Here is a 72,089-nt window from a genome sequence, read left to right on the forward strand (position 1 = left end):
TTTGTGGCCTTTATCCTGCCACTCAAGCAATTTTTTTGTGGCAGTGCTTAAAAGGATCAGCTACACACAGAGAGCCAAACACTCTTGAATGGGCTCTTCATGGGAGCTAGAGGGTGGTTAAAACTGATGGGCTAAGAATTCCCATTCAATTAGCTCCATAGCTACAAGCTTGAGGTGGCATGGATTGGCTTATAGGAAGGAAGTTATAGTAATAATAATAATAATCCCTTATATTTGCCTAAAGCTTACAGTTTACTAAACTTTCTCACAGCATTATTATATAACACCTTGGGAAGCATATAACATAGTACACTGTGGGTTTGAAATTAGAAGCTATGAGTTCAAATAATTAGCTTTTCCACTTACTTCCTGTATGATCTTGGACTGATTCCTTTAGCCTCTTTGGACTTTTTTAGTCATGATGCCATTGTCATAATACTTAATAGACTACTGTATAGTGTAAACATTTTTATATGCACTTGAAAACCAAAATATTCATGTGACTTGATTTATTTTGAAATTCACTTTATTACAGAGTTCTGAAACTGAACTTGCAAATATTGACAAGGTATGTCTGTATTTCAGTATATGAAAATAGTACTGTGGTCTTGAGGACTGGCTGCCTCTTGTTTAAAGATTAAGTGAAATGACAATAAAATTACAAATTTAGATCTAGAAGAGACTTTAGAAACCATTTAGTTTTGCCCTTTTATTTTATACATGAGGAAATTAAGGTCCAAAGAAGCTAAAGGAATCAGTCCAAGATCATACAGGAAGTAAGTGGAAAAGCCAATTATTTGAACCCAATATTCATATCACAATTTACTCAGCCATTGTCCAACTGATGGGTATCCACTCAATTTCCAGTTACTTGCCACCACAAAAAGGGTTGCTTCAAAAATTTTTGCACATGTGAGTCTTTTTCCCTTTTTTATGATGTCTTTGGGATATGCATAGTTTGATAGCACTTTGGGCACAGTTCCATATTGCTTTCCAGAAGGGTTGGATCAGTTTACAACTCCACCAACAATGTTTTAATGTCCCAGTTTTCCCACATTCCCTTCAACATTTATAATTATCTTTTCCTGTCACCTTAGCCAATCTGAGAGGCGTGTAGTAGTATCTCAGAGTTGGATTTCTCTAATGAAGTGATTTAGAACCTTTTTTTTCATATGACTAGAAATGATTTTCTTTGTCCAAAAATTATCTGTTCATATCTTTTCACCACTTATCAATTGGAGAATGGCTAGTATTCTTATAAATTTGAGTCAATTCTCTATAATTTTAGAAATAAGGCCTTTATCAGAACCTTTGGATGAAAAAAATTCCCCCATTCATGAAGTTCCATATTTCCACATTTCTCATGCTGTACAAGAAAAATCAGATCAAAAAAGAGAAAAATGAAAAAGAAAACAAAAAGCAAACAACAACAAAAAAGGTGAAAAATACTATGTTGTGATTCACATTCAGTACCCACAGTCCTTTCTGGGTACAAATAGCTCTCTCCATCACAAGTCTACTGGATCTGACCTGAATCACCTCATTGTTGAAAAGAACCAAGTCCATCAGAATTAATTGTCATATAATTTTGTTGTTACTGGGCACAATGTTCTCTTGATTCTACTCACTTCACTTAGCATCAGTTCATACAAGTCTCTCCAGGCTTTTCTGAAATCATGCTGCTGATCGTTTCTTACATAACAATAATCTTCCATAACATTCATACTTCCCCCAGTTTTCTGCTTCCCCTAACTAACCTGCATTAGTTTTGTTTGTACAAAAACTTTTTAACTTCATATAATCAAAATTATCCATTTTGCATTTCATACTGTACTGCAGTTCTTCTTTGGCCACAAATTCCTTCCTTCTCCACAGATCTCAGAGAGATCTCTGTTCTTTTGCTTTTTGTTCTTCTAATTTGCTTATAGTATCATTTTTATGTCTAACTCATGAACCCATTTTGACCTTATCTTGGTATAAGGTGTTAGGTGTTAGTCGATGCCTAGTTTTTGCCATACTATTTTACAATTTTTCCAGAAATTTTTGTCAAATAGTGAGTTCTTATCCCAGAAGCTGTGATCTTTGGGTTTGTCAAACACTAGATAACTATAGTCACTGACTATTGCTTCTTGTGGATCTAACCTATTCCACTGATCAACTACTCTATTTTTTATGGTTTTGATGTCTGATGCTTTTTAATATAGTTTAGGTTTATAACAGGAAGACCATCTTCATTTGCATTTTTACATTAATTCTCTGAAAATTCTTGGCCTTTTATTCTTCCAGATGAACTTTTTTATTATTTTTTCTAACTCCAGTAATTTCTTGGCAGTTTGATTGGCATGGCACAGAATAAATAGATTTATTTAAGTACAATTGTTATTTTTATTATATTAGCTTGGTCTACCCATGAACACTTGTTATTCTTCCAGTTGTTTAAATCTGACTTTCTTTGTGTGGAAAGTATTGTGTGGAATGGAGAGATAAAGTGAAGACCTTACAGGAATGTTTAAATTCTTTTTCTGTATTTTTTGTTATTTCTATGTCTCTGTGACCTGCATAAGTATAATGTGTACAAGCCAATATTTTCTTAAAACTTTAGATATATTTACTTAATCAGAAATGATGATATTTATCCTTGCTCAATGTTATCAATATTTAGATTATTAAATGCCATCAGCTCAGTAATCTGAAGTTTGAAGGTCTGACTGATGATTCCTCTCAGAATCAGGGAAACAAAGCATTCTGTTCTAATCTGCCTTTGGCATCAATGTTTAACATTCAATTAGGGGAGAGGACACCTATTTCTCAAAGCTCCCCAACTTATGAACAGAAACTTTCCATTCCAATCTCTCCGAATAGCCAATTAGATGCCTTCTCCTCCCCTTCTCAATGCTCTCTTACTTGTGATGTAATCTCTTGTATAAAGCTATGCAACTTCTTTAGCCCTCCTACCACAAGTTTTCTCTTTCTTATCTCATGATGGGACGGCTCTTCCTCCGGAGGTTTTCAATAAACAACTTTTCTGCCTTCTACTGAGTGATCTTTGAGTAGTCATTTTGGGTAAGGGTCTTCTACATCCCTCACAATATCTTGTAATTGTGTTCATAGTGTTCCTAACTTTGTCTTCATCGGTAGACTCCAAGATATTTTATATTATCTATAGTTATTTTAAATGGAATTTCTTTTTGTATCTCTTGCTGCTAGATTTTGTTGGTAACATATAGAAATGCTGATGAATTATTTTGTATCCTGCAACTTTGCAAAAGTTGCAAATTTTTACTTGATTCTCTAAGATTCCCTAAATATACCATCATATCAACCATCTGCAAAGAATAATTTTGTTTCCTCATTACTTACTTTAATTGTTTTAATTTCTTTTTCTTTTCTTATTGCTAAAACTAACATTTCTAATACAATATTGAAAGGCAATGCTTATAGTGGGGAACCTTGTTTCATCCCTGATTTTACTGGGGATGCTTCTAGTTTCTCACCATTACATACAATGCTTGTTGATGATTTTAAATTATGCTACTAATCATTATAAGGAAAACACCATTTATTCCTATGCTCTCCAATACTTTTAATAGGAATGGGTATTAGATTTTATCAAATGCCTTTTCTGCATCTATTGAGATAATCATATGATTTCTGGTAGTTTGGTTTTTGATATAATCAATTATGCTAATAGTTTTCCTAATATTGAACCCAGACCTGCATTCCTGGTATAAATCCTACTTTGTCATGATATATTTTCCTGGAGTTAATTTGCTGTAATCTCTTTGCTAATATTTTATTTAAGATTTTTGAATGAATATTCATTAGGGAAATAGTTCTATAATTTTCTTTCACTGTTTTAATCCTACCTGGTTTAGAAATCATAAAAGGAATTTGGTGGGACTCCTTTCCCTATTTTTCCAAATAATTTGCATATTATGGAATTAATTGTCATTTAAATCTTTGGTAGAATTCACATGTGAATCTATCTGGCCTGGAAATTTTTTCTTACAGAGTTGATTAATAGCTTATTCAATTTCTTTTTCTAAAATGGGACTATTTAAGTATTTTTTTTCCTCTGTTAATCTAGACAATCTATATTTTTGTAAGTGTTCATTCATATCACTTAGATTATCAGATTTATTGGCATACAATTTTGGCAAAATAGCTCCTAATTATTGTTCTAATTTCCTCTTTGCTAGTGGCAAGTTCACTCTTCATTGTTGATACTAGAAATTTTATTTTCTTCTCTTTTTCTAATAAAATTAACTAAAGGCTTATCTATTTTGTTGGTTTTTTAAAAAATAAAATCAACTTTAATTTTTGTTTATTAGTTCAATAGTTTTCTTACTTTCAATTTTATTAACCTCTCCTTTATTGTTTTTAGAATTTAAATTTTGGGATTTAATTAAGGGTTTTTAATTTGTTCTTTTTCTAGCTTTTTATAGTTGCATACCCAATTCATCTATCTTTTCTTTCTCTATTTTCTGCAAGTAAGCAGCTAGAAATATACAATTTCCCTTAAGAACTACTTTGGCTGCATCCCATAAATTTTTGTTTGTTTTTTCATTATTGTCATTCTCTAATCTCGAAATTATTGATTGTGTCTATGATTTGTTATAACACCCACTCATCCTTTAGGATTACAATATTTAGTTTCCAATTAACTTTTGGTTTAGTTTCCCTGACCCTTTATTACATGTAAATTTTATTACATCATTATCTGAAAAAGATGCATTTACTATTTCTGTATTTGATTTTGAGATTTTTATGCCATAATACATGATAAATTTTTGCATAGATTCCATGTACTACTGAGAAAAAAGTATATTCTGTTCTATTCCCATTCAATTTTCTCTATCACAATAACTTTTCTAGAATTCTATTTACCTCCTTAACTTCTTTTTTATTTATTTTGTGCTTCAATTTATCTAGTTCTTATAGAGCAAAATTGAGATCCCTCACTAGTATAGTTCAACTATCTATTTCTTTTTGCAGCTCTCTTAACTTCTCTAGAAATTTGGATGCTTTATCACATAGTACATATATGTTTAGTATTGATATTACTTCATCATCTATGGTACCCCTTATCAAAATGTAGTTTCATTCTTTATTTGTTTTAATTAGATTTTTCTTTTTTTGCTTGTTTGATCTGAGAGAAAATCATTATAGCTACTTTTTTTTTTTTACTTCAGTTGAAGCATAATAAATTCTACACCAGGCTTTTACTCTGTATGTAACATTTTGTTTTAAATGTGTTTCTTGTAAACAAAATATTGTAGGATTCTGGCTTTTAATCTAGTCTGCTATCTACTTCCGTTTTATGGAAGAGTTCATTTCATTCACATTCACAGTTAAAATGACTAACTCTGTATTTCCTACCATCTTATTTTCCAAAATTATATTTTCTCTTTTCTTCCCACTTTAAGAAGACAAGCTTCTCTATAAAACTAAATATTTCTGATATTCTCTCTTTGAACCAAATACAATAAGATTAAGCAGCACACAATGCCTATTCCCCTCCCTTCTTTCTCACAATTGTAGTAATTCTTTTTTTTTCTTCTTCATGTGATGCAATTTATCCCATTTTGCCTCTCCTTTTCTTCCAGTAAATCTCTTTGCCACCCCTAGTTTCTTTTTTATATCACCACAATAAAGTCAAATTATACCTATATCCTCTAAGTATACCACTAACAAAGATACAGTTCTCAAGAGTTAAACCTGTAATCTTTCCATATAGGGATGTAAACATTTTAAGTTTAAAAAAATAGTTTTTTTCTTCCCTTTTTACCTTTTAATGCTTCTCTTGCATTTTGTATTTGAAGATCAAATTTTCTGTTCAGCTCTGGTCTTTTCATAAAAAATAAATGAAAACTCCTATTTCACTGAATGTCCATCTTTTCCTCTGAAAGATAATACTTAATTTTGCTGAATATTTGATTCTTGACTGCTGTTTAAGCTCCTTTGCCCTATGGAACGTTGTATTCCAGGTTCTTCAGTCCTTTAAAGTGGAAGGTTCTAGGTGCTGGGTATTCCTGATTGTGGTTCCTCAATAATTTGTTTCTTTCTGGATGTTTGCAGTATTTTCTCTTTAATCTGATAATTCAGAAATTTAGGTACTATATGCCTTGGAGTTTCTTTTGGGAGGTGATCAGTGGATTCTTTCAATGGGTATTTTAGCCTTTATTTCTAGGACATCAGAGAAGTTTTCCTTGATTTCTTGAAAGATATTGTGGAGCTCTTTTTTTTTTTTTTCATCATGGTTTTCGAGGTAGTCCAATCATTCTTAAATTGGTCTCTCCGGAATTTATTTTCGAGGTCAGTTGTTTTTCCAATGAGGTATTTTACATTTTCTTCTTTTTTTTTTCTTTTTCTTTTTTGGTTTTGTTTGACTGATTCTTGATGTCTCATTGAGTCATTTACTTCATTTGTTCAATTCTAAATTTTAGTAAATTTTCTTCACTTAGCTTTTTTATCCCCTTTTTAATTTGACCAATTGACCAATTGAACTTTTAAATAAGTTATTTTGTTCATTGAATTTTTTTCCCCATTTTACCAATTCTATTTTTAGGAGTTGTTTTCTGTTTCCATTTCATCAATTTTGTTTTTCAAGGAGTTGTTTTCTTTTTCCATTTTGCTAAATTTATTTTTTAAGGATCCATTTTCTTCAGACATTTCTGTTTCCTTTTCCAAAGCTTTTATTTCCTTTCCCTATTTTTCTTCTTTGTCTCTTTTAAGATCCTTTTTGAATTCTTCCAAGTAAGCATTTTTCAGTTGGAGAGCAACTCATATCACCCTTTGAGGCTTCATATGGAGATGTTTTGCCTTTAATGACCTCAGGTTTGGATTCTGTTCTCTGTCTCTAATAGCTCTCTGGATAAAGCTCTTTTTTGCTTTTTTGCTAATTTTTAAAGATTGAAGTTTGCTCTTAGGGTAAAAGGCAGATTTTCCCAAGCTTTCTCTAGAGGCCACAGTAACTGCATGCTGTTCTGGAGCCAGTGCTAGCAGCTTCCTTCTCATGCTGGGTGGGTGGGGGCAAATCCTGCCTGCTATGCTGGTGTTCAGGGACTCTCTATTTACTTTCTGTAGTTATGTAGGAGGTCTAATAGCTAGTCTGCTGATTTATTGAATTCTGAACCACAACAGAGTAGCTAACACTCCTGTATTTTGGTTAAGTGCCTCCCAGTAGCTTCCCTAGTACATGAAGGATCCTCCTCTCTGGGTAGCTCTGCACTGAGGCACCTCCTCCTCTGTCTGATTGAGACAGATTTTTCCTGAAATTCTTCCAAAATATATTTTGCTGGAAATTTGTTACACTCCAAATATTTGTGGATTCTGCCACTTCAAAACCTATTTAGAGGCTTGATTTGGTTTTGAATCTGAGGAAAACCAGAAAGAGCTCAGACAAAAACCTGTCTACTCTCTGCCATCCTGCCTCTGACCCCCTCCCCCCAAGTTTTGATTTCTTCTTCTGGAAATTGCCTTTTTATATCCTTTGGCCATTATCAATTGGGAAATGACTTGTACTCATAAATTTGATTCAGTTTTGTATATATTTGAGAAATGGGGCCTTCATCAGAAAAACTGGCTATACAAACATTTCACCCTTTTAATCTTGGCTGCATTAGTTTTGTTTGCAAAACTTTATTCATGTAATCAAAATCATCTGTTTTATATACTGTGATACTTTATTTCTTATTTAGTCATAAATCTTTTTCTTATCTATAGATCTCAGAGGTAAGTTATTTTAGGCTTCCCAAATTTGTTTATGGTGTCACCTTCGAAATAATGCTTGCTCAGTTTTGAATAGCTACTACTTATCATTAAAAAGAAAGCTCCATTTTTTTCTTATGACAAAAAGCATAGTATTTTTTTTAAAGTGTTGTATTTTATCAAAACATTTTTCTGTATCTATTGAGATAACCATATGATTTCTGTTTGTTTTGTTATTTATATGGTCAATTACATTTATAATGATTCTAATATTGAATCAGACCTGCATTCCAGGTACAAATCCTACCTGGTATTAGGATATGATCTTTGTGATTTATTTCTGTAATATTATTGCTAGTATTATATTTAAAATTTTTGTATCAATATATTGATTAGTTTTTATTTTTCCTGATTTAGTTTTATCACCATATTTGTGTTATAAAAATAATTTGATAAAAAGCCTTTTTTGCCTGTTTTTTTTTCATATAACTTATAAACATTTAGAATTAATTGTTCTTTAAATGTTGGTAAGAATTCACTTGTGAATCCATCTGTCCTGGTGATTATTTATCTATTTATTGGGAGAAGTTCTTTCATGTCTTGTTCAATTTATTTTTTTTAATAGAACTATTTAAGTATTTTATTCCTGGTCTGTTAATCTGGGAAGTTTGTATTTTTAAAAATATTCATTCATTTCATTCAGATTGTCAATTTTACTGAAATATAATTGCATTATGTAGCTCCTCTATTTTATTGTTGTAAGCATTTAGAGATTTTAAAAATTCCTAAATATTGTTTTGATTGTTTCTCATAAATTTTGATAAATTATTTCAGTGCTATCATTGTTTTTAACAAAATTATTGATGGTTTCTATCATTTGTTTTTTATCCTCTCACTTAAAGATTAGATTAGTCTCCAATTAGTTTTTAGTCTGTTTTTTTGAATCTTTATTAAATGTAATTTTATTGCAATATCTTCTGAAAAGTATGCATTTAATATTTCTGCTTTGTTGAATTTATTTGTGAGATCTTTTATGCCTTAATACATGGTCAATTTTTGTGTAGGTTCCATGTACCAATGAGAAAAAAAGTTATATTTATTTCTATTACTTTTCAGTTATCTCCAGAAATTTATCATATATACTTTTTAAAAATCCTATTCATCTTTGAATTTTTTTCTTCTTTATTTTATGGTTAGATTTATTTATTTCTGAGAGAGAAAAGTTGAGGTCTCCCCCATTATAGTTTTATTGTCTATTTCTCATTTAACTTTTCCTTTAAGAATGTGGATGCTACACTATTAGGTCTCTCTCCTTCTGCCTCCCTCCTTCCTTCCTATCCTTCCTCTCTCCCCTCCCTTTCCTCTCTTTCCCTCTCTCCATCCCTCCCTTTCTCTCCCCTCCCTCTTTCCTTGCCTTTCCGTCCTCTCTCTCTCTCTCTCTCTCTCTCTCTCTCTGTCTCTTTCTTTTATATTTAGTGATGACATTACTTTATTTTCTATGATACCTTTTAGCAAAATGTAGTTTCTCTGCTTATCTCTTTTAATTATATCTATTTTTTCTCAATTGCTTTGTCTGAGATCATGATTGCTACACCTGCTTTTTGAAAAATTTCAGTGAAATTATAATAGATTCTGCTCCAGTCCATTACATTTCCTTTTCCATGTCTGTCTCTCTGCCTCAAGCGTGATTCTTACAAACAACATATTGTAGAATTCTTGTTTTTAATCCTTTCATCTGCTTCTATTTTTATGTATGAATCCATCACATTTGCATTTACAGTTATGGGTACTAACTGTATTTCACTTCATTTCTGTTCCCCACCCCATTTATCCTTATCTTTCTTTCACCATTCATCCTGTCCCTTCTCAAAAGTTTTTGTTTTTTTTCTATTGCTTCCTCCCATCTAGTCATTCATCTGTTCCCCTCCCTCCCTTCTCCTAACCACCTATCTCCTATTTCTTTGTAGAGTAAGATTGATTTCTATACCCAACTGAGAAAATGTGTTTTTCTTTCTTGATCTAATTCTGATGAGAGTAAGGTTCAAGCATTGTTCTGCACCTTCTCATCTTCCTCTCCAATGTAAGCTTTTTGATACCTCTTATGTAAAACAATGTCCCCCATTCTATTCCCCATTCTATTACTCCCTTCCCCCTTCTCAGCATTCCTCTTTTTCATCCTTTAATTTTATTTTTTATATCACCTCGCACCTCATACTATGAATTCTATTTATGTATGCTCCTTCTACTTGTCCTAATAATAATAAGGTTCTGAGGAATTAGAAGTATTATCTTCCCATGTTAGGAATTAGATAATTTAATCATTTCAAGTCCCTTAGAATTTTTCTTTCCAGTTTACCTTTTTATGCTTCTCTTGAATTTTGTATTTGAAAATCAAATTACCAACTTAGCTCTCATCTTTTCATCAGGAATTTTTGAATATCTCAATTTTTTCCTCTCAAGGATTATACTAACTTTTGCAGGCTATCTAAATTTTAGTTGTAATCCTGGCTCCGTTGCCCTCTGGAATATCATATTCCAAGCCCTCTAATCTTTAAATGTAGAAGGTGCTAAATCTTGTATGATCTTGACTGTGACTTCATGACAGTTGAATTTTTGTTCATTTCTCCAGCCTGATTCATGACTTTTAAAGTTGATTTCCGCTCCTGGGACTGGGGGTGGGGGATTGTCCCAGATTCAGATTTTTCATATTGATATTTTCAGAGTTTAGAGAGGAGGCAGGGTCTGTAAAATTTCGATTCTTCCAAGATAATATAATATAAGGAGGTCCATGATTACTGTTCTCCTGACCAATACTCTGGTCTGCAAATAACCACAAGCACTCTTTTCCCCCCTGGAACTATAACCAGGGACACTGTTCCCCTGCAGCTACACACACTAATGTGCTAGTACTCTTCTCAAACTGGGTCTGGGACTGGGAAATAGCAGTGCAACAGAGTCCTGCTTCCAGTTAATGTTCTACTGTGATTTCCTCCTGACCACTTGATCCTTATCCTTTTTAGGCTGAAAATTCTGGAAGTTGTTACTGCCAACTCAGCCACACCAAGGATTGTTGCTGTTTTGCCAGGAGGGCCTGCTCTAGTATAGCCTGTTCTGGGCTACCTCCACTTTCACTCTAGTAAGACATACTTTTTCTTTTGACCTTTTAAATAATTTTATTATGTCCTTTTATCATGCTTTATCATGTTGATTCTGCCGCTCCAGCATTTATTTTGAGTAACATTTGGAGGGCAAATTAGGAGAGCTCAAGTGAATCCCTGCCTTTACTTTACTATCTATGGCTCATATGTGACAATTTCAAATAAGACAACAATGGAGTTTGATTCATTGATTGACTTTTTCTTTCATGAAAGATTTATCTGTAACATGCAATTGCTGTTTGATAGAATTTTACTGACAGCAGAATTTCTTTCAAATTTGGAGTCAATCTTCTCATGTCCTTCCACTGCTTTATCAACAAAGCTTATGTGATATTCTTCAATAGCATTGTGTCTCTGGGAATAGGAAGGCCTGAGGAGAGGGGAGAGATGGAGGAATGACCAGTCAGTGGAACAGTCAGAACATACATACCTATCTTATTTGGATTTGGTTAGTGTTATCTCAAAATGCTTACAATAGTAATATCAAAGATCACTGATTACAGATCAACATAATGACTATAAAAATAATGAAAAAGCTTGAAATATTGCAAGTTGACAAAATGATCCTATTTTGGGACAAGAATGAATCTCATTGTCCCAGGTCCTTAATAGAATGCAAACTAAGCTCCATCACTATTTTCTGCTCTTTGGGAGTTACTCCTCAAATTAATTTCACCCCTTGAAATGGGACACTTTGCCTTATGGGCAAAATAATGTAGGTTAACTGCTATATATTTGCCCAATCTGTTTTCTGTTTCCATAGAAACCTAGCCAGCAGTTCATGTGAGTACTTTTACCTGTCAATGCCAGGTGTGGGAGAAGTTTAAAATTCCATTATGGAATCTCCTGTAAATTTTCTCCCTAGGATCTAGAACTCCCACTGCAGGATAAAGGATGAATATTGCTAAAAACAGCCTTAAGAATTTTAGGGAGCCCAATGAAACTTCTTGATTCACAAGAATTAGAAGCTTCATTTAACAAATAGCATCAGACTTCAGGCATTCTAATATTAAAAAGATGTCTCCTTGAATAGGAAGGCAAGAGACCAGATCCCATCCTAGCTCAGCCTGACCTGTGCTTTTGCCCAGCTCCTGTGATTGCTAACATTAGTCATGCTGCATCTTCATGCAAAATCATCCTTTTAGAGAAGAGATTGTGGGGGTGAGAATGTTTTCTTTTGCCTTTCTTATATGACAAAGAGGAGAAAAATAAACACCAAAAGAAGATATATTTCAAAAGTGAAACAAATCAGTAATTTCAGGAATTCGGAGTTTTATATCTTGTTCTCATGAAAAAGTAGAGGCAAAATCCCACCAGATTTGTGGAGAGCTATCTGCATCCAGAAAGAAGACTTTGGGGACTGAATGTGGATCACAACAAAGTACTTTCACAGTTTTTGTTGTTTTGTGCTTGCTTTTTGTTATCTCTCTCATTTCTTTCTCCTTTTTTATTTGATTTTTCTTGTGTGGCATGATAAATGTGAATATATATATATATATATATATATATATATATATATATATATATAAAAGAATTGTAGATATTTAATATATGTAGGATTATTTGCTGTCTGTGGGGAGGAAGAGAGAAAAATTTGGAACACAATTTTGTAGGGGTGAATGTTGAAAACTATTTTTGCATATATTTTGAAAATAAAAAGCTTTTTTTTTTTTAAGTAGAGGCAGTATGTGCTTTAGTCCTATTACAGAAATAGTCTTTTAGTGTTTTAAGTGACCCAGAGCTTATCTGTATTTATTTTCTAGAACACTAAACTTGAAATCAGGAAAATCTGGATGTGCATGGTGGGTAAAATACTTAACCTCTGCCATGCTTAGTTTCCTTATTTGTAAAATGGAAGACATTTTATTATTAACACATTATTATATTAAAAACATTAATATAATAGCCCCTACATGACAGGCTTGTTTTGAGGATCAGATGAGATAATGAACGTAAGGACTTTTTAGTATATACAAGGAATACTTCAGTAATTGGAAGGGTCCATGACTTTTCTGGCAAGGGAATTCCCTTTCTCAATAAGACCATTCCTGACTATGTTCCTTCACATCTGTGCCCTTACCACACTTGCTGCCTATATCTGTTTTGTGGTTGTTTGAGTGCTGTTTATATCTTAACTCTCTATTGTTGTTATGGGTATATTTGTGAAAGAGAGTCCTCTTGGTGCAGTGGATGGAGCACCAGGTCTGGAGCCAGGACACCTGAGTAAAAATCCCGTCTCAGACACTTACTGGCTATATGATCCTGGACAAATCACTTAACCCTGTTTACTGTTTCCTCATCAATAAGATGAGCTGGAGAAAGAAATGGCAAGCCATTCTAGTATCTTAAGCCAAGAAACTCTCCAATGGGGTCATATAGGCCTAAAATGACTGGATAACAACAAATATTTGGTAGAGTACAAGGGGATGTGGACCTAGAGAGAACCATCAGCTTGAAGTGACTATCATCTGGGAAATACTTTGGGAGGTGGGTTATGACCCCTGGAGTTTCACATAAAAATATATTTGTTTTACATGAGTTTATCATTGGCCAATGTGCATGTTTAATGCATAGAAGTGAAGTTTGTGTAAACAATGTGATTCTGTGGGAGCTAAAAGGGCTAAACTACCGATGAAATGCTACTCCTACCCAGATCACCTACTCAGCTATTTTTGCAGCTTTTGCTGACTAGCAACTTAAATATTCTGCTGTGCTTCTCAAATCTGAAAACTGCTTGAATTTCACTAGTTAGAGATTTCTTTTGCATTAAGAGACAAAAGAGGTAAGGTGGGGAGAGGGTGAGATGGTGAAGAATTCATTTTATTTTAATGTAGATTATTTCTCTTAGCTTGTTGACATATACCCAATGAGTGAAAGGCTTTCTTTTTGTTTCTGTTTTCTTATGGGTGGAGGGCAAAGGAAGAGCAATAACTACTGGTCATCTTATGACAAAAAAGTCATTTAATGTTTTGAAACCTTAGTTTCTTCCCCTTTTAAAGCAGATAATATTTGTACCTAATAACAGAATTATTATTAGGAAAATCCTTTATAACATATATTTAATTATATATATATATATATATATATATATATATATATATATATATATATATGTTATATAAGTATGAGATATGATTATTTTGGAGCCTAAGGCATTTCAGGTGAGGGCAGATCTTTGTCAGGCATTTCAATGGACTCTGAGGTTCATGAAGGCCCAAGTCACCAGAAATCCCACACTGGAAGTATTTGGACACTGGGATCCTGGGAAACATAAGAAAGAAGAGCGACATCAAGCATATACTCCACCTCAATCTCAGTGACCATGTACAGCAACTCTTCAATGCTTTTCAGGTACCTCTTTTCACCTTCTCTCCCTCATATCCCTTTCTCAATGACTACAATTTCCCTAGCCTTTAGAGAAGCCTGTGGGAGAGAGGGTTAAGCCAGGAACTGGGCGAGGGGGATTCTTTGTAGGAATTGTGGTAGGCATCTAAGGTTTGCACATGGGAATGATGAGTTACACAGATCATAGCATGACATTTTATGACAAACATGGTCACCATAAAGCTTAAGGAAATTGTTTTGCCATGGATAAGGAACTGCCTTACAGCCTGACAAGAATGTAGACAAAGAAGAGTTTGTCGGATGGAAAAGGACAAAGCAGTGGGGTTCCTCCAGGATTAGCGCTGGGACCTGCCTTATTTAACATCTTTATAAATGATCTGGAGGAGGAGTGCAGAGTGAAACCTCCAGGTTTGCAGATGACACTAAACTATTTTGGGTAAAGCGAAGCTAATCTGAGGAGGCCAAACTATAGGCACATCTTAGGAGACTGTGAGTGGGTGGGGAAGCAGTCGCTGAGGGTTAGTGGAAGCATGAGCAAAGGATCTCGTTTAGGAAAAAATCATCCAAATTATTCTCAGAGAATGGTTTGTGCCTAAGGTTTGGCTCAGGAAATTCTTGGGAGAGAGAGAGCACAGTGACCATATGGAATATAGTGCCATCTTCTCATCTAGGAACCTTTTCACTTAATCTGTATTGGTCTTCCCTCCTCATACCCCATCTTCTAGTTCATATCCTCCTCCTGGAGCTTCTCCTGTTCTGTAGGATTTTTATCACTGTCCCAGTGTTTGAAAGAAGCCATCCCCAAACCCAGACAATTGCAATGAGTCTTCCTCTTTGGGTAACCCTTTGGTCAGTGGGTTCCACAGAATCTTTATCTGATATCCAGTCATATGGAGTCTGAAGTCTCCTAGTCCTTCCTCCCAACTCCTGCTCCTCAATGGGCATTAATGGTTCTTATCACCTCCCATCTTTCCTTCTGAATCAATACTTCTCTTTTCTTAACTATTTTTTAATAAATAAAAAATAATTTGAAGTTTTTTTTTCTATTTTTAAAAAAGAAATAGGGCAGTGGAGAGAGTAAGCCATCATGGATGACCTTTAAAGGGACAGAGGCCTTGTCCTAAATGGTTTTCTAAAATTCTTTTATGAAGAGTATTACAGTAGTCTCCCAACTTGTTTGCCTGGTTTTGAAAATGAAATAATACTTTTAAAGCATTTTGTAAACCTAAAATGCTATATAAACATTAATTATTACTATTATTATTATACAGACTACCCCCATTCCTAGAATGCCTTTCCTCTTTATGCTTTTCCTAGTTCTTTTCTCCTCTTAAGGTTCAAATCAAGTGTTATCTCCTCCAGAAAGTCCTTCTGAATCATCCCATGTTATAAGGACTCTCTGGTTTCCACAAATTACTTTCATCTATGTTGCATTTACTTATTTGTATGCATGTTATTTTCCCAGAAGGGAATGTAAACTCTCTGAAGGCAGGGACCATTTTAATTTTGTCTTGGTTATCTCTGGAAGGTAACATAATGCTTGACACATAATAAGAGTTTAATAAATGTTAATTGGATTGAATCTCAGGTCAATCCACCACTGTCACTTCAGGGAAAGAGGCAATTAGTTCCCATAGCAGGGAAGAAGCAGAGCTCAGTCTTTGACTAGTCTAATATTTGTTTAGTTGTTTTCAGTTGTGTCCAACTTGGCCCTTTTTGGGGATTTCTTGACAAAGGATACTGGAATGGGTTGCCATTTTCTTCTTCAGGTCATTTTACAATTGAGTGTTTGAGGGTTCATATCCTCTCATAATGGTAGTGTTGATTTGAGTTTTATTCTAGCGGGTAAAGATTGAAAGGAAGGGAAGGGGAGAATTGTGGAGTTGGTAACATGATACAAAGATATCCCAAAAATGGCAGGAAGCTTGGTAGGTTTAGATTGGGCTAATTATAGGGACTTCTCACCAATATGGTGTAAGCATTACTCCAGGACAGGGATTGGAGAGATGGAGGATAGGCAAGGAAGCATGACATGAAAATAGATGGAAACACTATTTATTATATTTTAAGAAATAGTCCAATTATTCCTATACCTAACTTTTTTTAAATCATAAAGTATTGGATTTAATCAATATCTTTTTTTAGGTTTTGAATACTCTTTAAGTATTTCTATTTTCAATTTTTATATTATCTATTGATATAATCATGTGATTCTTATTGTTTTTGTTGTTAATTTGGTATATTATGTTTTATAGTTTTCCTAATATTGAACCAATCCTTCATTTTTGGTACACATTTACAATAGTGATAGTGTACAATCATTTTAATGTGATGCTTTAATATGATAGATTCTCTTTGATAGCATTTTACTTAATATTTTCCACCACTATTCTAAGACATTGTAATCTATGTTTTTTTTTCTATTTTGTCTCTTTCTGGTTTACGTATTGAGGTTAACTTTGATTCATCTACGCAATTTGATAGGATATTTTCTTTCCCTATTTTTACAATGAATTGCAATTAAATGTCTTTTGAAAATTTGATAGAATTCAGATAGTTAGTTAACAAGCATTTATTATTATTATCCACTGTTTCAGCACTATGTTAAGTGCTGAGGATACATAGTAAGGAAAAAATAAACAAACAAATAAAAACAACCAGTTTCTGCTTTCAAAGAGCATGGGATGCAAATGGAATATAAACATGCATACAAATGGGATATATTCAGGGTAATTTGGAGATATTGTCAGAAGGAAGACACTATGATTAAGCAATCCTGGGACGGGATTCTTGTTAAAGGTAAGACAAGCTTGACTTGAACCAAGTCAAGACCGCAAAGAGGCAGAACTGAAAGGGCTGGGAAGGAGACCAGTGAATGAAACTGCTTGAATTTGAGAGATGGAATGTTGTTATCAAAGAAGAGTAAGGAAATCAGTATCCCTGGATGGGAGAACACATACATGGGAGGCAGAGGGTGTAAAGTGTTAGAAGACTGGAAAGGTAGGAAGGGGAGCAGATTGTGAAAGGCAAGAAAAGTAAAAGAGATATTTTATATTTAATCTTTGAGGCAATAGGGACACATTAGAACTAATTGAATAGGGGTAGGGAGAGGAGTATGATAATCTCAGATTTGTACTTTAAGGAATCAAGTTGACAACTAAATAGTGGATGGATGGATTGGATTGTGGCAAGACTTGAGGCAAGGAGATCAATCATAAAACTATTTTAAAAACTCTAGGCTTGAGTTGATTGCTGCACCAACGTGGTGGCAATATCAGAGAAAAGAAGAGGACATAATTGCGAGGCGTTACCAAGGTAGAAATGACAAGATTTAGCTATTTATTGGTTCTGGAGGATGAGATTGAGTGTGAATGATAACATAGTGGTTCTAGAGCTTGGGTGACTTGGAGGATAGTACTACCCTTAAAGGTAATAGAGAAGTTAGGAAGAGAGGAGGGATTTAAGGGAAAGAAAAGTTTGTTGAGTTTAAAATGTTTCTTAAGAGATGATAGTTGAATCCATGTGAGCTGATGAGATTACCAAGTAAAATTGTTTAGAGGAATTAGAGGGCTTGGAAAGTCTTGGAGGATACTCACTGTTAATAATACAATTTAGTTAAAGATCCAGCAAAGGAGATTGAGAAGGAGCAGGGAGTGAATACATGTGTGAAAATCTTACCAGGGCTGGAAAAAAGTGGCCAGGGAAATTATTTTATCAAGGAGGGGTGTTTTCTAGGTTAAGGCAAAACAACTGCTGTGGGGATTAAGTGACCAGAGAGTGCCTGGAATTATCAGAGAGGACAGGAAGCACCCCATGACTACTGTAAAACAGGTACCTTTGAAATCTATATGGTCCTATCTTTCTCAACCTTAGGAGTATCATTTATTCTTCTTAAATTGGGGTTATTTAAATTACCAATACTTGTATGTTTAATCTGGTTATTTTCCATTTTTGCAAATATACCTCCATTTCATATAAATTATCAGCTTGACACAACATGACTAATATGGAAATTTGTTTTACATGAATATATCTATGTAACCTATGTCAAATTATTTTAGGGAGAAGGAAGTAAGAGAGGGAGAGATGAAGAAAGAAATATTTGGAACTTAAAAATTTTTTAAATGAATTTAAAATTGTCATTACAGTAATTGGAAAAATATTACTTAAAACAATAAATAATAATTTGCATACAATTGAGCAAGATAGCTTTAATACTTTTTTCTATTAATTTTTTGCTGTCTGATTTAAAATTTTGGGTATTAGTGATTTGGTTTTCCTCTTTCTGCTCTATAAAATCAAATTAGCAAATAGTTTATCCATCTCATTAGTTTTTACAAATATACTTCCTACTCTTATTTATCAATTAGATGTATTTTTTGTCTTCAAATTTGTTTTGTGTATGCTTCTGATTATTAAAATTTTTATTTTTGTTTATTTTTTAAAATTGTTTTCTCTTTTTAATTACATGCTCAATTCATTTGTTCCTTCCTTTATTCCTTCTTTTCTCCCTTACCTCTTTCTCTTCCTCCATTTCCTTCTCTTTCTCTTCTTGTTCTTGTTCTTCTTTTGTCCATGAGTTCTTTTGTGAATAAAAGTATTATTTTTCTTCTATTTTTTAAATCTTTTTACTTTCTTTAGATATTATTGTCTCATGGAGTCATCAAGTTAGGTTTGTTTCATTTTGTTTTTTAGTGAATTCACTATTTGCCTAAGATTTCCCACCTTCTGTTCTAAACTATTTCCCTTTCATTTTTCCTCCAGAATTTTAATTTCATTAATAAGTTCATTTTTAACTTGTTGCTTCAATTTTTTCTGCATATTCTTATAGTACTTGTGACCAAGTCATTTTTGGGGGGAATAATGTTTCATATGTAATTACTATAGAGGTACTTTTCTTTTCTGGGTTTACTTCCTAGGATTTTTAATCTATTATGTTTTTTCATAACTTCAGAGGTTTCTTCTGTTTATTCCTATTTTCATCTTCAGTTACTGGACTAGGATTTTGGCCTCATGTCAGTTCCTGACAATATTCTTGAATGGATTGTCTTCTGTGTTCTTTGTAATCTGGATACCTGCTGCTGTTGACTTGGATGGTGTGTTTGGAAGTAGGCCCCAACCCTTAGCTCCATCCCTGGCTTCTGTGCCATTGTGTTGGTGGTCCACTCTAGGTTCTGGCTTCAGTGGATTGTGTTTCCTTCCCTTTTCATGATCCCCCATTTGGCAGTTGGTTCTGTGCTCTGCTGTGATATTTAGAGAGTTCAGTGAGACTTTGAATAGCACACTGACTTCAGGCCTCCTGCATTGTATTTTTTTCATCCCCATGGAGATGTCCAAGGACTGAGTTGGCTCTGACTCCTGCACTGATTTCTGGTGCTCAAAGGGATGCACAGCTAGGCTCTATCTTCCTGCACAATGATCTATGCAGGCTGATGCTGTCTCTTGCTTCTGCGCTGTAAACCAAAGTCAGTTGCTGTAACCTCCATAGTTTGTACCTCATTACATTCAGAGTCATATCTAGCAGCTTCATTTGGCTTCCTAGTGTGGCTCTTCTCCATTCCTCCCCTGGCTTCTAGTCTGTTTTTCAGAGTTTGGGTTGGCTTTCCTAATTGCTCTGCTCTCCACAATTCCATAGGCTTTTAACCTATTTATCTGACTGTTCTGGTTCAGCTCTTTTATCTGCCATCTTTAACTACTAGCCATATTTTTGTGCTGTTTTGGACTAGACACGAGAACTTATTTCTGTTTTTCTTAGTCATTGATATTTCTTCTGAAGTTTATATGAGAGAACTAGGGTCTTCCATGACCTTTCATATTGCCAGCTTACCTGTATTTAATGAATGGATTTTTCCTTGAGTAAATGAAGATTGAAATTATTTTGAAAAGAATATTAATTACCTTGACAGAGACTACCCAGGACATAAAGACACATTAAGATGAAAGGTGTTTTGTGTTTTATAGCAGCAAAAGAAAGTATTAATGTGATCGTGTATTATGTTCCAAGGTCATTGTAGCTTCATTAAAAATAAGTCACATTGTACCTTTGGATTTTCTGAGAAATATTTTGAAGAAAGATTAGATAATAATTGGAAAACTATCTTACTTTTGAAATGTGGGGGCAGGATAGGAGATAATTTTAACAGATTAAACTGAGGACCCAGACTATATCTTATTGATCTTTGCAGTTTTGCCACTATCTACCATTCTGTCCTGCATGCAGTAGGTAATTAATAAATGCTTATTTATTAAGACTTAATTATTGGTAAAAATTGCTAATTATTGGTTTTTAAAGTCCATATTCTTTTTCTCATTTTGTTCATTTTGTTTCAAGTTTCAAAGGAAACATTGGGAAATGGGTGGAAATTTGAAGGCACTAACAGGAAAGAAATAGCAGGGCTTCTGGGTGACAGTGAGTGGAGCACAGGATTTAGAATTAGAAAGGCCTGATTCTAAGTCTTGCCTCAACCACTTAACTAACTGTGTGATTCTGGGGAAAAATTTAATCTGACTTCTATTCTTCATCTGGAAAATGGGGAGAATAGTGACACCTTTCTCACAGGGTTGGTGTGAGGGTCAAACTAATCAACATATATGAAATGCTTTATGAACTTTAATAAATGCTAGTTATCATTATTATAGAAACCTGGATGTTGAAAATTATACATGGAACTAGAGCATTATGAATAGTTTTATAAAAATTGTTCTGTTTGTTTCTTACAACAACTTAGTGTGACCCCTAGGGAAAAGATGAAATTTATATTTCACATTTAAGAAGACTGAACCTCACTGAACTGAACTGACTTGCCCAGGATGAAGTGGACAATAAGTGACTGACGCAGATCCTCAGACTCTGAGCCCAATGAGCTGAAACTCCATTGAAGAGACAGGATTGTATTTGAAAACTTTAGGAATGAGTCAGAAAAACTGAAAATAAAAACTTAGAACCAAGATGCTGAAAGGAGATTATTTTTGGTTTTGAAAAGCCTGATGAATGGGAAGGAAAAGAATAGAAAAAAGTATTTTACCAAAACAAAATCTGCTTGCTGCAGGGCTTCTCTTCAAAAGAAAGAGACAATAAAACTCAAAGTCTAGTTCATTTTTTTTTTAAATAATAAACTGGATGAAACAAACCAAAAGATCTGATCTTTGTCAACTTGTTCTCAGCTCCCATTAGCATAATAGAACAATGTGATATAGTGAGAAGAGCAATGAATTTGGAAGCATATGGCCTGAGTTTGAATTCTCATTGAGTTACTAGTGGGGTGACTTTGGACAAATTACATTATTTCTTTGGGCCTCAGTTTCCTTTTCTGTAAAACAAAGAAGCCAGAACTAGAGGTTCTCTAGGACTTTTCTAGGGAAATACTTGTTTTGTTCCATAAATTAAAAATAAAATAAAGAAAAATATCCCAATTTTCTGATATATTAATCATTTCTAATTTTAAAATATGTATGTTTGCTGAAATTTAGACAATTATAAATTATAAATATAATTGTAAAGACATACAACTTTCAAAACCTTAAGAACTCTTATTAGTGTAATGACCAACTATGCAATGACCAATGATATCAGAGAACCGATGATAAAGCATTTTACCTATTTTCTGAGAGAGAGGTGATAGACTTAGGGTGCAGAATAAGATGCATACTTTTGTACATGGCCAACATGGGAGTTTGTTTAGCCTGCGTATGCATTTGATTACAAGAAATTTTGTTGTTTTTTTTTAGGTAAAAAATTTCCATTATTTGAAAAAATATTAAAAATAAATGTTTATTAGATTGAATTAGGGCAGCCCTACAGGGCTATAAATGGTATTCTTTTCATTTATTTGTATTTAACATTTGTCTGAACCTATAAGTTAAGGTCAGGGAAGTGGCTCTGCTTTGTTCCCTCAGTTCAAACATATTTTTCTTTTGATGCTCTTAAGAATTTAGGATACTCAATAGAAAACTCTACATTCCCTCCAACCCATGAGAGTCACCCAGAAACATCTTTTCAGAGTGAATAAATGTGTGTTGGTAGAAAGAGCACTGAATTTGGAAAAAGTGAAACTGGGTTCAAATCCTGGCTCTGCTATTTATTGTGCAATCTTGGGCAAGTCATCAGTCCTCTCTGGGACCCACTTTCCCTAGTTTCCAAATAAGGAGACTGAACTAATTGTCTAATAATCCACAAGCCTTTATCACACATTCTTGTAACCAAATGCATACTTGCAAAACAAGTTCCCATGTTGGCCATGTGCAAAAGTATGTGTTTTATTCTGCATCCCAAGTCTATCACCTCACTGTCAGGAGATAAGTAAAATTCTCTATCATTGGTTCTTTGGAATCATTGGTCATTGTGGCATTTCTGTGTATCATCTCTGTTGTCACAAAGATAGACAAGAGCAGAAAAAGCGATTCTTGCCCTCACGGTGCTTGCCAGATCTAAATCCCATAATTCTGCTTATAAGTTGAGGTTGTCACTGTTCTTCCAGTCACCTCAGGTTCAGAACTTCTGTGTTATCTTGATGGTTCTTTCTCCTTAATTCTCTACGTTCAATTTGTTGCCAAGACTCTTTGGACTGACCTTCATAACACCCGTGCCCTCTGCCCAAAATTCTTAAGTGGCTCCCAATTACATTTGGGATATATTTCAAATTCTTCAACCTGGGATTTGGCCCTTTCACAGTCTTTTCAGATATTTTTTTCCCATTCCTTTCCATATACATTTCACATTATTTATTAAGTCAATAATTATTTTTTTAAAAGCATCACATTAACTATGTGCCAGGCTTCATGTTAACAGTTGGAGATACAAAAAAAGACAGACAAAAAAACAAAACCAAAAATGCAAAAACAGTCCCTGTCCTCAAGAAGCTTACATTTTAATAGGAGAGACAACATAAAAACAAAAATCGCATATATATATATATATATATATATATATATATATATATATATATATATATATATATATATATATATATATATACATATATATACATACACACACACACACACACACACACACACACACACACATATATATATATATACATAAAAGTCTTTTTTACAAACTTAATGTTCTAATCCTATTGACCTACTGGTTGATCTGGAGAGGATATGACTTATACTTGTTACTAAATATGTGCTTTTTGGAGATTAAAATGGTATCTGATCAATCTCATTTCTCATAAAACATTTGTGGTTGATGCTAAGTTTTCACTTTTTTTGTGTCCTCTTGTTTGTGGTGTGAAGGTGTGGGATACCTTTGGGAACCACCCAGAAGATTCTGACCTTTTCTAGGGCAGATTTACCCTCTAGTTCATTGTTAGAGAATTTCTCTGAGGCCACTATAAGCCATTCATATGTTTAGTAATTACACTTCTAAGTATGAATTTGAGGCCTTTTAAATTTCCTTCATCAGACTACAAGTCAAACTTAGAGATCCCTAGGATTACAGAAAGATCTTTCAAAAGATTTGGGTTCAAATTCTGGAGAAGCAGCTTTATACTCTTGGGCAAACCCCCCAGTTTTTGTCTTCAGGTGAAAATATTCCTGGTTATATGTCTAAACATATTGAGAAAAAATTAAAGCATTACTATATTTACAAAAGTATTTTCCTTTCAGATCACTTCTACTTCAAGTGCTCACAATTTTGTCTATATAGATATATAGGTACAGAGATATAAATGTATATACACATGAAATACATACACATATACATGCGCACACATCTTAGCTCTTAGTTTTTCAGTTTGAACATATTGGTTTCAGCAATTTTTTATATTGTTTGTGAATTTTTGTTTAAAAGTAATTTACTATAAGTGGGCTGCTAAATTTTCCTTTAAAATTCAGATGTTTATTATCTACAGTTTTTAGATTGATTTGATTAGATTTGTTATATTCATAAAAGGAGATAAGTTTAGCCTGGTATAAAGAGGGGGGAGGAAGAAGTATAGTTACCTTTTTCCCTTCCTTCCCTCCCTTCCTTTCTAGCCCTTCCATTCCTTACCTACAAAGAGAGGGAGATGGATATAATTCTTCAAATTCATGGTGTTTGAGGAAACTGGAAAGATAAGGAAACACCAAAACACATGATGTACATTTTAAATTCTTCCCTTCTGGGTAATTGTGCGTGTGTTGTAAACATCACATCAGATGCTATGAAATGGAAAGAATTTTCAAGACAATTAACCATGGTCCATTTCCTTATGTTGCCTTTGCTGAGGATATTGCTCACATTGGAAACATTTTTTAAAGAGCTTTTTCTCATTCTATGATGTTCTCGCCTAAGAAAACATCTGTTTTCTTAGTTTTCTCTTCTCTAGGCTTCCTTCAACTTTGTTTCAGTTGAGTTGATTTATAGACAGATCCTTGACCAGGCACCCTGATAAAATATTTTTGAGTGTCTGCCATTGTATTGTCAGGTATGGTGCTAAGGTATCATATAGCAGTGATGTCAATCTCAAATATAAATTTTTGTTGTCATTCAATCATTTTTCAGACTCATCCAACTCCTCATGACCTTACCTCAATTTTTTCATAGGAAAGATAATTTAGGGATTTGTCACTTCCTTCTCTTTCAGGGTGGAGCTGAAGCAAACAGGGTTAAGTGACTTGCTCAGGGTAACATAGCCCGGATTTGAACTCAGGAAGATGAGTCTTCTTGACTTTAAGCCTGGCACTCTATCCACTGTATCACCTAGAAATAGAGGCCATTGATCTGTATATAATGATCCCTGAAGGCTGCATCTTAACATTTTTAAATGTGATATTGACTACCAATCAAACTCCCAAGAAACTGTTTTACTGATCTAGAAAAAATAACAACAAAATTCATCTGGAAGAACAAAAAAGTCAAGAATTTCAAGGTAATGAAAAGAAAAGCAAATGAAGGTGACCTAGATGTACCAGATCGAAAACTACATTATAAAGCAGTGGTCATCAAAACCATTTGGTACTGGACAAGAAACTGACTAGTTGATCAGTTGAATGGATTAGGTTAACAAGACAAAATAGTCAATGACTATAGTAATCTCATGTTTGACAAATATAAAGATCCCAGCTTTTGGGATAAAAAATTTACTATTTGACAAAAACTGCTGGGAAAATTGTAAACTAATATGGCAGAAACTAGACATTGACTCATACCTAATATCATATACCAAGATAAGATTGAAATGGGTTCATGATCTAGACATAAAGAATGATATTATAAACAAATTAGAAGAACGCAGGATAGTTTACCTCTCAGATCTATGGAGGAGGAAGGACTCTGTGACCAACAAAGAACTAGAGATCATTACTGATCACAAAATAGATAATTTTAATTATATTAAGTTAAAAAGGTTTTGTAAAAAAAAAAAAAAACTAATGCAGACAAAACTAGAAGGGAAGCAGTAAACTGCAAAAACACTTTTACATTCGAAGGCCTCATTTCTAAATTAAATAAAGGATTCAAATTTATAAGAATTCAAGTCAGTCTCCAATTGATAAATGGTCAAAGGATATGAACAGACAATTTTCAGATGATGAAACTGAAACTATTTACACTCATATGAAAGAGTGTTCCAAATCACTACTGATCAGAGAAATACAAATTAAGACAACTCTGAGATACCACTACACACCTGTCAGATTGGCTAAGATGACAGGAACAAATAATGATGAATGTTGGAGGGGATGTGGGAAAACTGGGACACTGATACATTGTTGGTGGAATTATGAACAGATCCAGCCATTCTGGAGAGCAATTTGAAACTATGCTCAAAAAATTATCAAATTGTGTATACTCTTTGACCCAGCAGTGCTACTACTGGGCTTATATCCCAAAGAAATACTAAAGAGGGGAAAGGGACCTGTATGTGCCAAAATGTTTGTGGCAGCCCTTTTTGTAGTGATCAGAAACTGGAAAATGAATGGATGCCCATCAATTGGAGAATGGTGAATAAATTGTGGTATATGAAGGTTATGGAATATTATTGTTCTGTAAGAAATGACCAACAGGAGGAATACAGAGAGGCTTGGAGAGACTTACATCAACTGATGCTGAGTGAAATGAGCAGAACCAGGAGATCATTATATAATTCAATAACAATACTATATGATGATCAATTCTGGTGGACATGGCTCTCTTCAACAATGAGATGATTCAACCAGTTCCAATTGTTCAGTGATGAAGAAAGCCATCTACACCCAGAGAGAGACTGTGGGAAATGAGTGTAGACCACAAAATAGCATTCTCACTCTTTCTGTTGTTTGCTTGCATCTTGTTTTCTTTCCCAGTTTTTTTCTTCATTCTTGATCCGATTTTTCTTCTGCAGCAAAAAATAACTGTATATATATATATATATATATATATATATATATATACATACATACATACATATGTTGGATTTAATATATATTTTAACACATTTAACATGTATTGGACTACCTACCATCTGGGGGGGGTGAGGGGAAGGAGAGGATAATTTGGAACAGAAGGTCTTGCAAGAGTCAGTATTGAAAAATTACCCATTCATATGTTTTGTAAATAAAAAGCTTTAATAAAATTTAAAAAGTAGGAAATTAATCTTTTAAAAATGTGATATTTTTAGTTTTTTATTGTATTTATTTTTGTTAAAAATTTCCCTATTACATTTTAATCTCATTCTGACCATACTTGGGGAGGAAATTCCCTGCCTTATGTTGTCCCTGATTGTATTTCTAACATTTCTATTGTAAGGCATGAGGGGGTCTGTGTGTGTATTATGGGTATGTGGAGGTAAACCAAAGGCCTCACCAAAAAAGAAGAATATTAGTCAATTCATGATCCAGAGCTCTGTTTGTAGGTTATTGTGAAGTATAATCCTTTCTTGGATTAAATGAGATCCAAACTGTGTTTTAATAACAGGTTTATTAATGTAAGCCATTGAATGAATCAGAATTGATTTAAAAATGTTTTTTTAAAAAAAGCAGGTACCTGGACTTGAAGCAAAGAGCACTGAGGAATGATCTGAGTATAGGAAAAGGGAAAGGAGGCTGTATTGAGAAGGTCTCCTTAGAAGGGTTTATTGAAGAACACTTCTAGTTCTAGATTTCTCTACATGATTTGACAATATTTCCTTTTTCCTTCAATTTCTGTTATTGGCCAGGACTAAGTACTTGTATTGAGGACCTGAGTCGGATTGATTGCCTATAAATGAGAGGACCTGGAATCTAAGGACTCCCTTCCCCAAAGATGTGACTTATAGATTTTACCAGACTGCCAAAGTTGTCCATGACACATAAAAAAGGTCTTAACTTTGAACGACTATTATAGGACAAATAGTATAAGGCTTTTTGGAGCAAAAAAGATATTTTGGTCCAAGATCAATTCTTGATTGTCATTTGGCCCTCCCTAATTTGACTCTCCCACTGGATTTTTGTATACAAACACACACATATGTATGTATATATAAATATGTATGTATGTATGTATACACATGCCCACAAATATTTAGATCTTTCACAATCAGCTGGACTCCTTTCCTCTTATCCACCTTTTGAAATCCTCCAGTGACTTCCAAACATAGGTGCTACTTTTTTCCTTCTTTCACTCTCAAACTGGAAGTGAATTCTAACTTTCAAAATCTCTTAGCCATCTCATTTTGGCTTCTCTTATGCACTCAAGAAATTTTCTAACTTGCACTATAATTATGTATACGTTTTGTCTCTTTGACTAGATAATCATTGTAAGTGACATTTATATGCCTATAACATATTTGTAGTTCATTAAGAGTTTACAAGATGGTTTATATACATTATCTCATATTACTTCCTTACTGACTTTTTTTATTACCTTCAGAAGTTGAAGAATAAGAGGAAATTTGGATTTATCCAAATACTTAATTGAATCTACAGAGCTCTGACTAAAAGTTTTAAGGAAGAGACTGTCATGTGTGATTTCTCTGAGTTCCTGTTGCATCTGCTCCATGCTCTCCATGCCAGAATAGGAACATAGGACTTTATGCTGATTGGATAAAATTCCACTTTCCTATTATCTCAGGTCACATAGGGAGAACTTATTACTTAGTTCACTTCAATTCAATTTGACAATTTTCTAAACAAAATTAGCATTTCTTTCAATTATGACTGCAGGCAACAAATACTCTTCTGAAAAGTAGTATCTAAGCCTTTAGTGATTGCCAAAGCAGTCCACGACATAAACATAGTTAAGAATACTTGAAAGACCTCATTAAGCACTGTTGAGTGCTCAGTGGTTGCAGCAAGAGCACCATTTTACTGTAGGGGGGTGGGGATGCACCTCAGGTAGCTTCCCCAAATGCCATTCAATCATCACTCCCAGTTGCCCCATCTTTCTTGTTGTTTTGTTGTTTGGTTGTTTAAGTCACGTATTACTCTTTATGACCCCATTTAGAGTTTTCTTGGCTGACATATTGCAATAGTTTGCCATTTCCTTTTTCAGCACATCTTATAGATTATGAAACTGAGGTAACAGTGCTAAGTGACTTGCTCAGGGTCACACAGCTAGTATTTGAGACTGGATTTGAACTCAGGTCTTTCTGATGATAACTGCAGCATTCTATCCACTGCATCAGCCAGCTGCCCTAGCTGGTTTTGACCCTTATTATGTGATTACCAACATGCCATGGCTTGCCATTTCTGTTTCTGGGGAAAAATGCTTCATGGAAGTACTATTCATTCTCAGGTTCATATCTAGATGCCCTTCATATTTTGGCAATAGCCATATTTCATTCTTAATATCCACCTTTCCTTCCTCATGTTCTAGTTTAACTCTGTAAAATATTTATAAAGAGCCAAAGAAGGTTCATACCTTAGAGAATATTATACTTGCTGTCAATGCATGTGGCAAGCCTATTTCTTGAATTAATGAGAGAGACTCCAGTCGCTAAAAAGCATTCACAAATATTCTATGATTTTTACCTGTTAGCTAACTGCATGATGATGAAAAACCTGTTAAATGGCTGCTAATCTGGAACTGAATATACATTCAAATGGCTAAAATGGGTTACCTCCCTTCCTTGGTAGCTTTCAATGAAGAGAAAGAAGTTCTATAAATTACTGGATGGGTAGATGGAGAGAGTGAACTATCAGGGAGCAATAATGACCTCTTCCTAATAGCTACCTTCTTTCTCACCCGGTCACCACAGAACTGTGTACACACCTCTGTTTTTGTTTCTTTTGAGTGTATTTTTTCCTGATCTTTGGTGAATATTATGTGAGATGCAATGAAGCTGGTTATGACCTTGTAAGCTTCAAAGTTTGAGAAGATCACTGGAATACATAGCAGAATCTGTAAGTAGGCATGCCAGTGGACTCTAAAGAAGAGCTAGCCTTGAGTTATAATTTGCCTAAGCCTGTCTAGTGGTGATTTGACTCAGAGAGGAACATTGCCGGGAGTTGAAAGGAGCTTTTTGAGCTCAAGGAATCCATGTTGATTTCTTAAGGTTCAGGGTCCCAGAGAGTAAGAACGAAAGGAGTGGGTATGAGAAGGAAAGCAAGAGGAACAAAAAGAAGAATAGGAGAAATATAAGGAAGAAGAACACAAATTTAATAAAGAAGTGGTACTGGAACTAGGACATTATTGTAGACAAAACTGTTATCCCCACATTGGTCCATAAAAATTTAATAAAAAAGTTTTAGTAGATGTCATCAAACCAAATATTCATTACCTTCTCGTTATGGGGAAGGAAAATATGTAAAATACAGAAATCTAGCAGGAGAAATCAAAATTATATGGCCAGAAAGTCAGGCACACATCCCAGTCATCCTTCCTGTTACTATAATTGACTTGAAGATGAGTTCATCAGTAAAGCTACAGAAGATGAATTTATACCCAAATACTTTATTCAATTACAAAAGCAGCTATTTTGTTCCAGTGTGCAAATATGTATCAGAATATTAAGTCTTCAAACATAGAGCAATTTGTATCAGAATTGTTTTATCTGAATTCCAAAGAAAAAATAGAGAAAGTGAAATAATAACATACACTTGTATGTTCTTGAAGGCTTACAAATTGTTCTATAATTTCTTTGAAATAGTCAGTAAAAATTAAAAAAAAAAGAAATAGAAGAAAAATGTATTAAGGAAGCTAGGGAATATAAACTGGGAGGAGAAAAATGTATATTATAGCAGTCTGCATGTGTCAATCAACAAGTATTTCCCCAGCATCTATTTTATGGTCAGAACTGTCTTGGGCAATTTGAGAATAGAAGTGAGTTACATAGTTCCTACACTTGGGGAACTTATGATAGGGTTGTATGCAGGTGAGCAAATGTTTGCTGATTTGACTGATAAACATGACTTTGAGTTCATCCCAGATAAATATTCCTCTAAGATTCAGCCCAAACTGGACAAGAGAACTTGTCATTATAATTTATTTATGTATTTATATTTAACATTATAACTATCCCAGTGAAGGAGATGGAGGTAGGGGAGGGACTGATTCAAGGCTCTCATGTATTAGGTTCTGATTCATACACATTTCTGTCTTTATAATGCCATTATGCTATTGAGTTATTTTAAACTTAGCAAAACTGATGACTTGTAGTTCTTCCATTTGATTTCATTTGCTGCTAAATACACTTCCAATTTATCAAAGTCACTTTTAGCTCTGATGCCTTTTGTCTGATAGTAAAAAGAACTCCGGGATTTGGAGACAGAAGAAATACCTAAGTTCTGGCATTTAAGAAGTGTATACAATATGAGCAGCTTCTTATCTGTAGGTGTTTGAGAAAAACACACTATCTCCCATAAAGGGTCATTGTGAGGATAGGCACTTTAAGATCGGAAAGCACTATAGGAATGTGAACTATCATGGCTATTATTCTTTATTGCTTATACCTTCTAAAGAATCTATGAAATACAAGAACAGTGGGATAACTTTTGGGTTTGGGATAAAAGATAGAAGACTTTTATCTCTTTAGTAATAAGCAGAGAAGGCAGGTGGGAGCAGGATGGGGAAAGGTAAGTGTTCCTGGCAAGGCAAATGGCATTAGCAAAAGTATGGAGTAGTCATGGTTATGAAAGATTATAAGACAAATGGAACAATTTGGCTAGAGGAGAGGTTTTTATGTAGGAAAATGTAGAGATGCAAAAGTAGGTTCCAAGGGTATGCTGGGGCTAGCTCATACTTCTCTGAGAGTCATTTAAACTTTTAAGGACAGCATTCCTACCTTGGGAATCAGGACTTGTTTATTGTTTCATTAATTAAAACACTAAATAAGCAGTGGATAAAATGCTAATAAATCAGATTAAGCTTAAAGCCATCTCTTTCATTTTTGGAGAACTAGCTATTAAATATTTACTTGTACATCCTTAGATGAGACACTGTAAAATTCCTTGAACTTAGGAACTTAGTCTTTTTTCTGTAGGTCATGTGGAAGTTTAATATTAAGCTTAAACAGTAGCAAAACTAATTAAATAAATTAGCTGACTGGTGGTTGGAGATTTGTTTGCATTCCCTATATCTTTTCCAGTGTTTCTCCCACCCCAAATTGTATCTTCTAGAAGACTTTTAATCTAGAAGCTCAAGAGTGCCTGAAAGTAATTTCCCCCAGTCTTGCCTATGCAGAATGATGCATGAACATCATTGAAATCAGATTTTGAAAATGAAATGGAGAGAGAAAGTAGAATTCTTAGGGAACTAACTATAGTAGGGAGAATTTTTCTCCTCATTCCTTAACCTATAGCCCTCAGCAAGGAAGGTTTTCATTACACTGGTAGTAGAAGTCAGAAAGCAAAAGCAGCAAGATATACTGTACCCTGGTATGCCCAAGAGAGATTATACTCTCATCCAGCCAAGATGATGAGTGAGTAATAATAAAAAGCAAGTAGAAAGAGGATGGAAAGGTAGGGAGCCATTTGAGCCCAGAAGAAGAATCCTTCCGGGAAGTTTCAGATTCATGTAAATGACTTATATGGTCCCTTTTGTACTTGAGAGTTGAAAAACTTGCACTACATAGCTGAACTTTTTTTTTTATCTTGTAGGCTAGAGGTTAGTGGTAAGGGAGGACCCTAAGAATAAAATTGTTGTGATAACATTTATTGCGTATTCAGCTAGAAAAAATATAGCAAAAGGACAGGCTGTGTATTCTACGTTGAAGCCTGATACTAGTTCAGATTCTCCTTCCGTTAGGTCGAGGAGAATGTGGTTGCCATCCAATGGAGTTGAAAAGGATCCAGAAGGTTGTTTCTTTGGAAATTTTTGAGTCTGTAATTCAAAATATATTATTCTTTTATCTAATTCAATTAAACTTCCTAAGACAGCAATTTTTTGGAATTTGATTGACACAGAGCAAGATATAGAAGGAGGAGAGACAGGAGGGGAATGGTTAATAAGATGTAAACCTGAATAAAAGACAATGAAGAATTCTTCTAGTCTGGATAAGGACCCAGAAGAGTGATATGGTAGTACTAGGAGAGGTATTAAGTTAAGTGATAATCATCCTGGTTTATGTCTTAAATATTAATAGGGGACTCTCTCTCTCTCTCTGTATATATATATATATATATATATAATATGCTATTTTTTAGCACACCCATTACACATCCATTCACAGCTATTTAAACTTAAAATTAGCATTTCTAAACAATGTGTTCTTCATAACTTATTCATTCCATTTCTCATATTTTTGAACCAGGTAGTGGTAGGTTTTAGAAACAATATTTTAGAAAGATGAATTTGGCAGCTACATGTAGGATAGATGGAGGAGGAAACAGACCAGTAACTAGTTGCAAACGAGGCTTGAAAACAGAGAAAACAGAGAACTCTTTGTAGATGAAGTTAATGAAGGTCAAACTAGATGGGTGGCCGTAAAAATGGAAGCACTTCATTGTCATTCTAACTATAAGAACTTGCTTAAAAAGAAAATTAATTTTGATTTACTGAATTATCTTTGAAAAGTATAATGAAAAAGATGTATAGAAAAGGAATCTATTAAGGAACTTAAGTCTATTATTAGACTACTAATGCAGGCTGAATCTTATTTATGCATGGGTAGAATGTATAAGGAATTCCATATGCCAGAGATATTTTTTCCCCTACATCTCCCATCCTAATGATTAGCTGTTTCTAAGATATCTATTAATGTCGAAGTGTTTAGTTGGGAAGATGGAGTTGCCATGTTTTGCTCTGAATCATTATTCTTTTAGCCTGAAGCCACATTTTAGTCTGTAAACAAAACTAGAATAAATAGCATGTGTATGATCAACAGAGGGAGCCTCCTGCTAAGTACAAACAAGCTGTTAAATTACCAAAACAGTCATGAAAGCTACTGGGATTAGCAACATAATAATAATTTTTCAGTAATGATTGCTGTAGAGTGACATTTGTGTTCATAAGGCTCTCAATTCCTCATCTGTAAAATGAGGGGATTGGTCTAAGTGACTTCTAAAGTCTCTTCCAGCTTGATAGTTATGGACAAGAGTAAAAACAGTTCTGCTAAAAACTACAGGTGTTCATGGATGCACATAGTTGTACACAATATAAAGTACTGTACATTTTCAGGCCTCTCCTAACCTCAATAAATGTGTGTTTTTCTAGATGAATATGTGGCCCATGGGGATCCTTTTGTATGGTCACTGCCCTGTGGTCAGATGTCTGTGAATAACTGAAATCTCTGTTGCTACTATATCATGCTTCTGTTTCCTCAATGTCCTCATCCATTTCTTCTTTCTCTCCAAGTGAGCTGTAGAATTCTCCAAGAACAAAATTGTTTCTTTCTGTCTCCATTGATTTTCACTCAGATGTTCTGCATCTTGTTTCCCCCCCCAATAATTTTTGTGTTTCCTGATGCATATAATTTAATTTTAAAAGTTGCCTCTCCTCCATGACCATCATAATTTTTGGCTGTTTCTTATGAATAAATACTTTAGTTAAGTAGGTAGCAAGAAAGGGATAATTGATGGCCAACCCAAGTGTGGCACTAGACAGTTCTTCCAATGTGGAGGCACCATGGAACATTGGAAAGTGCCAGATTTGAAGTCAGCAGTCCTACAGCCAAATCCTGGCTCATCATTTTTTTTGGGGGGGGGAGGGGGGTCTGTGATCTTAGACTACCCACCATGGCTTCAATTCTTCTTTTGAGAAATGAGTGGGTTGGACAATGTGTATCATAGAGTGCTTTCCAGTTCTAATTTTATGAACCAATAAAATAAGAAAACAGTTAAGAATTTTATAGGATAGTGGAACTAGATAGATTGTAATCTACTTTAGTGGAGGGAATGCAAAAGCAATGAATTCAGAGATCATAGGTTCAATCAGTCAGTAAGCCAATAAATATTTATTAGGATCCAACTATGTGCCAGGGATTGTGGTAAGCTGGGGACACAAAGAAAAGTAAAAGATAGCTCCTGCTCTTAAGGAGCTCACAAACAAATAGGGGAGACAACATTCAAACAACTATGTACAAACATGATATATACAAGATTATTCAGAAATTATTAATGGAGAGAAGGCACTAGAATTAAGGGGATCAGGAAAAACTTTTTGTAGAAGATATCTGGCTAATCTGATTTCCTCTTGTTTTGAATTCCTCAGGCCTTTTGATATCTATTTCCTCCTTTGATTGGTGACTGGTGAATCACACATCATCCCTAAGGACCCAGGACCATTCCTGCATTCTCCTTCCCTTTGATAATAACATGCTTGTGATATTATATTATTAAAATTAGGTATTCAATTCTAAATGTAATGAGGGTATCCTACTCCAGCCTCAGAGTTTCCACCCTTTGCTTAGACTCAACATAGCAGAAGGGAAATATTTTTAATATGAGCCTCCATCTAGGCAGTTTCTACCCAGAGCAAAGTCAAATTTCCAGAAATAAAAAATGTGTTAAATTAAATCATAATAAAATGAAAACCCCTGTGATGAAATTGTTTTTAATATCACATAATCAATTAGACAACAATTACTCCCACTCCAGGGTGATGGGGGAAAAAGAATAAATCCCAGGAAGGCAAAGAATGGATTGTCCATAGATTCTTGAGGGAAGGACGCCTTGAATTGCTGCTCAAGTTTTCCAAGCAGTTTTAAACCTCCTGAGATACTGGAGAGAGAATTGTTTCTGGCATAGCTCCTTGGGAATATGCTTTCTTTCCCAGCTGTGACTTTGTGCATTTACAATTCAGCTCTTTCCAGTTGCTTATAACCTCCAACCTTGGTACTTGCTTCAGGCTTCTTTGCTGCTGTCCATTTATATTTACAATGCATTTCCTGCTGATAATTTTTTTTAAGCTGTATGCTTGGGAGATATTGTTAAGGGGTGTTTTGTCTTTTTTTTTTTTTTTTTTTGCCTGTCTCAAAGCTTTATCTGGGGGATTAACCCAAAGGTACTCCTCAGGTGTTTTCTGTGAAATGTAGCTTTCCAATCAGCTCCACTTGGTAAAAGAATATCTCATGTGGGCTTGTTATGCCTTTTTGGTGAACTCTAAGTCTTTTTGGGGTTAGGGTAAGCATCTTTTTTAAAATTAATTTTATAATTATAATTTTTTGGACATTACATATGCTTGGGTAATTTTTTTTACAGCATTATCCAAATTCTTTTCCGAATTTTCCCTTTCCTCCCTCTACCCCCTCCCCTAGATGACAGGCAGTTCCATACATGTTACATGTGTTACAGTATATATTAGATACAATATATATATGTAAAACCGAGTTTCTTGTTGCATGGTAAGAATTGGATTCCGAAGGTAAAAGTAACATGGGTAGAAAGACCGTAGTGCAAATAGTTTACACTTAATTCCCAGTGTTCCTTCTCTGGGTGTAGCTGTTTCTGTCCATCATTGATCTACTGGAACTGAATTAGCTCTTCTCTATGTTGAAGATATCCACTTCTATCAGAATACATCCTCATACAGTATTGTTGTTGAAGTGTACAGCCATCTTCTGGTTCTGCTCATTTAATTCAGAATCAGTTCATGCAAGTCTCTCCAAGCCTCTCTGTATTCATCCTGCTGGTCATTTCAGGGTAAGCATCTTTTAAAAAACCTCTTATCCAACTCAAAAGGTAGGCAGCATGCCTCCTCGTAATGTACATATCTTAGACTTTGGTTTTCTGAGGCTGAAAATAGGTACATTTGTCAGTCTTCATTGGTTCTTTTGACTGACATCATTCTCATTTCTGCAGATGTTTTCTAAGCTTTTCAAAGTCTCAAGAAAGGACTAATATATAGGTGGGGGCAGGGACACAGGTAGAAAGTCTTCCATTGGTATTCCTGATGTATCATAAAAATTCTTTTTGTTGCTTACATACATATAAAGCTGACAAGGATATTGAAACTCCTATTGAGAGGTCTTCAGTTTCACTGCCTTGGATCATTTCCTACCTGGGCTCCATTCACTCATTCCAGACCTACTACCCCAGCTCTGCTCACTCCAGTGACACCTCTTGCCTAACATAAAAATATGTACCTCTTCTGTCCTTGGATGAATCTGCCATCTCTTTGATGTTTGTTCTCTTTTCAATGGTGTCACTCAGAAGTTAACAGTGCCTTCTTGTCCATTTTGGTCTGCATATATTTCTGCAAATCACAGAAGCATAGATGGAGAACTGGCAGACAGAGACTTTACAGGGTAATCTAGTCCAACTCTATTATTTTACAGATAAGGAAACTAAGGTACAGAGAGGTCATTTCAAATTCCCAGGGTCACAGAAGTAGTAACGAATGGAGGCTGAATCTAAATTCATGTTTTCCATGGCATCATTGCTCTGTCTCTATATAAGTCCAGATCCTCCCCAGGAAACCCACTTAATAAATTTAGGGCCTTCCCTAAGTGTCTTGAAATAACTGGGATATTGGTAATCTGGGATGATGTCTGTTATTCATTCATTAATATTTATTAAGTTCCTTCTATGTACTGGAAACTGACAGTTTCCAGAACTCTTCTAGATAGAGTTCCCTCATCTATGAAGTGAATCAGTTGAAATAGATGATCTCAAAGGCATCTTCTATTTTTTTTTAAATTTCCATTCTGTTTTGTCTTGTCATAATATATGAAATCCAGCCCTTCTTTTTTTCTTTTCTAATTGAAACTTCATTGTAAGTAGATTTTTAATTCTTTACTTTTCTAGGTGTAAAAACTAGAAGGAAGTAAAATTCATTATTTTTATATGCAACTAACTGGTGTTATACTTTTCTTTACATAATTTCACATTTTCTTTCTTTTTCTCCCGCCTTCTTTCTATTTCATTTTATCTGTCTAATATGTTTTTTCCTAAGATTGCTACAGATGCTATCTATCTATTAATCTATTTAATTATCTATCTATCTATCTATCTATCTATCTATCTATCTATCTATCTATCTATCTATCTATCTATCTACCTATCTACCCATCCACCATATGCTCCTATTTTTGGACTGATAAGCTGAGGTTTTACACCTGTTTTGATATAATTTTAACTTAAACACGTGAATATTTCAATACAATGGAATTGGGGAGAGATACACTTACAGATTAAAACCTTATATATTGGCTCTTTTGAATATGATTTTAAATCATTCAGTTATACACAATCTCATCCTCTTAGCCTCAGTTGCATCATTAAGTTCTCAATCCAAAGGGAATTGTTTCATTCAGTGAAGAATAGGTTGTCCAATAATTTATAACTTAGAAGTTAAAAACTCTTAAGAAAAAAAGAAAGGAAGGAATGAAAGAAAGAAAGAAGGAAAGGAAGGAAGAAAAGAAGGAAAGAAAAATGAAGGGAGGGAGGAGAAAGAAAGAAGGAAAGAAAAAAGAAGGGAGGGAAAGAAAGAGAAAGAAAAAAGAAAGAAAAAGGAAGAGAAGATGGAAGGAAGAAAGAGAAAGAAAAAAGAAAGAATAAAAGTCACAGTGAATATATTTCAGGCTTGAATGCCACAAATTTTAGTGTTCTCATCTAAAAAATGAAGATGAAAAAAGAAATACCCATCATAGGATTGTTATGAAGAACAAATAAGATAATGTATTCAAAAGTGTTTTGCTCCCATCATTAAATATTTGGTCAACCATGACCTGTTATTATTGTTGGCATAAAAAAACTAAGTAGCCATGGGCAAAGTCCTTTCCTTTTTCTTTTTCTCTGACAGTTTCTAAAAATAATGCAGTATCTATGCTGAGCTCAGACAAAAAAGAAAACTATATACAGGTGCTCCTCATTCAACCATTCAATCAGCTCATTCCACTTGAGTTGGCTGATTCCAAATCAATTTTTTGCTTTCTCACCTTCTTCTGACAATGGCAGAATTTCAATGAGTTAGGGAGCACAAATTTAAGTGAACCCTAGACTATTTTGAATAAAAGGAAAACTGAGTCAAACCTGAAGAAACCACACAGCTTAGATTGTTTTTGACCAAAAAAATTTGTTTACTAAGTGCCTCCCACTGATTTCTACCACTAAATAAATAACTTTTTTGGTTTTTTCTTTTACCCTTTTATGAGTCTTAGTTGGCTGAGTCTATAGATATCAGAACACTGAATCCTGAAGCTCATCATTCTAATGTTTGAGGTTCAGCACCAAATAATGAGATCAATGTTCAGGTACCAAATGATGAGATTTAGGAAAGGAATTGGCATCAAATGTTGGGATTCAGTCATATGACGAATTCACAATGGCCATTCTCTTTGGCAAAAGGTAGATTTATTTAGGGAAAGAGGTTGTAGACAAAGTGAAGAGATAAAAATAGGCACCAGGAATGGTAAATATGAAACAAAATTGGGAGAGCATATAATTAGACACCATGAGGCATGGGAAAGGGTGAGGAGAAAGATACCACGAGATTAATCCAAAAGGGATTTAACAAAGATGGTGTAGGCCATGGAGGAAATTTAACCTGGTGGTTTGACATAACTTGGCTTTCTGATTATATACAGTAAGGGCGGAGTTACATAAAACCTCCACAGGGGTAGATTGTAAGACTGAGCCGATTCACATCAGTTCACTTCCCGGTTTGCTTCAGGGAGTAATATTATCAGAATTCAAGCTGTCTCTGCCAACCTCACTCAGTGATGTAGCACTTCATCAATTCTAATATTCTGTCTAAATTGTTTTCCTTTTTTTTTTCTGAACATTTTGGTTCAATTTTGTGGGGATTGGATTTTCCTCTTTGACTTTTTTTTTTTTTTTTTGCTACTCAGCCTTTTTTCATAGTGCCTAATTTTGGATAAACTTTTTAGTAAAAAATGCTTTTGACCACAAAGGAATGATAAATAACATCTCTGTCACAGACTTATGGATAGATATTCGAGCAGCTAGGAGATTGCTCCTTTGGCAGTCATGAAATTCATGTTATAAATATATCAGGCCCTCTATAATACCATTATTTACAACAGAGTCCTGGATTTTCATTTCATGAAGGGATTTAATAACTGAAGCATCAAAAGAACCTTAACTCCCACTATTGAAGGCATTCCTGTTTTGGATTTGTCTTTCTGACCACACACAGCCTCAGTCAGCACAGTAAGGAGGCATATAATACCTGTTCAGTAAGTGCTTCTTGCTAAACAAGTTAGGTGGTTCCAGTCTTGAAGCAGTCCCCCAGCTAAATCACAGGGTAAGGTAAATCCCTCTGGGGACACTGTGCTGGGTTTGTATGTTATAATACATCCATTTTAAATTTAAGAGGGGAAAAAGGGAATTGAATGACTTGATGGTTTGCTGTCTGAAATTTGGTCCTCCTTAGCTAGATAGTTGTGGATCTTAATCTTAATAGTTCCCTTCCCTACTGTCACAGAATTCTTCTTGTGTTCAGCTTGCATCTTTGCCAATTTGTCCATTTCTTTGTGTTGCATACTTAATGGAAATTACTGGTCACCAGCTTTTGCATAATGTTCTTTCATAGCTTGAAATTTTATTGTAACCTTTTGTTCTTCCAGGAAAAAATAATCCCAATTCTTTTAACCTTTCCTCAGAAGGTCTGTTTCATCAATTTTTATTGTTTTTTTCCTGGGCTCTCTCCAGCTTCTCTACATTATGTTCAAATTATGAGCCCCTAGGTAGGACAAAGTACTTTAATAAGTGTTGCCTCTTGTGGTCTTGTGGGGATAAACTGGTCTTGTCCTCAGGGGCTACCATAATATACTCAGATAGAGGCGACTGACCTCTTTTTGACTTAATGCCCCCCAGAAAGCTGCTGTTTCTTTGCCAGCTAAGTTGGACTATACATAAGAGAAATAAGAAGAGAATAAGATTGAGAAGATTTGAGTCCTATTCCCAGATCTACCATTATGTGACTGTGTTACTTTGAGCAAATCTCTAAGTTTCTTTGGACCTCAGTTTCCCTCTAACATGGGGGTGACAATACATTGTTCTATCTCCTTTGTTGTATTATATTGGGAGTAAATAAGGATTGGACATAAAAAACTATTCAATAAAGGCAAGAGTGCTTTGCTAATGTGTGGTTACACATGGCTACCTGTGGGGGTGAAATTATCCCACTAATAATTTAGAGTGACGAGCAGAGTTCTGAGCTCTGATTTTTATAAATGTCTATGGTAGACCAATGATCAAATGATCTTAAGATGCTGCTACTAGTAGCAAGAGTTGGTTCAGTGATACAAAAATATTTTGGAGATTTCCATGATCACCTCCACTACCTTGGCTGGTCACCAGACAAGGAAAACAGGGTGGAGGGTCTTCATGAACTTTCAATACTTAAGCAGTGAAATTAGAATCTGCAGCTCACAGCTGTATGGTCTTATATGCAGTACTTTGATATGATTTATCAAATTGATTAATACTAACTTACATAGATTAGGGGTCCAAATAAATCATCTCTCACATACCAAGGAGAGAATGATTCATGTATCATCATCATCATCACCATCATCATCATCATTATCATCATCCTCATATCTAACTGAATGCTCTCAATTCCTGGTGGTCAAGAGGTTAGTGGCAATAAGAGAATTGTTAAATATCCCCTTTAAATCAGTCCCAGGTTTGGGAGTGAAAGAATTCACTCATTCCCAAATTATTAGTTGCAAAATGAAAGTTTATTATTGGATAGAAATCAGTTTACAAGGGACTGACTTCTATAGTGGCAGAGTTCTATTGGGGAAATGGAGTTTTGGCACTGAGAGTGCTTTCTCAGTGGGCAGAAGGGTCCTGGCAGCTGAGCAAGCTACCTAGAGCCATCAGCAAAGACCTTAGTTGAGGGAAGCTGTTATATTGAGTATCTTGATGTGGGTTGGGACAGCCTGAGCTGATCAGACCAGGATTCTTAGTGATGGCTTCAGGAGCCAAGGTTCCCAGGCTTAGATGCTTATCAGTTTTTAGCCTGGATCTCCTATTGGAATTAACAACATTTCAAAGGGGTGCTTTTTGACCAGGATTTGTAATTGAATTAAAGGGTCTGACATCCTGGAAAGACAACTTTATCTGGGGGGGGATATGCCTTCCCCAGGGGGGGCTGAGACTCTGAAAGGGATCACAGACCAAAAAGAAATACAGTTTCTTAAAGGGACCACAACTTTAGAAAAGGAAACAGTTCCCTCCCGCTTCACTTTGATGTAGGATATCCCAATGTGATATCCTTGGGAGAAGTCATATGTGTCCGGAGGCATTTAGCAGCCTAGTACTGTGACCCAGAAAAACATTGTTAATAATGCTAGAGTCAGAAGTGCTCTATCAGATAGTCACATCTTCATTAATCAGAATGAGTATGGTACGTGAGAGGCAGCTGTGAAATAGCAGGTAAAAAGCTGAACTTCTTTCAAATGGAGCCCTTTAATACAAACAGGCTATGTAATTTTGGACGAAGTTATTTAATCTTTTGGTGCTCTAGGTAACACTAAGACTTGAGTATGTAAGGAAGGTGTTAACCTTCCTCAGCAGAAATGTCCTCAGTTTTTGAGTTCCTTATATCAAAGACATCATGGGTCAACTCCCAATCCCTATACCCATCTAGGATTTGGATTCCCCTCTTGGAAACTCCCACTTAGCAGAGTTTTGTAGTCTCACCTGTAAATGGGGGTTACCCACATCACAAGATTGTTCTGGAGAAAGTACTTAATGCCCAATGTGAATCACTGATACAAAGCAGGAAACTCAAGTCTAGAAAAGAGAAACAATGAGAAATGAGTTATATCTAAAGCTGCAGGGACAAGTTAGCAGCAGAGCCAGGCTGAGAACCCCTGTTTCCTGTATTTGTAGGGTGCTCTTTCCACTACATCACACCATCTCTTATCTCAGTCTTTTTACAGCCTTGAACTACCCTAACATCTGTGCCATGATTTTTTTTTTGGGGGGGGTGGTAAGGAGGGGAAGGGAAATATCTTCTGTTCTTAACTTTCCAAAATAAAGTTTTTTGACTTGGTATTTGCCAAGTAGGAGCCCTGGTTTGGAAAGCTGTGCTATTTCCAGGAAGCCTATGATTCAAATCAACAATGCCAAGTCATTTTATTACCTGCTGTGGACAATATTTTCCTATGTTTGATGCTCATAAATATTTTAAATTTACCATCAATCGAATACAATCCACAACCTATAATGGCAAGAATTAAAGTGCCTTTTGGGAGCATTTGTCATAAACTACTGCCTGAATTTAGTCACTGAGTGAATGAGCCCAATTGTGATTTATTTAAAGAACTATGAAAATGTTTTTTAATTGAAGCCATTTTAAGCTGTCTCAGCTGTCCAACTAAAAAAGCACCTCAAGCTGTGTCTATAGAGGTAAGAGGTACTGGAGAGTTGGGGCAATTAAATATGTAGTCAGAAAAGCCGTGCAAAAGAAGGATTAGCATCTGAATGATAATGGTAGGCACCTGTGCATGCTGAGATGAGGTGTGTTTTTGATGGAAGCATTGTAGCCACAAGGTATTCTTGCAGCTCACAGAGTTATATATGATGATAGTAGGTATATGCTGGGATTCTTTGAAGTGTATCTGAGGAACACCTATCTTATAACAGAATACAGATTTTAGAGAGAAGTTAATAAATCAGTGCAGGTCCAGAGGAGAGTAGTTTGCCTGGGGGTTCTGAAAACTATACTATACAAGACATAATGGAAGGATTTGAGTAGAGTTAGCTTGATGAAGAGGAGATTGAGAAAAGACAAAGTACAATGAAAGGATTTGGATCCTATCGCTAATAATTACTCTGGGTAAATCACTTATATTCTTGGATTATGTAAATTGAGAATAACTCAGAGAGCCAACATGGGGGAAGAAGATTGAAAGGCTGTCCTTAGAGTTAAAAAAAAAAAAACAGATTCAAATCTCTCCTTATGAAAGCCACTTATGAAAGATTTAAAATTTCTGGACTAAAGCCTTTTTTGATTCATGGAACATCAATTGCAAGAGTCCTATGTCCCTGACATGACAGAGAAGTGATTAAAGTTTTTTTATTAAGGATGCAATAGTCCCTGACCTTGTGACACAGAGTCACCACTGAATAGCTGTGTTATTTTATGTACTTAAGACCTCAGTTTATGGTATAATCTGAATCATGGACATACAAAACATGGGAATGTATCCATAAACATTCTGGCAAAGCCCTCAGAGCACAGAAAGCCTAGATGTGATCTTCTCTTAACACATGGCTTTCTTACTTTTCTTTGAATTGGAAATGTGTAGCTCTAAAACTTTAATAAAAAAGCTAATTTAGGGATCACTGGCTCAGCTGCCTTTTTCTAATAATTTTTTTTTCCTCTGAGGCAATTGGAATTAAGTGACCTGCCCAGGATCACACACCTAGGAAGTATTAAGTATTTGAGGTTGGATTTGAACTCAGGTCCTCCTCACTTCAGGGCTGGTGCTTTATTCACTGTGCCACCTAGCTGCCCCTTCCTTTTTCTAATTTCATATCTTTCCTATAGATAGGATATCTATATAGATAGATAAATATCCTATAGATAACCTCAGAATGATATTGTCTTCAATGCTCCATTACCCTACCTCAACTTGTGATAACTACCTATAAAACTTTAAGATTCTAAGATGAAAATATTCAATTTTACCACCAGATAAAATAATTGTGGATTTTCTATTTTTATATATTTCAAACATAAAGGCAATGGATTGTGTTCTGAACAATACTGGAATCTTAACAATGTTCCAAATTCCTAATTAAATTTTTATTATCAATTTTACAATATCCTTAAATAGTAGTAGATTTAAAATGTCAGAGCTAATAGAGACCATGGGAATCACCTAGTTTTATCTCCTTATTTTCTTGATGAGATTAATAGAATTGTCCAAAATTACATAGAAAGTTAGTGGCAGAGCAGAAACTTTGACACAGGTCTTCCAATATACAACCTAAGGTTTTTTCCAATTTCCCACATGACTTTTTTTTTTTTTTTTTCAGTTTCATCCCATGATTTCAGAAAGGCCTGAAGAGACTTCACAAAGTGAAGCTAAGTGAAGTGAAGTGAAGTGAAGTGAGTAGAATCAAGAGAACACTGTGCACAGCAACAAGATTATGTGATGATGAACTCTGATGGACGTGGCTTTTTCCAACAATTAAGTGATTTAGGTTAATTCCAATAGACTTGGGATGGAGAGAGCCATTTGTTTCCAAAAAGAGGTCTCTGGGGACTGAATGAGCATCACAACATAGTATTTTCACCCTTTTATTGTTGGTTGGGTTGCTTTTTTCCTTTTTTTCTTTTTAATCTGATTTTTTAAAATTGAATGATAAATGTGGAAATATCTTGCTGTCTCAAAGAAGGGGTGGAGGTAAGGGAGGGAGAAAAATTTGTAACACAAGGTTTTGCAAGGGTGAACATTGAAAACTATCTTTCCATATATTTTGAAAATAAAAAGCTATTATTAAAAAAGTGTCTGTAGGTAAATGTATGATATCTTATGTATATAAATCCTGTAACTGAGGGCCAGTATCATGATACTCATAATTAAGGACATTAAAGCTCAAGAAGATTAGTTTCCTCAATATTATAATAAAGATAAAACACATTAAGGAAAAAAAATAAAGTTTCATCCTTCTAAAGTCCTTCTCTCTTATTCCCTGTTTGAAAGAGGAAATACAAGATTTTTTTTAATAAATATTTTTTCTCTCCTAATCAGCAGTAACCAACAAATAAGAGTGAAATTACTCTCTTATGCTTTCCCCCCTATTATTGTGGATGTGTTTTTAATTTTCTAAAAACATTCTAACAATTTTAGTGTAATATCCTTGTGTGCCCTGGTGAATACCTGGAACTAATTTGTTTTTCTCTCTTTTCTTTGGACATGAAAATAATTTATAAAATGCTTATAACAGAAGTCTAATGTGAATATTTTAATTTAAGGTAAATGACTTCTGTATACCCTGCTGTTCTATCTAAATTGTGGGTCAGAATATATTATCTGCTACCACTGATCTTTGAAATTCTGATTAGCAGTTTATTTTTACAGAAATTGTCATTTTTATTTAAAAAATGACTAAACAATGACTCTTAAAAACAATGCATTTCTTAGACAATTTTTTTTCAATTTCAAAAAGTTCATTTTAAAAATAAAGGTAATTTTCCTTTAAAAGTTTAAAGGCTTCTAGCAGCATTCACATTAAAGGATTGAAGGGCCTGGAATCTGATATTCCAAAAGGCTAAAGAACTTGGTATACAGCCAAGAATAACTTATCCAGCCAAAATGAGAATTTTTTTTCCAGGGAAAAAGATGGACATTCAATGAAATAGGTAAATTTCATCTATTTCTGATGAAAAAAACAGGACTAAACAAAAAGTTTGATCTCCAAATATAGGATTCAAGAGATGCATAAAAAGGTAAAAAGAAATCTTTTATTCTATGTATATTCTATTATGAATATACATAAAGAACACATGTATAATTTGGTTCTACCTTTATAATACAAAAAAAAAAAAAACTAAAGGTGGAAAGGAAATTGTACCAGAAAAAGAGTGTATAGAATGGAATTATGATAAAGTGAAGAACTTACAGGAATGTTTAAATTCTTTTTCTGTATTTTTAAAATTATTTTTATGTCTCTGTGACCTACATAAGTATGGTGTGTGCTAGCCAATATTTACTTACACTATAGATACATTTACTCAACCAGAGATGATGATGTTTGTCCTTGTTCAATGTCATCAATATTTAGATTATTAAATGCCATCAGCTCAGCAATCTGAAGTTTGAAGATCTGATGGGATGATTCCTCTCAGAATCAGGGAAACTGAAAAGGTTCTGTTCTAATTTGCTTTTAGTATCTATTTCTTAATGTTCCCCAACCTATGATGTAAGCCTTTGTAACAGAAACTTCCCATTCCAATCTCTCCAAATAGCAACAACCAATTAGATGCCTCCTCCTCCCCTTCTCAGTGCTCTCTTATTTGTGATGTAATCTCTTGTATAAAAGCTATGTTTTTTTTTTACTACTTCTTTAGCCCTCCTACCACAAGCTTTCTCTTTCTTATCTCGTGATGGGACTGCTCACTCTCCAGAGGTTTTTCAATAAACAACTTTTCTGCCTTCTACTGAGTGATCTCTGAGTAGTCATTTTGGGTAAGGGTCTTCTACATCCCTCACAAGGGTAAAGTTGGGGTACTATATCTCATGAAGAGGCAAAGGAAACCAATAATATATCCAAGGGAAAGAAGAGAGGGAGATGAACATAGTCTGTATCTTGCTCTCATCAGAATTGCCTTAAAGAAAAAAAAATAGATATATTTGATTTACAGAGAAACTTATCCCATCTCATTGAAAAGTAGGAGGGGAAAAGTGAAAGGGGAAGGAGTAAGCCAAGAGGAAGGGAATACAGAAATTGTGAGGAAAAGGGGTAAAAAAAGGGGAGGAACTCTAAAGTGGGGGGAGGGATCCTAACAAGGGAGGGCTGAGAGAGGCAAGTGATGCTCACAAATTTAATACTGGGAAGAGGGTAAGGGAGAAAGAAAGGAGATAACCATAGTAGTAGTAAGGGAAATTTTATATCTCTAGAGGCCTACTTGCATAAAATCGAGAAAGAGAGGGTCAATGAATGGGGCTTGCAACTAAAAGAGCTAGAAAAGGAACAAATTAAAATCCCTCAATCAAATACTAAACTTGAAATTCTAAAAATAAAAGGAGAAATTAATAAAATTGAAAGTAAAAAAAAAACTAATAAATTAATAAATAAAACTAAGAGTTGGTTTTATGAAAAAACTAACAAAATAGATAAACCCTTAGTAAATTTTATTTAAAAAAGGAAAGAGGAAAATCAAATTTTTAGTCTAAAAATGAAAAGGGAGAACTTGCCACTAATGAAGAGGAAATTAGAGCAATAATTAGGAGTTCCTTTGCCCAACTTTATGCCAATAAATTCGATAACTTAAATGAAATGGAAGAATACTTTTAAAAATATAGTTTGTCCAAATTAACAGAGGATGAAGTAAATTGATTAAACAGTCCCATTTTAGAAAAAGAAATAGAACAAGCTATTAATCAACTCCCTAAGAAATAATCACCAGGACCAGATGGATTTACATGTGAATTCTACCAAACATTTAAAGAACAATTAACTCCAATGCTATATAAACTATTTGAAAAAATAGGGATTGAAGGATTCCTACTAAAGTCTTTTTATGGCACAGACATGGTACTGATACCTAAACCAGGTAGGTTGAAAACAGAGAAAGAAAAATTATAGACCAATCTCTTTAATGAATATTGATGCTGAAATCTTAAATAAAACATCAGCAAAAAGATTACAGAAAATCATCCCCAGGATAATATACCATGACCAGGTAGGATTTATGCCAGGAATGCAGGACTGGTTCAATATTAGGAAAATTATTAGCATAATTGACTATATCATAGCCAAATTAACAAAAACCATATGATCATCTCAATAGATGCAGAAAAAGCATTTGATAAAATCCAACATCCATTCCTACTAAAAACACTTGAGAGTATAAGAATAAATGGACTATTCCTTAAAATAGTCAGGAACATCTATTTAAAACTGTCATTCAGCATCATATGTAATGGGGATAAACTGGAACCATCCCCAATAAGATCAAAAGTGAAACAAGGTTGCCCACTATCACCATTACTATTCAATATTGTATTAGAAATGCTAGCTTTGGCAATAAGAGTTGAGAAAGAGATTAAAGGAATTAGAGTAGGTAATGAAGAAACCAAATTATCATTTTTTGCAGACAATATGATGGTATACTTAGAGAACCTCAGAGATTCTCCTTAAAATTATTAGAAATAATCCACAACTTTAGCAAAGTTTGAGGATACAAAATAAATCCACATAAATCCTCAGCATTTTTATACATCACCAACAAAATCCAACAGCAAGAGATAACAAAGAAAAATTCCATTCAAAATAACTGTCCATAGCATAAAATATTTGGGAATCTATCTGCCAAAGGAAAGTCAGGAATTATATGAGCAAAACTACAAAACACTTTCCACACAAATAAAAGTCATATTTAAACAATTGGAAAAATATTAAGTGTTCTTGGATAGGCTGAGCAAATATAATAAAGATGATAATACTACCTAAACTAAAATATTTATTTCATGCTGTATCAATCAGACTCTCAAGAAACTATTTTAATGACCCAGAAAAAATAACAACAAAATTCATCTGGAAGAACAAAAGGTCAAGAATTTCAAGGGAACTAATGAAAAAAAAGTCAAATGAAGGTAACCTAGCTGTACCTGATCTAAAATTATATTATAAAGCAGCAGTCACCAAAACCATTTAGTATTGGCTAGGAAATAGACTAGTTGATCAGTTAGGTTCACAGGATGAAATAGTGAATAACTATAGCAATCTAGTGTTTGACAAACCCAAAGATCCCAACTTTTGGGATAAGAATTCACTATTTGACAAAAACTGCTGGGAAAAGTGGAAATTAATATAGCAGAAACTAGGCATGGACCCACACCTAACACTGTACACTAAGATAAGATCAAAATAGATCCATGATGTAGGCATAAAGAATGAGATCATAAATAAATTAGAGGAACATAGGATAGTTTACCTCTCAGACTTGTGAAGGAGGAAGGAATTTATGACCAGAAGAGAACTAGAGATCATTATTGATCACTAAATAGAAAATTTTGATTATATCAAATTTAAAACTTTTGTACAAACAAAACTAATGCAAACAAGATTAGAAGGGAAGCAATAAACTGGGAAAACATTTTTACAGTTAAAGGTTCTGATAAAGGCCTCATTTCCAAAATATATAGAGAATTGACTCTAATTTATAAGAAATCAAGCCATTCTCCAATTGATAAATGGTCAAAGGATATGAGCAGACAATTTTCAGATGATGAAATTGAAACTATTTATAGCCATATGAAAGGGTGTTCCAAATCACTATTGATCAGAGAAATGCAAATTAGACAACTCTAAGATACCATTACAAACCTGTCAGATTGGCTAGAATGACAAGGAAAGATAATACAGAATGTTGGAGGGGCTGTGGGAAAACTGGGACACTGATACATTGTTGGTGGAGCTGTGAAAGAATCCAACCATTCTGGAGAGCAATCTGGAATTATGCCCCCAAAGTTATCAAACTGTGCATACCCTTTGATCCAGAAGTGTTACTACTGGGCTTATATCCCAAAAAGATATTAAAGAAGGAAAAGGGACCTGTCTGTATCAAAATGTTTGTGGCAGCCCTTTTTGTAGTGTCTGGCGATTGGAAATTGAATGGATGTCCATCAATTGGAGAATGGTTGGGTAAATTGTGGTATATGAATGTTATAGAATATTGTTCTGTAAGAAATGACCAGCAGGATGAATACGGAGAGGCTTGGAGAGACTTACATGAATTGATGCTGAATGAAATGAGCAGAACCAGGAGATCATTATACACTTCAATAACAATACTGTAGGAGGATGTATTCTGATAGAAGTGGATATCTTTGACAAAAAGAAGATCCAATTGAGTTCCAGTTGACCAATGATGGATAGAATCAGCTACACTCAGAGAAGGAACACTGGGAAATTAATGTGGACTATTTGCATTTTTGTTTTTCTTCCCAGTTTATTTTTACCTTCTGAATCCAATTTTTCTTGTGCAACAAGAGAACTGTGGGGATCTGCACATATATATTGTATCTAAGATATACTTTAACATGTAACACCAAGATAAGACCAAAATGGGTGTATCAGATATGTATGAGACTGCCTGACATCTAGGGGAGGGGGTGGAGAGAGGGAAGGGAAAATTTGGAACAGAAGTGAGTGCAAGGGACAATGTTGTAAAAATTACCCATGCATATGTTCTGTCAATAAAAAGCTATAATAAAAAAAACCAGAATTCATCTTCTAAAAAAAAAGTATAAAGGCTTACACATATACATGAAAGGAATAACAAATTTTAGAGTTTAATTTTGCTGTCGCCAAAGGGAATTTTTTAGTTTTCATACTTAATTCCTAAACTCTTTACTGAAGTTGTAATAGGATTCCTCATGGTAGAGTGGAGGATTTCCTGGGTTCTCTCAGACTATAGCTGAAAAGTGAAAGACCTGGCATGTCCTTTGAGCTTGAAAGGCAGCCCTAGTGATGGAGCTCAAAAATCTTCAAACAGTTTTAAACTATTAGAGTTAGCAAATATTTAAACTTATTATTTATAACAATATTAAATACTAAAGGTGTTATTGGTGTGATGAACAGAGCATTAGGCCTGAAATGAGGAAAACCTGAGTCCAAATTCTACTTCAGAAACTTACTACTGTATGATACTGGGCAACTAATTTAGCCTTTTTGCCATAGTTTCCTCAATAGTAAAATGGGAATAGAAATAATATCTATTTCACAGGGTTGTTGTAAAGATCAAATGAACTAACTTTTTTTGTTTATTTTGTTTTTTATTTTAAAACTTTTTATTTTCAAAACATATGCATAGACAGTTTTCACCATTCACCCTTGCAAAACCTTGGGTTCCATTTTTTTCTCCTCTTCTTCCATCCCCTCCTCTATGTCAAGTAATCCAATATATGTTAAACATGTGCAATTTTCCCTACATACTTCCACATTTATCATGCTACAAAGAAAAATCACATCAAAAAAGGGAAAAATGAGAAAGAAAAAAAGAAAGTAAAGCAAATACTGAAGAGATTAGAAGGAGATAGACCAAGATACAAATGATTAAAGGAAATTCCTGTCTTAGGAGAGGTTAAAGGAGATAACCTGAGACACAAATGACTAATAGAATTTTACATCCTTAAGAGAAATTCTTATTTTATTTACAAATCTCTCCAAGAACCTCTTGGATAACATCTCTCTTTCCAAAAGACAAACTTTATTTTATGACCTTGATTATGTATAAAATGAATCTCCAAAATTCTATTCCTTGCACTTGGTTTTTCCCTGCCTTGTGCCCCCCGACTTTGCTCTGCCGTCCCAGGCCCCTTTCAGGCAGTCTGGCCTTTCTCAACCAGGAGGCCAATTGTCTGCCTATTCCTTTATTATCAGTAAAGACTTTGCTTTAACACAGCATTGAGTAGAGAATTCATTTGCTAACCAGACCCGCCCTTTGGTACTTAGGAGTGTTGAGGGCGGTAGCCCTTTGGTATTCCTTGTTTGATCTCCAACTTCTTTTGGGACTTGGACTTTGATCTGGTCAAACTAGTTTGGGCTATCTGAGCTGTCCAGGGTTTTACAGCCCCCCATTCTAATCTGCTCGGATAGACCAAATGGCATCAGGAAAATCCTTTTTGGGAAGAGACTTCTAAGTCTGTCCCCAAAAGATAACAAGAGAATCCTTATCTTATTTACATCACTGCATAAAAGAGAGAACCCAAAAATCTTCTCTTTGCAAATGGCCTTGTACCATGCAGCCATTTTGCCCACCGGCTCTCTGGTGTTTCCATTCTAATCAATAAAGACTATTTTTCCATACAGCATTAAGTAGCAAATTCCTTTGCTGCCAAACCCGCCATTGGTTACTTTGGAGAAGGAAGGAGAGAGAGAAAAGGAACTGACCTATCTTTGTTTAGACCACAATTTACTCCTCTATTTACTACTCATCAGGAGGAGAAGGAACCATATTCCTTTTGAGCCTCAATTTCTTCCTCATCAATACTATGTTGTGATTACACTCAGTTCCCACAGTCCTATCTTTGGGTGTAGATGGCTCTCTCCACCATAAAATCATTGGAGCTGGCCTGAATCATCTTGGATTTGTATACCCTCAATTTTTGGTGGTGATGAGGTTAGTGGCAATAAGACAGTTGTTAAAATCCCCCTTATTGGTCAGCTGCAGGTTTAAAGCAAAAGAATTCACTTATTCCCGAATTATTAATTGCAAAATGAAAGTTTATTGTTGTTTAGAAACCAGTTTGCTAAGAGCAGAGCCCTATTATGAAAATGGAATCTTGAGTTGAGAGAATGTCTCCTCAGTGGGCAAAGGGTCTTAGCAAATTGCTTGGGCCTTTTGCAAGGAATGAGTTTAAGGGAACCTATTATATAGGTATCTTGGTGGGGGGCTGGGACACCTGAGCTGATCAGACCAGGATTTCTCAATTGAATGAGAATTTAAAATTTCAAAAAGATCAATTGGAGTTGATTTGCCCTTAAATAGTGTTGCTTCTCTCATCCAGGGAGGATGGGCTCTCTCTCTAGACTCCTTGGAACCTGGGAGATTCTGATCTCTCAGATAAAAAAGGGGACACAATTTAATTTTAAAGGGAACAGTTTCACTAAAGGGAACACAGTTTAGTGATAATCTTAAAGGGAACACAGCTTCAGTAAAGGGAACAGTTTTCCTCCCCCTTCAATCTCATTGTTTGTAGAGAGCCAGAACTTTGGAGAAGTATACTTGAAACAAGGTGTTAACTCAGAGGAATTGATGAGACAATGGTTCTCTAGTTTAGTACTTAGTACTCAGTACTTAGTATGGTAATGTAATGGTTTTCTAGTTCACACAGATTCAGTATGCTGTAATAATGTAATTGTAATAGGGTATATAAGAACTGTAGATAGGAAGTCAGACTGGCAGACTGGCAGACTGGCAGAGTGCTGGAGGAGAGTGTCTCAGACTATGACAGACACAGACTGTATAGGAGACAATAAAGACTTTGGACTCTATTCTTGTCTGTTCTCATGGTGTCTGTCCTGCTGAGACCAAGGCCCTTCTGGAGGACTTCCAGAAAGCTAGCCTGACCATTACAATTGTTGAAGAGAGCCTTGTCCATCAGAATTGACCATCACATAATCTTGTTATTGTCATGTACAATAATTCCCCTTGTTCTACTCATTTCATTTAGCATCAGTTCATGTAAGTCTCTCTATGCCTCTCTGGAATCATCCTCCTGATCATTTTCTTATAGAACACTAATATTTCATAAAATTCATGTACCATAACTTATTCAGCCATTCTCTGACTGATGGTCATCCACTCAGTTTCTAGTTTCTTGCCACTACAAAAAGGGCTGCCACAAACATTTTTTGAACATGTGGGTCACTTTTCCTCTTTTATGATTTCTTCGGGATATAAGCCCAGTAAAGACACTGCTGGATCAAAGGGTATGTACAGTTTAATAGTCTTTTGGGCATATAAACTCATATTTGTAAAAAAAAGAAAAAAAAAAAGCTCAGGACAGTGATTGGCATATAGTAGCAATATAAATGTTTATTTCTTCCATTTCCCTCCAAATAATAAAGCTTAAAACTATAGTAAGACTCTGGGGAACGTATTGTATTTGTTATCTGTGTAAAGTTTGGAAAGGATCCATTAGCAGGTTGGATATCAGTTGCATATTGCTTTTCTCGCTTTTCCTGTTTCACTTCAACGAACATGAAAAAACAACTAAAGTACAGAAAAATCTATTTTGGTAGAGGGACTACACAGATCTAGGAAATTACATAATGTCCTGTATGTCCTGGGAAGGAAATATCTTTGACATACAAAAATGAATATTAAATATTGATTCACTTTTTTCTGACTGGAGGTGAGGCAGATGACCTTGGGCAGTCCTTCATCCCTCAAATCCAATTCACTTGCATGTCATGGCTTCACCTCACTGATATGATTCTCTTTGAGAACAAAGGACAAAACAATAAACAACATGATAATATTTCATTTCATTCATATATAATAACTTGTTAATCATTTCTTAATTCATGGGCACCCTTTCCCCTTATCTTGCACTTTTTTGCTTTAATCAAAAGAATTGTTATAAAGATTTTTGTGCCTACGTTCCTTTCCTTTTAATTTGATCTCTTTGGGGATGTAGATTTAGTAAAAGTATTGTTGGGTCAAAGGGACTTTTTTTTGGATATAGTTCCAAGTTTTTTCCCCAGAATGACTGGATCAATTCAGAGGTCTAACAACAGTATATTAAGGTAGATCCAGTTCTAGCAAGATACTATCACCTCTCCTAGCTTATAGGTAAGCTAATATAATCTTAAAATCATAGTTTGAGAATTGAAAAGGACCTGAGAGGCCATTGAGTTTAACTCTCTCATTTTACAGATGAGGAAACTGAGTCACAGAAAGGTTAAATGGCTTGTACAGGGTCACACAGTAAGGAAGGCTTTCTAATTCCAAGTCCAGGGCTCCATCCACTACACCATACTACTTGTATTCAGATTCTTCATTTTTGTTATATTTAGGTAGCTCAGTGATGCAAGGGAACAGTCAGATTCTCTTTCATGAATATTAGATTCAGTGTCAAAATTCCTCAAACCCCATTTCTGTTAAGCTCTTTTATGCTGGAGACGTTCCAAACCTCAAGCTCATCTGCACCAAATCAGTATTTACATCTGTCAATATATTTCAAGTCCTAAAGTATTTCCTGCTCTAACTCATTCTAATCTGAATCCACCATAGGGGGGTTACATGGAGGGGGCAAAAGGTCTACTTTGCAACTGGTACAGGTTCCTATACTCAGGACACCCAAAGGGTTGATAGTAACTTATTAAAGGTAGACATTAGGATACTTCACTATCTCCCTAAGTTTAATAACTTTCCCTAGAATCCCTAATTATTTTCTCCAACTTCTAAAAGTAATTACTTCCACATATTCCCTCTATACAGATCTTATGCCTCACCTGGATCAATTACTCCATACCTGTTTCCATCACAATCTTTTCAGTTTATGTAATTTTTCCCACTTACTCTTTAAATTTTAAAGCTATGCATCCATAACTTCCATGAGATAATAATCTGCCTTATCCAATTTTGTATTTTCAGAGCTAGTAATATTTCAAAATGATTTAGGAATTCTTTAATATCAGAATTCATCTAAATACAATAAAAGGTCTTCCCCCCATGATATTAAGTAGTGTAAAACATCTTGTAGAGAAACTTCAAGTTTAATTAGAATATTTCACATGGAGTTATAGGCCTAGATTTGGGACAATAATATGATAAAATGTCCATCTCTGCAAATTCTATGTACATTTTAATGGCACCATATTTTTCTATAGACAAAAGTATGTTTTAGATGTTGAATTCAAAGGTGGACTTTAGATACATTTATTTCACATGGGTAGATAGAACAAGTGGAATGACCTGAGGGGGTTTAATTTATTACTAGTTCAGCATAAATCTATAGTAGTTTACTAGTAAGGATATGGTATTTGGAGAAGAATCTTAGTTTAAATCCAAGCTCTGCCACTTGAACAAGTCATCTTCCTATTTCTCAATTTCCCCCTTCTGAAATGTAAGAGGTTTGGACTAGGTGGTCTCTGAGACTATGAAAAACCACTGGGGAACAAGAGGTTGGTAGTCTTGTATTGGGTAAGGATGCATGATAAGGATTTTCAACCATTTGAAGGCTGATAGCACAACATGATAAAATAAATTTATAAAATAAATGCTGGCACTAAGGGACAGAATTTACAGTGAAGCAAATTGTAGCTATATATAAGGAAAGTATTTCCTAATAATTAAAGTTATCAAAGATGGAATTGTCTGGCTTATAAGATAGTGAGCTTCCAATCACTGAAGTATTCAAGGAGAGTCTGGACTGCCACTTGGCAGGATGTATTAGGTAGGGATTGGACCAAATTACTTCAAAGGTCCCTTCCATTTTAAGATTATGATTCTATACATAGAGGATAGGGACTAGATCCATGCTTTTCTTCACATAGAGGGCTCCTAAATGTGTAAACTCTTCCTATCATGTAGATTGACATTTTCTCGAAAACTATCAGTTTAGAGCACTAAAGAAATTAAATGATGTGTCTAGGACAAAAAGTATCAGAAAAAACTTGAAGTAAGAGCTGGGTCTGAAGCCAGTGCTCTATCTACTAGAGCTATACTGCCTCTTTTTAGTTCTACAGCTGCCATCCATTCCTGCTCCTAGTTCTTAACTTCCTTCCCATTTTCTTCTTCCTCCTTCATTGTTTTTTTTTTTACTTACTTTAGTCTTTCCTCTTCTTTTCCTTGCTTCTTTCTCCTGTCTCCTCAACAACATTCACAAAACCGATAGCAAATGAATAAAGGAATGAATGAAAAATAATTTGTTTAGTGTTTATTATGTGCAAAGTACTAGGAAAAATGCTGGACAAAATAGAAAAGCAATATAGTTCCTAATCTCAAATTAATATTCTAATAAGAAAATATGTATATGTGTTTACACGAGTACATGTGCATATATAGATATACATATCTATATATGCACATGTAAATATTGTCCCACAAGATTTCTATGAATGTTATATACTTGCACACACATATATTGCATGTACACACATACTACTACACACATATCTGTTGTCTCCCTTAATAGACTCTGAACTCCATGAGATTAGGAATTATTTTACATCTCTGCTTATAGCATCAGAATTTATACTACTTTGCACATGGTAAGTTCAAAATATATACACATATTATATATAATTTATGTTATATACCCTATCTAAACACGTTACATATGTGTATATATGTGCCACACATGTATATATTTATAAAAAGCAGTTTCAGATGCAAATCAGATAGAAAGGCCCAGTGGTCCTTGTGATGCAACAATAGGCTGAAGGTGACAAATTTTCTTTAATGTTATTTCCATTGTTAAAAACTATATCAGTTACTGATATTGAATCAGAGTAAAATAATTGACCATATGTTATGGATGATCAATCTGCTTAGCATTACCAAGGAATGCTCCCAAAAGAGTTTAATGATTTAAAACTTAAATGATTCCCTAACAGATGGTATATGAGGGAGAGATGTTTTTAAGCAGAGATACTTGGAGCTCTTTGCTTACTCTGACAACTACTTCCAACCTAGCAGAGAGGAAAAATGCACAATCTGCTTTATTTCATATTATGTAGCTTCTCACCACTGGATTTGCCTTTTCTCACATTTTCAAGTGGCTCAGCACCCCAAGGAAAACTTGAATACCAAAAGAAATTTTTTAAAATTAAAATCACATTTTTTTTGTTATTCTATATTTGACTAACTCCATTCATTACAGGCATTGACAGGTACATAGGAGCATAAATAAAGAGAATTGAACATTAAACAATAAATCTCTGTTCATACCATTCATTTTTTAAAAGGTGTAAGATATGTGTTTATATGGATTGTATAAATAAATAGAAATGGGTCTCAGGTGGCCTGGATAGATATCTTTTCTAGCTGACCCAGCCTTCTCTAAGAGATCCAGCAATTTCTGACTCGAGGAGAGGAGAAAGTGCTATGTTTGATGCTTGTACTTTCAGTGAGTATTCATAGTTGTCTGTTTTCCTTGGATATTGCTGGTCTAAGCTACGAGTTTTTAGGAGTTCAAACAAAAGCTGTTTTCCTGACCACTTTGAAGGGGAAGGGCTTGGAGAACCTTGGCATGGGCAGCTAAATGGGTGTCCAACCTGGACTCAAGAGGATTCATCTTTGTGAAATCAAATCTGGCCTCAGACACTTATTAGTTATTAAGTCACAAACCTATTTGCCTGAGATGGAGTAGGAAATTCACCATTTCAAGATTGATGACTTAGAATTCAACCAGAGCTGATTTTGTGTTTATACTCAACAATTTCTATTCTAGTTTTAAGGAGATTTAAGATCATGGTCCATAACTATCTGAAATGTTTATTTTTTAGGGGGAGACAGGACCTTTGATTTCATTAGTATAATAGGGAATGCCCTCTACTATTGTAGATTGCCACCCACTCTATAACTTATATTCTTGGTCTTTAAATTTGGTCTTTCTGAATTTGAGGTTAGTTCTCTGAATTGTTAACTAAAATGAATAATGTGTCACTTAATTAGGTTTACTAGCTCTTGGTTAATGAAAACATCTTACGATAGTAGTCATTTTGTAAATGGATTTCTTACCTATTAGTGGGTCTAATTGGAAAAAATACTCTGTCATTCAAATAACAGCTCAGGCTGGAAATAATCAGATCAGATGTCAATAAGAGATCTTGTTCCTATGATCACAAATTCAATGCTTTTATGAACCAAACTGGCAATGATCCCTAACTTATGTGTTTGATTCAAGCACAATAAGGATAGAGCTGAAAGGGAACCCAGAGATAATTTAGTTCAACCCTTTCATTTTACAAATGGTAAAATTGGGGCCCAAGGAGAGGAAATTATTTGCTCAAAATCACAAAGCTGGTTAGTAATAGAGCTGGAAGTAGAACCCAGACCTTTGACTCATGGCCAGTGGTTTTCGTTCTCCTCTATGAGTAAAGGTTATATATGCAAATTTCTTGTCAGCTGCTTTCTTCTTTTTCTTCACCAAAAACATAGTCAGTCAGTTATCTTTATGCATTTAAAATTTTTAAGTTGTAGCTTTTTATTTTCAAAATACATGCAAAGATTTTGTTTTTTTCAGTTTTTTTCTTTCTTCTTGATCTGATTTTTCTTGTGCAGCAAGATAACTATAAATATGTATACATATTTTAGATTTAACACATATTTTAACATATTTAACATGTATTAGACTACCTGCCATCTAAGGGAGGAGGTAGCGGAAGGAGGGGAAATTTTTAAACAAAAGGCTTTGCTAGGGTCAATGTTGAAAAATTACCCATGCATTTATTTTGCAAATAAAAAGCTTTAATCTAAAAAAAAAACCAAAAACAAACAAACAAAAAAAAATCATGCAAAGATGGTTTTCAACGTTTATCCTTGCAAAACCTTGGTTTCCAAATTTTTCTCCCTCCCTTCTTAACCCCCTCCCCTAGATAGCAAATAATCCAATATATGTTAAACATGTACAATTCTTCTATACATATTTCCACAATTATCATGCTACACAAGAGCAATAGGACCCAAGAGGGAAAAAATGAGAAAGAAAAAGCCAGCAAGCAAACAACAACAAAAAAGTGAAAATACTATATTGTGATCTATACAAAGTTTCCACAGCCCTCTCTCTGGGAGTAGATGGCTTTTTCCATCCTTGGGGATCCAAATAATGGATCCACCATTTGGTCCCAGTAAATCTCTCCCATTAAATAAATTATTAAATTCTCTCTAATCTCTATCTTGCCTCAGTTTCTCCAGCATTACAAAATGAGTGTGAGATTCAGCAGCCTCCAACAATCTGAGGAGGGGAAGCCATTTCTATCTGGACCTCTTTGGCTGGTTTTCTCCTTCATGAGCTGTATCATCCTAAATTCTCATGGAGGCGATCAAGGACAGAGCTTCCTTTCCTTAAGGTAAGGGCTTGCCCAGACTGGATTCTATTTATACTCTAATAGAAATTAGTACTCCTAGTTGGGTAGGATCCCACCTAAAATTGAGGAGCATGTACCTTGAGTCCTAGAAGCAATGCCATCAATCAGCCATGCCCTTCAGAGATTGACTCATATTAAGGGGAATTGAGCCTTTACAGAAAATACTAGGAAAAAATAGTTATTAATATAATGGCATAACATTTTTTCTCAAATCAAGAGATGATTAAACCAGTCACACAGCTAGTAAGGTAAAAATTGAACCCTAGTCTCTGTTTACTCCAAATCCAGCATTCTTTTGACTATACCGTGCTATATCCAGTCATTGGTTAATAATAAAAACAATAGTTCATCTTTATAAAACGTTTTAACATTGACAAAGCACATTCATCATAGCAAGCCTTTATGGTGGGTAGGTATAACATCACTACCTCCATTTTATAGGTGAAGAAGCTAAGACTCAGAGAGGTAAAGAACTGCTCCTTGGAACAAGTATAGAGAATTTGACTCTCAAATCAATCTGCTAAAGGCAGTTAGGTAGTACAGTAGATAGAGGACTGAATCTGAGGCCAGGAGAACTTGAGTTTAAATCCATCCTCTGACACATATTAGTTGTGTGATTCCAGCCAAATCATTTAGCTTGTTTCAATTTCCTCATCTGTAAAATTGGGATATTAATAGCACATCTCTTAGAGTTGTTGTGAGGACAAAATGAGACATTTCTAAGTACTTTGTTAATTGTTAAGTGTTGTATAAATGCTATCATCATCATTATACAAATTCGGTAGGGTAATACTACCATGCTTAGGTAGAGACCTGGGCTCCTACAAAACTCCTGCTGGGGAGTCAGGTGAGGACCTGGGATTATGACTACGGCATAAGGACTCTTGCTAAACAGAGGTGAGTTTCATTGTTTCTCTACTTTTGAGAGATTATAGGTTGTGTCAACTTCTCTTATATTTTACACCACTTTAGTTACAATGAATAAGTGTGAAGATTCACATTTGAACCCAAATACTCCAACTCCAAATGCGGGATCTTTCCATTTTGCAAAAAGCCAAAACAAAAACAAAAAACAATTAGGTCCATATGATTTTTAATAGTTAAATGAGATCACTTTTATTTTCATGGATTTGTGACCTCTTCGATTACTAATTATTAAATATTGTGCTACTTATTAAATACTGTATGTATCTATACCTTGCTTTGGGACAGATTTCAACACATGTACCCCTTCTCATTCTAGACCATACTTGTCCATTCCAGAAATCCCAGGTGTTGTATATGGTCATTTAGGACTTTTTGACCATTTTGTGGCTGCCCATGTTGTGCTCTGGCTTTTCCCTGTGTTGTTCTTTTTCCTGACCAACTCGCCCTCTTTTCCTATCTTGCACGTACTTAATATTATTTGTACCGCTGCTTATGTGCAAATTAACTTTGAAAATATACTCCAACCCTCTTTACAAACAAGAAAGGTTGTATTTATCTCTATTAGCCTTTGGGTCACCCAGAGATTTGATTGACTGGAGGTAATTTTGTTTGATGATTCATACCCATACAACATCATTGAGAGTCCAAATGAGTTTAAATCAAACAAGACAAAACAAAAATGGAAGAGTTTGAGGCAAGTTATATTGCTAGAATATTGCTAGTGTTGTAGAGTTTCCCTGCCTGTTTTCTCCATTTCTTTCAATTCCAAACTCATGACCTTGTCCATAAACTGCACCTGGCTGATAGTGAGTGCTTAATGAATGCCTGTTAACTGGATGATAGAAGTGCCCATTTGTTTTGGATTAGGTCTGACTCAGGCCAGTCTGATGGTTAAGTTTTAGGACCAGAATAAATGAAACACCTATAGAATATCTGACAATTAATGAAAGGAGGCTTATAACAATGGGAACATGAAAAGGATAATCAGCAAGGTTACAATACTGATCCAGTGCCATGCACTGTGTTAAACATTGTACAAATATTACAATAAACCTAGGAGGCAGATACTATTATTGTTCTCATTTTGGGAAAACTGAGGCAAGCACAGATTGAGTGACTTAGCCAAGGTCAAATAGCTAATGTCTGAAGCTGGATTTGAACTCAAGTCTTCTGACTCTATGCCATAAGGGATATAAAACATCTGACAATTAATGAAACGAGGCTTAGAGTGACACAGAGAGGATTGGAACTCGGGGTGTCTGACAATAAACACTTTGCCCTTCTTAAAAACTTATAAAGTGATTCAGTTCAACAAACTAGGAGTCACTATTTATATGCAAAGAGCTGTGCTGGTACTGTGCATATAAAGATTAAATTACACAATGATAATGAAAAAAATGATAAAAAATAAACTTTATAAATGTCCTTTCATGTGATCCTCACATCAATCCCATGATCTAGTTCTAATTTTCTCTTTCTTGTATATATATATATATATATATATATATATATATATATATATATATATATATATAATCTCTATTACTGGTATCTATTTGAAGACATAGATGTGGTATCTATATGCTACACATATCATTAATAGTAGTTTATATGTTACATAGAATTTTCATGTGTATGTCCTTTATATGGAGGTAATTTTGTTCAATGGTTCATGCCTATATAATATCATTGAGAGAATGCTAGTGTTTAAATCAAAATAAGACAAAAACAAAAATGGATGAGTCTGAGGCAAGCAAATACAATTGTGCATATTAATAGAAGTGGAAGAATTCTTGGCAATGAGCAGGTTGCCACACAATATACTTATATATCTAGGTGAATGTCAATGAATTCCTATTAAGGAATACTTTAGTTTGCATGTGCATATACATTAACCTATGAGGAAAACCAGATCCTTTATGAAGAAAACTGAGGCTAATAAGCTAATGATTAATCTTAAAATACTCCTTAGTGATTTCACTTCTAAAAATTACATTTCTTATGAACTGATCAAATTAAAAATGAATGTGGAATGAAAAATCATCTTTACTAAAAGTAAAATTAATTTTTTAAAATGGATTTTACTATGAAATGTTCTATTGAGCTCATACTCTGTCATAAAAAATGCTAGGCCTTGTAGTTTGGAAGCACTCTACAACAAAGATAAGTTGTTAAATTTTTATGTTGAAATAACAGCATCAACTGAAGTCATATAAATACGCATAAATAAATGAAAACACATTATAATTGCTATATTTACTAGTACAGTTCCTAACTTCCCCTCCTTTAAAAACAGATATCTTATAGTTAAAATGAGACAGGAGTTGTGCAGAGATAAGGCTCTAATATGGATAGAATCCCTGCTGCTCACAATCCAGTTTCCTCAGGCAAGATGCTACAGTCCTTAAGAGAAGCGGCCTTCAAAGGAAAGCTTCTGAAAACATGATAAAAGCAGAAAAGGAGCTGTGAACTGTGTTAACTCTTTCAATTATTTCACTAAACAGGATTTGTCTGAAACACAATTCATAAAACTACTGCTGCTCTTATCTAGGCCTTCAGATATTTAGAACAGAAAACAATAGCCTACGCAGGTTGGTGTCTGTATGTGTGTGTATGTGGCCACATTTTTGTGTACGTGGAAAGACAACAAAGACATTTCATATTTCTCCGAGTCATGTGTCTAGTTGAATATCTAAGGAGGAAAAGAGATAAAAATATAGGTAACTCTTTTTAGAATGTATGGTTCTGTAATGTTTAAAATCTGTGTAGTCCCCATTCACAAAACTTCCTGAATATAATAACCATTTGAATCATTTGAAGTTACTTAAGTTCACATGCACACATAAATAGGGCAAGTTATCATTACTAAGAACTCATTTTAAAGATATTACAATAGGACAGATAGTAGAGAGAAACAGAGATAGAAAGAGACACAGAAAATATAATTCTGAGATAGTAGAAAACAGAGAAATAATCTTTTTAGGATTGTTTTGGGAGGACTTATTTTTGAATGGGTTTTCTTTTTGCAGTAAATTAACCATTTTGCTCCTTAAAACTTGGGGTATGTGCTTTGAATTTCAAAATAGTGTCTTCACAGCTGCTGAGGAATTTCCCCCCCCATGAACATAGATTGGGGGATTTGAAGAAAGGACCCAATGGTAGATTTTATTTTGAAACTATTTAATTAATCACTTTAGTACCTGCCATTATTTATTTATTTATTGGAATTATTTTGAAAAATTAGTTATTTATTAAGTGTCCACTATGTCCAAGGACACTGTACTAGGGACATAGAGACAAAAATTAAAAAAAAATCTCCAATCATGGGGCTGACATATTCTGCTAGGGGTCACACAGACTGAAACCATCTGGGGCTTTAAGGACTAAAATGCCGGAGAATCTTTTGTCTAAGGTATAACAGATCTTGGAAGGATACATTAGAGGGGTGCTACAGCCCAGTGGGCTGGGCCAAGAAGCAAGAAGATCCAAGTTCAAATTCAACCTAGACAATGGGTACCTGCATGACTCAGGGCAAATCTCTCAACCCGGGTCTGCCTTAGTTTTCTCATCTGTAAAATAGGGATAATAACAGTACCTTATTTTACAGAAGAGAAAGCAGAAGCTTCCTCAAGTTAAGCAGATTGCCTAGGGCTGTTTAGAGTGACTCAGAGATGATTTGGACTCTGGGGCATTTGACAACAAAATGACGTGTGCGGGTCTGTGTGTGTGTGTGTGTGTGTGTGTGTGTGTGTGTGTGTGTGTGTGTGTGTACAGGGCTGTGTGTATCTGTGCATGTGCATGTCCGTATGTGTGCAGGGTATATGACTGGACAAAACCCGCTTACACAGACCCAGTCTGTGAGGCGTTCCCGTGGCAATGCGGGTAACAAACTGTAGTGGACTCCGGACTACTAGGGCTTAACCTGGACATCAGGCACTAATCAGCTTGGTGATTCTGGGCAAGACCTGCAACCTCTCTGGGCCTCAATTTCCTCATCTGTAAAATGGGGACAATAGTAGCAAGTACCTTTCAGGGTTGTTACAATAGTAGCCTGTACCTCTCAGGATTGTTTCAAGGGCTAGGGGCCGGCAGTGGATAGCATGAAAGGCCTGGGGTCAGGAAGATCTGAGTTCCAATCCAGTCTCAGACATTGAGCCTGTGACCCTGGCTAAGTCATTTCATCCTATTTCCTTCAGTTTCCTCATCTATAAAATGAACTAGAGAAGGAAAGGGTGAAATGCTCAGTATCTCTGCCAAGAAAACCCCACATCTGAGTCACAAAGACTCAGATGTGACTGAAATGACTGAACAACCACCACAACAAAAAGTTAATAATATAAAATAACATAATACTATAATGCTATACTAGTATACATGGCAAATATACTAATATATTAGTAACATATTTATATACATATATTAATATGACATACTTATATATATAACATATATACATAAAATTAGTAGATATACTAATATATTACAATGAGATAACTATTATACTCTATATAAATATAAATTATAGTACTACATATATATAAAACTATTATTATTGTTGTTAATTATTGTTTAGAAAACCCTGTGAGGGAGAACAGTGGGTGAGCTGGCAGTGTGCTGGTCAGAGGCCGAGGCAGGTGATGACTCCTGGCATGGTTTTCGGCTTCCTCATTTCTCAGGGCAGTAGCTTTCCTTTCAAAACCACCCCCCAGCAATCCCAGCAGGTAGTTCAAAAATGAAAGTGAGCTTATCCACATTTCGTTCTTTTGAAACCTCCTTACACTTAGAGGCCTGTGATTGATTTCTAGCCTTATCTTAATTGGGAATCCACAGGGCAGCCTTGTCCAGTTTAATGTTGCTCTCTCATTTTTAACGTTCCATTTTGGAATAGATTTTTATTCTCCAGGACAAATTTCCACTTGTCTACAGTCCTGATGAAGTACGACAGGCTTTATTTCTTTCCCTCTGCACACATTCAAGTATCAGAATACCCTGATTTACACCGTAGCTTAAATATTATTTTTAAATTGCTACTGCCTTAGCTTCAAATTGGAATCTTTCAGTTTGGGGAAAACTGTGAAATATTCTTTCCTTGGATGCATTAAGTCAGCTTCTTCAATGGTAGTCTGGGGGAAGTACCTCCAGATAGGGCTTCTAGGATCCCACTGGGCACATCTCCTGCCTAGTAATGGTGGGGTTGGAGATCTTCTCTGATTCTTTTTGCTGATGCTCAGATTCTTCTTTCTTGGAAGCCTGGTTCTTGTCCAGTCAGCTGATTGTTTCATTACATTTGTCAAGGATTTTCTCTTTGTCTGCATCATGAGTTTTGCCTTAAAGTTTCTCATCTTCTGCAATGGTCTTGTTGAAAGCATATGATTGGAGAGGATTCTTGAAAGGTGCCATTTCTCTGCTTCTCTTCTTCAGCTTGTGTTTCTCAGCCTCCTGGATCAGACACTCAATGCCTTCTTTGCTCACATGACCAAATCTCTCATCGGGGGCGATTTTATTTTCACCCTGAGGATGCCATCTGCAACAAGCGTTACTTCAGTCTGAGTTTAGTATATTATATATACCAAAAACTAGTATGTAACATAGTACATATACTAATATATTACAATGAGATCTATATATATACTATATATATATATATATATATATATATATATATAGTGTTATATATATTATATATAACACTAGTTTAGAATATATAATATACCTCTGGGGTAAAGGGAGTGCTATGAGCAAGCAGGTCATCCTTTGTCATTGCTTTCTCACCTTCATAAAGGTATCAGTGTCGATGGTTAAAAAAAAACAAACAAAAACAAATCAGTGTCTGCTTGTTCAGGATGATGACGTTTCATCTGATAGAAGGCGACACAATTCAACTTTTCTTTTCAATTCCAAAGGAAAGAGAACCTGCTTGCAACAACAAGTCCTGCACATCCTCTGATTTGTCTCCAGACAAGATGGCAGCTTAGACAATTATTCCATGAGCAAAAGCTTCCTCAGTACTGATATTCTTGTTGAGCTCTTCACTGTCAAAGTTTCCAATGTAAGGTCCCCCTCAAGCCAATGTCATGGATCTGTGATTTATCTAGCTTGCAATCTCTCAGGACCTTTTCCCAGTGTATCAGGGAAGAGGTCAGCCTTCAGCACTTCAGAATGGACAAGGGACAGAGATGTGGAATTTCACAGGAGGAGTCATCAGTACAGAGAGGGTGTACTTTGCCCGTTCACAAGTGGTCTTGGATAGCCTTCTTGTTCCTACTGGTCTCCTTCTTGTGCTTTTGCTCAAACTCAGCAATGAACTGGTTGTCTGTATTTTTCCAAGTTCTCCCCTTCCAAGCGGATGTCCCCAGCTATGGATTTAACTTCAAAGATGCTATTTTCAGTGTAAGAATAGAGACATTGAAAGTACCAATTTCAAGGTCAAGGACAAACACCTTTCTCTCAAGCTGCAGCAGCTGGTTCACCAATGAGCCGGTGCACTCCAACACCAGCCATGGTCCCAGAAACTTTGATGGCCTGAGATTGGGGGTCACTGAAGGGGGCTGGCACTATGACTGCAGAATTTGTGACCGTCTTCTCAAGTTGAGCTTCTGCAGTTTCTTGGTCAAGACCATAAGAGACCCTTCTTCTGGACAGAAATTTTTGGTCTTCCCTTTGTACTACATTTGGATCATAATGTACCTGCATCACTCATAACCACAAAAAGCCAATGCTTTGTGTTTAAATGTATAACCGGATTATCACAACTGCAACCATTCATTACAACTTGCTTCTTTGCAGCATCACTGATTAAACATTTTGTGTTGGTGAAGATGATGTAGCTTGGGGTCATCCTGTTAGCAAAAATCATCATTTTTCCATGTCGGAAAATTCCCATACAAAAAATAAATGGTGTTGGGGCAGCTAGGTGGCGCAGTGGATAGAGTCAGGAGGACCTGAGTTCTCAGACACTTCATTCTTCCTGGCTGTGTGACCCTGGGCAAGCCGCTTAACCCCAATTGCCTCAGAAAAAAAAAGTCTGGAAGAAGGGAGGCCAGTAAGGGGGCTATTGTGATTTTCCAGAAGAGAAGTGATACTTCTCTGAACTAAGAGAATGACAATATATGAGCAGAAAGTAGAGTAATACTACTAGGTGTTACAAAGGGACAGAATCATCCAGGTCTCATGACTGATTCCAACTTGGAGATTGAGAAACCAGGGAGCATTAAAGATGACACCATAGTTTCTGGTCTAGTAGGATACATGGTAGTACCATTACTGCAAAAGGAAATGTAGTAAGGACATGAACCTTCATCACAATCACAAATATAGGGTTCAGGGAGCAGCTGCTGGCTCCTTTTTTCACATATTTCTTTGGGAGGCAATTTTTCTGGCTGTCCCCAGGCTTGGAATATTCTCTCTCTCCTCTGTTCTGACTTATATGTCAAATTGGATAAGTACAGTTGAGCTGTTAATCTATAAGCAGTACTAGGAAAAGCTACAGAGATAATGCAACTAGAGAGCTTCGTCCCAAAGCTCTATTCTACAAAGAGTCCTTTCATATTCTTTAGAAACACTTTTTAAACACTGCTATGATCTAGCCTAGAACCACCAGGAACATCTTCTCATTCTTTACCTCTGTTATAGAGAGTGGGCCCCCACCAAAGCGACCAGGAGAGCCAAGGCAAAGGTCCTTCTATGATGCAGCTTGGTGATTTAGGGGATGTGAATTACCATGAGCCCTCAAAGGTCAGCTCCAAAAGAGTAAGACCAGAAAATACTCAGGAAGCTGGGGTGATCTGAAAAGTAGAGGTCATTCAATTTAGTGTTCAATAAAAGTAGAATTAGGAAAAATGTCAAGGACTCCTGATCTTGATTCTTTCTGAATCCTGTGTGGAATTCACTTGAGCTATACTGTTATTTTTTCTTAAAGGCAGGTGTATATTCTGAGTATGCAAGACAAAAAAGAGAACACAGGATAAATTACTATGAGATTCAGTCTTACAATTATTGTAGTTGTTCAAATTTTAACTATTCTATAAATACATTTACCTGTGTTGTCTTTACGGCACCTTATTGAGTTATAGAAAGTGACTGACAAAATCAACATACATTTATTAAACACCTGCTATGTGTCAGGCTAAAATTTGAGGATACAAAAAAGGCCACAGGTTTCCCTTCTGTCAAGGAGTTCACTGTTGAATTGGAGAGAAAACATGTAAATAACCATGAGTAAACAAGATATTAAAAGGATATGTTGGAGATCTTCTTAGGGAGAAGGCAGTGGCACTAAAGGAATCTGAGAAAGGGTACTTGCAAAAGGTGGGATTTTAACTAAGACCTGATGGAAGCCAAAGAAGCTGGGATGTTGAGATGGGGAGAGAAAAAAAATTCTAGGCATGGGGAACATCCAATAAAAGGCAGGAGGTGGAATGCCTTGGTGAAGAAAATGGGACAGAATGGGATCACTTTGCATTATAGAGGGCTGTGGACCACCTAATGACAGTGAAAATGAGGGCACATGATCTTTCTCTAGATCACACTGGTTCCATTATGCATTTTCACATACCAGCCTAACTTAGGAGACTATTAATGGTTTAGAGGTGTGGGAAAACAGTTGATCTTTGAGTCAGGAAGACCTGGTTTCCAGTCCTACTTCTGACACATGCTGGTTATGACTCTGGACAAATTTCTTAATCTCTAGGAAAATCCCTAAAACTATATATTGTAGAAAAGGTGCCAAACTGCACTGAAGGAAGGACTTTCTTTACCTTGGAGTTCTCTACATCAATGAAATTACAAGTCTAGCCCTATTTCTATCTATACCTTCTGTTATTATTGGTAGGGAATGAGATTTGAAGCCTGCTTGCAAAGACTGAGTAAGAGGAAAAGAAATGTTGGCAACAGATAAACTTCTCTTTTGGAGGGAGTTTGATTCTCAAAAGTGAGAAATCATTTGAAGGGATAAGTACAGATTTGCCATCGACAGATCAGAGAAGTAATTGACATTTAGTTCAATTTAGGATTGATAAGGCCCTTTATATCCACCACCTCTTTTGAGATAAGACAGAGACAAAACTCTCCATCCTCAGCTCCAGAATAGGTAGAGGTACTTGTGATTACTTTAAGCTCAAATCCAAGCAATAAGTTTCTGGAATATTTTGATTGCCTCTCTTTTTTACTGAGCAGTAATGGAGAAGAGCAGGATTGTCATTGTCCACCCCATCTGTTAGCTGAAGTTTACTTTTCAGTTTACTGCCCACTGCTTTTATTAAGTTCTCAGTTTCCTATAGCCAGGTGTTCATCTGATTGAACTTTTTCTGCTTCTTCCTAAAAACTCTGTCATGATCTAGGTCAGAGGGAGCAGGTCAACCTTTAGGTTCTCAGTCTGAAATACAAAGAATGGCCCCTATTTATTCTCCGACCAACAAAGACAATTTTACTACCAGCACGATGTTGTCTGCTGACATAGGTGATATGAGTTATCCAGAGCCCTGGATATCATTGGTTCGACAAGCTTTTTATGGGCAGTTGAAGAATATCCGGATATTTCAGTAGATTCTAGAGTTTTTATTCTGAGATTGTGAACTTGTTTTAAAAATATTTTATAAGTATATTTTAACAAAATTAATTTCTTTTTGCAATCTTATGTGCTATATTTTATTTTATATATTTAAAAACATTCAGAAAAGGATTACATAGGTTCAGCAGGCTTTTGCCAAGAGGGTGTAAAATACAAAAAAGCTTAAGATTCCCCGCTATAGAGCAAGGGCTGACAAACCACAACCATGGGCCAAATCCACCCTCTTTTGTGTTGTTAGAGGAGAGAAAAATGTTTTTAAAATAGGCTAATGAGAGAGAGCCATGTGCATTTGGCTGGTAGTTTGCTGATCTGTGCAGAGGGATCCAAAAGTCATCTGAAGAGTTCATAAAGTAGAAAGGAATCACAGAGGACTAATGACTAAAAGGGAGGGGAGGATACTGATTCTTGTGTGAATTGGATCTATGTGAGGAAGTTGCAAAATGTCATCAACCTCCCTCTCTCTTCCAAGTCTAGCAGCAGGACAAGAATTAAGACCACTGACAATGGCCGAGGATGCAGTACATGAACTTAACATTTGCTTCTTGTGGACACCAAAAGTGCTGGGAAGGCCCTTTCACCAGAGGTGCTAGTGCTCCATGAACACCCCATTTATCCTTACTGAATCTACTATTATTTCTCTTTGCTGGATTTCATTTTTTTTTATGTGGAATTCACTCGAATTGGCAGTAGTACTATGTTGTTAATTATTTAATAAAACAGATTCTCAGGTCAGGAAAAAAACAAGGTTCACAGGACACTTTTAAGTTTAATTTGCATGATTAATATTTTTTTCATTATTATCTTAAGTTTAGACAGTCAAGAAAATAATAAATCAAGGTCTGATTTTTTTGATATTGTTGTTGAGTAGTTTTTAGTCATGTCTGACTTTTCATGACCACATTTGGGGTTTTCTTAGCAAAGACACTGGCGTGATTTGCCATTTCCCTCTCTAGCTCATGTCAGCACCACCTAACAGCTGCTACAGATTCGTAGCATTTGCTTATTTCTGAGATGTAAATGCTAAAAATGTTAACAATTAGATCTTATGAGCCCTTTGGAACTGGCTCCAGGTGTATTGTTAGCAATCACTTTTTTCAAATACCAGTATGAATGCACAAGTCATTCCAGGGAGGAAAATTTAGTATAAATTATCTTTGAACTCAGAATTTTACAATCAGTCTAACATTTTATTCAGTTTCTAATTATTCCATGAATGTCTCACCTGCATCCTCTTTCAAAATTAACCAAGTATGAAGGTAGTTGATAAAGCAAAGGTCAGTGAGTGACCTTGGTGTCAGCAGTTGAGTTGATGAGGGTTTTTCTGAAAGTCTCTGTATTGTCTTTAGATTCCATTGCAAAGGTATTGGCTGAATGCCTAATTTTCGTAATGAAGTCTACTAGAAAGCTCAAGGTAGAATAGAGTAAACAAAATCCTTTTATTCATACAGTTCATTCAAGAAATGCTGATTAAGTATCTTGTATCTATGGCATATATTTAAAGAATTTGCATACATCAGAGTGGTTGCCTGAGACAAAGGCACCCTAGTATTTTTATGTATTAATTTCTGCAAAGACAAACAATACAATTGCTAGAAGAGAAAGTTTTCTTTGATCCCTTCTGTTTTTACAAAGGTGAAGTCATCTAAGCAATTTTGAGATTGGTATTATCCTAGCAATATCTATTTTATTTGCATTTGTTAACATCCTAATTTTGAATGTTAAGTAAAAGAATTAATAACAAATTAGTCACATTTGTAGTTTTGCTAATAACAGTGATAGCTGAGGTGACTTATATTAGGTTTTAGTATTTAATTACCATTCTTTTCATCACATATCCATTCCCTTTTTCCTACATTGAAAAACAA

At 35.1% G+C, this 72,089-nt stretch overlaps 1 long non-coding RNA gene and 1 pseudogene across 1 annotated transcript; one reads left to right on the forward strand and one right to left on the reverse strand.

Annotated features, from left to right (window-relative positions):
* The first annotated feature begins 2,950 nt into the window (after window positions 1–2,950).
* Window positions 2,951–46,618, forward strand: LOC141558505 (uncharacterized). Its single transcript, XR_012487088.1, has 3 exons — window positions 2,951–3,063; window positions 10,731–10,846; window positions 44,493–46,618. It is a non-coding gene; the product is annotated as an uncharacterized LOC141558505 (long non-coding RNA).
* A 20,192-nt stretch (window positions 46,619–66,810) lies between these two features.
* On the reverse strand, window positions 66,811–67,539 carry LOC141552992 (heat shock cognate 71 kDa protein pseudogene; annotated as a pseudogene).
* Between the last annotated feature and the right edge of the window lie 4,550 nt (window positions 67,540–72,089).

This window comes from Sminthopsis crassicaudata, chromosome 2 (assembly GCF_048593235.1).
Source record: "Sminthopsis crassicaudata isolate SCR6 chromosome 2, ASM4859323v1, whole genome shotgun sequence".
Classification (NCBI taxonomy): Eukaryota; Metazoa; Chordata; class Mammalia; order Dasyuromorphia; family Dasyuridae; genus Sminthopsis; species Sminthopsis crassicaudata.